Source organism: Staurois parvus, unplaced genomic scaffold (assembly GCF_062004578.1).
Source record: "Staurois parvus isolate SC_StPar_1 unplaced genomic scaffold, SC_StPar_1.0 ptg000155l, whole genome shotgun sequence".
NCBI lineage: Eukaryota > Metazoa > Chordata > Amphibia > Anura > Ranidae > Staurois > Staurois parvus.
Genome location: NW_028317951.1, coordinates 29596998 through 29669086, shown reverse-complemented (window position 1 = coordinate 29669086; position 72089 = coordinate 29596998). Strand labels below are relative to the sequence as shown.

Here is a 72089-nt window from a genome sequence, read left to right as displayed (position 1 = left end):
TCCCTGTACGGCCTCCCATTGCTGCTGTCTCCATCGCCACACTCTGCCATGTGCCACTTTCAGGTCTCCTCACACTGCTGGTGTGTTGAATTTTTTGACATTGGGTGCTGGCAGATTACGGGCCTCCCATAGCTTTTGCCAGGCCCCTAATCTGCCATGGGCACCTGTACCGCCTCCTCATGCTGCTGCCAGGTCCACAGTGTCTCATGCCATGTGCCACTTTCAGGTCTCCTCACACTGCTGGTGTGTTCAATTTTTTGACATAGGGTGCTGGCAGATTACGGGCCTCCTATAGCTGCTGCCAGGCCCCTAATCTGCCATGGGCCCCTATACCGCCTCCTCATGCTGCTGCCAGGTCCAGAGTCTCTCATGGGTCCCTGTACGGCCTCCCATTGCTGCTGTCTCCATCGCCACACTCTGCCATGTGCCACTTTCAGGTCTCCGCACACACTGCTGGTGTGTTGAATTTTTTGACATAGGGTGCTGGCAGATTACGGGCCTCCCATTGCTGCTGCCAGGCCCGTAATCTGCCATGGGCCCCCGTACCGACTCCTCATGCTGTGACGTTGCAACAAGGTGGAATTCAACCCTACATATGTTAGACCGCCTTTACGAACAGCAAAAGGCCATCACAGATTTCCTGATGTTAAAAGCGGATAAAGGTACTCCCTGTGTAACTTAGATGTCAGCCATTGGCAGCTCATGCGTGACACCTGCGCTTGCTCAGGCCCTTTGAGGAGGCCACGCTATTCGTGAGTCGGCAGGACTATGGGATGAACGACGTCATTGCTCTGTTGCACGTCCTGGAACAAATGCTGTTAACAATGGCTGGTCAGGGTGCGGTAGACGTGGCGCACAGATCTCAACGCCACATGACCCCTGTGGGGGCAGGACAGGAAGAAGAGGAGGAGGTAGAGGAGGACATTGGTGCACAGGAATTATTGAGTGAAATGGGTGGTTTTTCCACTCAGCGGACAGGAGTGGAGGAGCAGGAGCATCTGGTAGAGGAGGAGGAAGAGGAGACAGAGGACCCAGACGCACCGTGGCAGTATGCTGTGGAGATGGAGGCAGGGAGTCCCTCGCATTCCTTGGCACAAATGGCCCATAGCATGCTCGCTTGCTTGCGTACCGACAGCCGAATAATAACCATCAGACAGAGGGATGACTTTTGGCTGTCCACCTTGTTTGACCCTCGCTACCGTTCAAAAATGGTGGCCTTTTTCACACCTGCTGAGAGGGAGGCCAAAATAACTTACTATAAAAACCACCTATGTAGTCAGCTGGTCTCTGCCTGTCTGCGCCAACGTTCATCCTCAGACACTGTGGGCCCTGTGCGCTCGCGTTCCGCTGCCATGGCAGCAGGGGAGGGGTGGGGTGGTAGGAGCAGTGGCAGCTCCACCAGCAGCGGCTGCCTCAGTCTGCAGTCGATGATGAGTAGCTTTCTTCACCAGCGCAGTGAGGAAACTACTAACCAGCCGCAGCATCAGCAGCATCAGGTGGACCTGGAGCAGGACCTCAAACAACAGGCTTAGGCCTACTTGGACAGCACCCTGCCAACCGAGGTAGACAATCCCCTTGACTACTGGGCAACGAAACTTGACCTTTGGCCCCAACTAGCTGAATTTGCCCTTGAAAGGCTGTCATGCCCGGCCAGTAGCGTGGCATCGGAGCGCGTGTTTAGTGCGGCAGGAGGTATTGCAACTCCGCGGAGGACACGACTGTCCACCCAAAGTGTGGAGAGACTCACGTTTGTGAAAATGAATCAGGCGTGGATTAGTCTGGATTTCAAACCACCAGTTCCTGACACAACTGACTAAATCCGCCATGAATCATGCCCCAAACATGTGCCACTTTCAGGTCTCCTCACACTGCTGGTGTGTTCCATTTTTTGTCATAGGGTGCTGGCAGATTACGGGCCTCCCATAGCTGCTGCCAGGCCCCTAATCTGCCATGGGCCCCTATACCGCCTCCTCATGCTGCTGCCAAGTCCAGAGTCTCTCATGGGTCCCTGTACGGCCTCCCATTGCTGCTGTCTCCATCGCCACACTCTGCCATGTGCCACTTTCAGGTCTCCTCACACTGCTGGTGTGTTCCATTTTTTGTCATAGGGTGCTGGCAGATTACGGGCCTCCCATAGCTGCTGCCAGGCCCCTAATCTCCCATGGGCCCCTATATACCGCCTCCTCATGCTGCTGCCAGGTCCAGAGTCTGTCATGGGTCCCTGTACGGCCTCCCATTGCTGCTGTCTCCATCGCCACACTCTGCCATGTGCCACTTTCAGGTCTCCTCACACTGCTGGTGTGTTCCATTTTTTGTCATAGGGTGCTGGCAGATTACGGGCCTCCTATAGCTGCTGCCAGGCCCCTAATCTGCCATGGGCCCCTATACCGCCTCCTCATGCTGCTGCCAGGTCCAGAGTCTCTCATGGGTCCCTGTACGGCCTCCCATTGCTGCTGTCTCCATCGCCACACTCTGCCATGTGCCACTTTCAGGTCTCCTCACACACTGCTGGTGTGTTCAATTTTTTGTCATAGAGTGCTGGCAGATTACGGGCCTCCTATAGCTGCTGCCAGGCCCCTAATCTGCCATGGGCCCCTATACCGCCTCCTCATGCTGCTGCCAGGTCCACAGTCTCTCATGGGTCCCTGTACGGCCTCCCATTGCTGCTGTCTCCATCGCCACACTCTGCCATGTGCCACTTTCAGGTCTCCTCACACACTGCTGGTGTGTTGAATTTTTTGACATAGGGTGCTGGCAGATTACGGGCCTCCCATAGCTGCTGCCAGGCCCCTAATCTGCCATGGGCCCCTATATACCGCCTCCTCATGCTGCTGCCAGGTCCAGAGTCTCTCATGGGTCCCTGTACGGCCTCCCATTGCTGCTGTCTCCATCGCCACACTCTGCCATGTGCCACTTTCAGGTCTCCTCACACTCCTGCTGGTTTCCATTTTGTCATAGGTTGCTGGCAGATTACAGGCCTCCCATAGGTGCTGCCAGGCCCCAAATCTGCCATGGGCCCCCGTACCGCCTCGTCACGCTGCTGCTGGGTCTACAGTGTGACATGGGTCCCTGTACCGCCTCCCATTGCTCCCACTCTGCCATGTGCCACTTTGAGGTCTCCTCACACTCCTGCTGGTTTCCATTTTGTCATAGGTTGCTGTATGGCCTCCCATTGCTGCTGCCTCCACCGCCACAAATACACTGGTTTGGCCCCGTGACTGGCCAAATGAGTGAAGTGTGCGGTGATTCTAAGATCGACGGCACTCATCTGCATGTCATACTGACTGACAGTATTATTTCTCTTCCCCAGCAGACTCCAAGGGCATTTAAATTAAAGGTTCAGTGTTCTGCACTAATATTAAGTCTCTCTGAAGCCTAGAAACACCCTTTTTTAAGTTAAATTCACAGCGAATATATTCGACTCGAATCGAATATTTTCCACGAATTCGCCGAATCAGTCGAATCTAATTTTTGAATACTTCGCTCATCTCTAGTCCTGTAGTTGAGTCAGAACATTCCTTCTCAGATAAAAAGAAGTTTTCACAACATGAAAACCTCCATTATTGGCACCACAGGTTATGTTATATGAAATTATGGATAAGTTTATCATTATTATCAAATATACAAATTGTGGAACTACAAGAGTATCATCATGTGCTGGACCCCAAACACCTTGATACTATTCATGAAATATCACTAAATTCTTCTATAGTAAATTATGGTGGCAACTTTATGCAACATATAACAATTTAATTACTAGTCTATTACTAACATGAAACTCACATGATCGAAGATATCACATTTTTGTATATCTTAAAGCGGAACTTCACCCTCTCAATCAACATAGACTATTTGTAATCCTTAAACTGCTAGCTTTAGTAAATATTGGGTTGAGGCCAGGGCTCTGCGCAAGCCAGTCAAGTTCCTCCACCCCAAACTCACTCATCCATCTCTTTATGGACCTTGCTTTGTGCACTGGTGTGCGGTCATATTGGAACAGGAAGGGGCCATTCCCAAACTGTTCCCACAAAGTTGGAAGTATGAAAGTGTCCAAATTGTCTTCGTATGCTGACACCTTAAAAGTTCCCCTCACTGGAACTAAGGGGTCAAGCACAACCCTTGAAAAACAACCCCACACCATAATCCCCCCCCCCCTTCATCAAACTTTACACTTGGCACAATGCACTCAGACAAGTACTATTCTCCTGGCAACTGCCAAACCCAGACATGTCAATCAGATTGCCAGACAGAGAAGTGTGATTCATCACTCCAGAGAACACACATCTCCACTGCTCTAAAATCCACTGGTGGCATGCTTTACAGCACTGCATCCAATGCTTTGCATTGCCCTTGGTGATGTAAAGCTTGTATGCAGCTGCTTGGCCATGGAAACCCATTCCATGAAGCTCTGTACGCACTGTTTTTTGTGCTAATCTGAAGGCCACATGAAGTTTAGAGGTCTTTAGCTATTGACTCTGCAGACAGTTGGCGACTTCTACGCACTGTGTGCTTCAGCATGCGCTGACCCTGCTCTGTCATTTTGCGTGGTATACCATTTCGTGGCTACGTTTTTTTTTTAGTTTATTTCATTAGTACATAGGCTTCATATTTTGTAATTGCTACTCATTTGGAAGCCAAAATATCTTGAAGAGTTCCTTAAAAAATAATCAGCATGAGCTTTCTGCTGTTTGTTGTAAAGCTTCTCAACTTTGATAAAAGGGGAAGTAAACAGAAAAAATATGCAGAGTTACCTAAGGGCATTGTAGTCATTTTCTGTTAGTTCTGCAAATACAAATAAAATGTCTCGCAGCATCCCTTGATGACGTCCATATGATGAAACACGTTGGAGGGAGCCTATACATGCTGTGATACAGCCTGTTCACACTGCTGTGTGAGATCTCTGTCAGTCCAGAATCTTTAGGAGTGGTGATAGATGCTCAGCAACTGTGCGCTTAGTTTCCATGCAGAGGACTAGCTTTATTCAAAGGGACACTTATTGTGAGAGTTTTATGATTCATTTCCAATCATAAGAATATTTCAAAATTCTGGCGTCTTTATTTTTTTCTAAATGTAACCCTTTACTCATTCACAAGGGGGGGGGGTCCTTATTTAATGAGGTACCCTGATGCTAATGAGACCCCCTGCCCGCAGACCTCCATAACCACTGGGCAAGGGTTGTGGAGAAGAGGCCCTTATCCCCATCGGCATTGTGACACCGTCCCCATGCCGAGGTCACATGGATTGGAAAGCTGCAGGGGGGGGGGGGGGAATGATCAAGCTTTCCTGTCCTGCCAAGCCTGTGCTTGGATCAAGGGTCTGGTAGGAATTTAGGGGGGACCCCAAGCTTTCCCCCTATTTTTGGGAGTGGGGTTCCCCTTAAAAGTCCTACCAGGCCTAAAGGGCCTGGTATAGCTTTTAGGGGGAACCCCATGCACTTTTGCAAAAAATGTTTTTACTGTGGGGCTCCTCCTAACCTCCCTACCAGACCTAAAGGGCCTGGTATGGACTGGGGGGGGACTAACACTTTATTGTTAAAATGTATTTTTTGTTTTTCATTTTTATTTGTTTTTCTAATATTATTTTTTTAAATTAGTTAAATATTTATTTTTTGGTGGGAGAGTATTCTCTGCTCTGTATTTGGCAGTGTCCAGCAATACACTGTATAAGGCTGAAGTGTAAGCAGTCTTATATAGTGTGGGGCATGAACCTAGCCATGAGCCATGATTGGCCAAAGTCACCATGACTTTGGCCAATCATGGCTCTCACAGTGCACTGAGCTGTGATTGGCCAAAGCATTGCTCCTGACCTGTGGTCAGGTGCATTGCTTTGGCTGATCACAATGCACTGTGAAAGGGCAGTGCGTTGTAGGGTGCTCAGCGGGCGAACAGCCCTCAAAGACGCCCTTACCATTCATGTATTCAGCGAACACACAAATGGCTGATGTTCGAGTGGAACTTATGTTTGACTCAAACATCAAGCCCATTTCTAGTTGGGAGGAGTCGGAAAGTGAATATTGGAATTAGCTATTGTAGACCTTATGATTTTCAAGAGCAAGGAATTTTGGTGAGTAATTCCGGTAGAGCACTGGTGTGTTGTGTAAAGTATCAGAGTGGATTGTTTGTTCTTAAGGAGAAAGAAAGATACACTGTATACAGCAGTGGGGATACACAGTGGTGTTTATCTGGAGAGAAGGGGACCCTGAACTTGGTTCATTGTTATACTGTATATTTTGTGAACATATGAACTTTGGGATATTTTGTTTGCCAATTTTTGTAATAATCTTGCAATAATGTTTATTACACTAATATTTTCTAGACACATGAACTCGGACATATGTTATGTGTTTGAATGCTTTATTTGCACAACATTTGCAATTATTTACTATTAATATATTTTTACACTGTTTGCACTTACTTATATTATTGGTTTTAGGAGGTGTAAACACACTTTTTTAGTATCATTCAGTGGTTTATAGAATCAATATAAGTCAATAGCACAGAAACAGATTTTTATGTATTTATTTAAGAATGTCCAGAAAAAGTATCAGCAATTAAAGGATACATTAAAAAATGTAAGATAATTTATTATTTGCCTATAACATTTGTCCATTCGGATTATATACATCACTGCATTGACTGTATTGAAAATATCCTTAGCATAGTCTCCTTCTAGAAAGATAACATGTTAAATTAAAGCTGAACTATTACCCATAAGAGTTTGAAAACAAAAGAACATACTGTACATTCCACATTAATAATTATGCTACCAAAATTAGTGTGTGCTGTAAATTGCCCCCAGCATTGCTTCTGTTTCTTCTTACTGGAGGCTGCCATTTCCTTATCGGAGACCTTACCTCTCTACTTGTTCTCAAAAACTACATGTCATATTCCATAATTAAAATTTGTACATTTCCAGCCTTGATTTATGTCTTGGCTCAGATAGAGAGGAAGGCTGAAAGACGCTTTACCATGCTCAAGTTCACAGGCTGCCCACTAGGGAGAAAGGAGAGAGAATTAGGGAGATAAGACACTATCCTTGTAAATTTAACTCTTTTGTGTTCCCCTGGCAAATATCCCAATCTGTGTTCCCCCATCAAAGTGTCATTCCTGTTGCTTTCTTCCCTCTTTCTTCAGAAACAGTAAATGTTAAAGCTGTCAGCTGATTGGCTTCTGATGGCTCTGATTTTAGGCACAGAGTTGAGAATAGAGAGCAAGTGAGCATGTGCCGAGTAGGGTAAGACAGTGTATTACTTTAAATAGTATAGGCACTTATTTGTAATGTTTTACATAGCTATACCTGCAAAAGGGGTCAGCCTGAAGTCATCTATCAGGGCTTAATTTTCTGACAAAAGTTCCACATCAATTTAAATGTAAACACAACAATGCAGCATATTCTTTGCACTTCTCTTTTGCTTCATCAGTTGTAGTTTTGATAACATTTCCTGTATCTTAACACACACTCAAAAGAAAGTCAAATAGGTGTGCCGGAGGGATGTGATCAGCAAGTGATTGGCAAAGTTCAGTGCTGGCTTGTATCAGACTCCGTAGCCTGACTACTAAAGATATTTTTAAGGATTCAAAGGATTTTTGTTAATTTCACTTCATTGGATAAGATATCTGTGTGGACACGACTGCAAGGAATTCTTCAGTCACAAAATAATCATGTGAGTATGTAATGAAGTATGTCTCATTTCCCTAATATGATATTATCAGCAAAGGAAAAAATGCAAACATTAACTGTTGCCTTATAAAGTTTCCCCAATTTAAAAGTGAAAATTAATGTTACCATGCCTCTGAAATAAAAAATGAACAAAGCATATCCAGAGCTCTATCTAAATGTATATGGGTCTGCATGAGCCAGCAGACGAGGAGACAGATGCATACCTTCTCAGCCTCACTGACAGGGCAGCACGGTGGGTAAATGGGTAGTATTCTCAGCTTGCAGTGCTGAGTCCTGGGCTTAAATTTTACACTATCTATACAAAGTAGTATGTTCTCTTTGTGTCTGTGTGGCATTCTCCCCCAGAAAAAAACTTACTAATAGGTTATTTAAAGTGTTACTAAACCCAGGACTCTGCATTCACTATATCTGCACCCACAGTACACAGAATATAGAAATACAATTATTGTAGTAAATATAAACTGCTAAATACATTTTCTCATTAGCCGTATATAGCAGTCAAGTGACTTCTATCAGAGTCAAGGTGAGCACTGGTTAAAGCTTGTAGGAGTTTTATTTTGCTCTGACTGTCCTGTGAGTCTACGTAACCCCTGACCCTCTGTCTGGACAGTGCTGATTGACCCTGTGCTGATCACATGCACCCTCACAAAGTTAAAAAAACTGACAATACACACTAAACTGAGCTTGTGCAGAGTGACTCCTAGAGCTCTGTACTATCAGCAGATGGATTGAGGACAGTAGACGAAGGGGAAGATCAGAGAAGACAGGATTAAACAGCCTTTTTTGACAATGAGGAGGATTACCCCTTAGGCTCCACAGTTAGTATACCAAACATACTTTACTGCATATACAGACTGATTTTACTGTTGAGGGTTTAGTAACACTTTAACTTTCTCTTACATTAGTCTTCGCTTGGGATTTATAGTGTATCCAGTGTATAATTGTCAGGAGCATATAAGGCTCCTGTTCAATGGCAGGTATTGGTCTCATTCCAGCATCCCGGTTTTGGCTGAGCTTCACCCTCCCTGTCTGACTGTCCACCTGCAGGGTGATTGGTGTGGACACAGCCTCTAGGTGGAGACCAAACCTGTTTTAAGCCTGCCAAGCCCTTAGTGTCATGCTTGTGATAGTGTCTGCAACACGTGCTTCTAGCTCCCTGTTTACCTGCCTTGTTCCCATGCCTAGACCTTTACCTTCGCCCATTCCCTGCCCTACCAGCTAGTTTGAATTTCCTTGTTATTGACCATGGATTGGACTACTCTCTGAACTCTGCCTACCTTTTGACCATAGATTTGACCCTAGCTACTCTGAATGTTGCCTTCCCTGAACCCAGACTGCCTTTAGACCACTCTGCCTTTCTGCCAACCGCAAAAACCTGTTTGCTGTACTTAACTCATGCCTGCCGCATTGTGGGGCCCAGGCATTGTAGCATTTTGTTTTAGACCTAGGGGCATCCAAGTACCAGTAAACCTGCTTGCCTTATTGGAAACAGGGCTTCTATGAGTGAAGAACACAGAGCCAGCTATAGTGCCTGACTGCCAACTCTAGGGGTAGGAAAAAGCTGACAGAGTTTCTAGCAATCTCCTATAGAATTATTTATGTCTGTGTTACCACTGGAGAGTTTCCTTCACTTTCTGTCTCATAAAAAGTGGATCACCAGAACAGAAAGTGCTCTAATGGAGCCCTGTACAGCAGAAAAGCTTAGCAGAGTTTCTAATCCTTACCCAATCCATCCAAAACTAGAAAAAAATTTGGCAATAGATACATTTTAACCAACTTCCGCCTGCCATGTAAGGAAATAACGGGCGCAAGGCGGTTCTCTCGTTCTGGGAGGACGTCATATGGTGTCCTCCCACTCTAACCGCACACAACAGATCACCGATCAACGGAAAGAGCCGAAGATGTCAGCTCGGTCATGTGATCAACTGATCGCATGTAAATAAGGAAATGGCGCTTATTGGCATTTCTTTCCTCACAAGCTGTCACGCTGACAGCTCCTGAAGAGAGGAGAGCCGGTAATCAGCATTCCTCAGGGCACTGATGATCAGTGTGCCCTGATGATCAGTGTAGCCCCAGCAGTGCCACCTGAAAGTGTCCATCAATGCCACCTGCCAGTGCCCATCAGTGCCACATCAATGCCACATATCAGTGCCTACCAGTGAACATCAATGCCACATATCAGTGTTCATCTGAGCTGCCTTTCAGTGCCACCTATCAATGCCAGTCAGTGCCACCTATCAATGCCAGTCAGTGCCACCTATCAGTGCTGCCAATCAGTGCCACCTATCTGTGCCAGTCAGTGCTGCCTATCAGTGCGCATCAGTGCTGCCTATCAGTGCCCGTCAGTTCTGTTTATCAGTGCCGCCTAACAGTGCCAGTCAGTGTCACCTAACAGTGCCAGTCAGTGCCACCTGTCAGTGCTGCCTATCAGTGCCATATATGAGTGCTGCCTTTCTGTGCCCATCAGTGATGCATGTCAATGCCCATCAGTGCAACCTACCAGTGCCAGCCAGTGCCCCCTAACAGTGCCAGTCAGTGCCGCCTATCAGTGCCACCTATCAGTGTCGCCTATCAGTGCCATATATGAGTGCTGCCTTTTAGTGCCCATCAGTGATGCCTGTCAATGCCCATCAGTGCCACCTACCAGTGCCTCCTCATCAGTGCCCATCAGTGCAGCCTATCAGTGTCCATCACTGCAGCCTCATTAGTGCACATCAGTGAAGGAGAAAAATCACTTATTTACAAAACTTTATAACAAAAACTAAGAAAAAACTTTTTTTTCAAAATTTTCAGTTTTGGTTTGTTTAGCAAAAAATAAAAAACCCAGAGGTGATTAAATACCACCAAAAGAAAGCTCAATTTTTTTAAAAAAAAAAGATAAAAATTTCAGATGGGTACAGTGTTGCATGACTGCGCAATTGTCAATCAAAGTGTGACAGTGCAGAAAGCTGAAAATTGGCCTGGGCAGGAAGGGGGTATAAGTGTCTGGTATGCAAGTGGTTAAATCAGTATTAAATCCTCAGCATTGTTTTGTATGGATGTATTTTTGTTGGAAAATTATCTCCGGTTATAACAAAGTATAGCATAGAACATTATACCCATAAAAAACATGACATTGAGGGTTGCATATAACAGAAGTCTTGTCTTCAGTGTGTAGAAATGTGACAATTAGTATTCCCACACAAAAATACTGTTTAGGATGTGGCAACTAATTCTCCAGAAAAGCCATACAGTCATGAAGTGAATACATGTCAATGGAGGTGGATAGTAAAAGAAAAAAAAACAGGCAATAGAATCTTGATATGTGGGTAACATGGTAGAAATAAAGACCGAGGAGGAGATGGGATAATTTAGAGAGGTGGAAGAGAGCATGACTCAGCCATAGTCAATTTCCAGGATATATCTGCATTATACAGAATATTCAACAAACAGGTATCAAAGTGGATCCAGGGATCCCACACCTATTTGAAAGCAGTGAGAGTGTTATTCATTTTTGCTGTTCCATGAGTTTGACTTCTTAAATGCGAGACTATAAGTTGGATATTGACGAACCATGTTTCTGGTTCTAGTGATAGGTGATTAAACATGTGGCAACAGTAAGTACATGCATGGGTGGCTTTCTGGCATCTTTGGACACTGCAGAGGGGGAAGACCCAGCAAGTATGAGGATGGATCAAGTGGAATTTTAATTTGTAAAAGAGTGCAGATGATAGACTCCACTTTTAGCCAAAATGGCCTTATCTTTGGGCAAGTCCAGAATATATGATAGAGTGTTGCTCGCTGATTGAGGAATCTCCGGCAGCAATCTGATATGTTGGAGCTGAGAACATGTAAGAAGGCATCAGTGTGGTACCAATTATAAAGTATCTTAAACTGGTTTTCCTTATAACCTGTACAAAGCGAAGTTTTGTGAACAATTGTCCAGACTGCATTCGGTTCCTCTAATGAAAAATCTTTTTCCAGTATTTGTTCCCATTTAGTAGAATCATTATGTTCCAGTTTGTGGGGGTATCAAGAGCCTGTAGATACATGAGATTGTCCCCTGCAAGTCACACCTGTAAGGAAAACAGTGAGGGGGAAAGGTTAATCAGGGCACAATAGATTGCACAAAGTGTTTAATTTGGAAGCAGCTGACTAGGGCCTGCAAGGCAGTGCTTGGACAAGGGGGGGCAGGGGGGGTGGCTGCCTTGGATATAACAGTTTATTGTAGAGATGGGAATACCGCAAGTTCCTTCTGCTGCAAAGCAACAGGATTAGTGGCAGCAACATTACTACTCCTGTCAGCCCAGCACTAGAAGTGGGGAGGAGGAAGGAGCCAGGATGAGGTGTGGCCTGTGGTCTCTCTCCCTTTCATCCTCCCTGCCAGTGCAGCACTCCTATATTAACAAGACAGCAGGAATATAAGGAGTGCTGCACTGGCAGGAAGGAGGCGCTGGAGGGGGAGAGTGAACACAATCTGCATGACCAAGTGCTGAAACTGGTGGAGAGAGAAAGAGAGAGCTGTGTTCTTTTTTCCCCCTCCAGCTCTTCCTTACTGCCAAAGCAGTGCTCCTGCATTCCTATACACATAGCTGCCAGCTGCTGAATACAGGAGCACTGTCAGACTAGGACTTTGAAGGCTTTGCTTACTCGCTCCTACCCGCATCTTTCTTCTGTCATCTTACACCCCTGGCCACCTCCCCTTCACAATGCTCATTTCCTGGCAGCAGAAATTGCAGGTAGGAGGCAGGTAAGCAAAGTCACGATCTGTTAGTGCAACTGTACTAACAAACTGGCAGCACTGCCCCCAGTGCTGCTCTGATCTGACAGCAGCCTCTGGGGATCAAGGGTATGAATGGTTTTAAATATCTTCAGATCCATTGATTTTGTATGAATGGGTTTGAAGGTAAATAAAGCCATTCATATGAATGTTAAAGGTTAAATAAGGACAATGGTGACTGACCATTGTACTCACTTTAGAAATCAGAACTGTGAATAAATTTGCTAACAAACACAAAGTCATTAAGAAATGTGAAAAAAAAAAAGAAATGAAAAAAACCCCAGAAACATAAAATTACCTTTAGGGTACATTCACAGCAGCAGCTGCGTTAGTACACAGCTGATTGTGTACGGTGGGACGAAAGCAGTACTGATGATCATTCACTTTTTTCTTTACACAAACTTTATTGAAACATACATACATTCATACAGTGACATTTCATTAAGTTCTTTTGGCCACAGCATGGTGTGAAGCAGCAGACTGCCTCACACTGTACTGGGCTGGATATAATTAGTGCACGCACTATTTTTTTTTCGGTGCACACCAATGCATCATGGTGTAATGAACTGGCCAAGTAGGAGATAACGCATTTTCACTTGTCCTGTGATGGGACTGTGCTAGAATAGCTGCCCAATGCAAAGTTTTCTTTTATCTTATTTAGGTCCAATTCTTTTAATTGGGTTCTGAATGTGATAATTTTATGCAGTGGTGATAGACAGTAGCTGAAACATGTGGGTTTCTAGTTTTTGGAGTTCCAACTCGAGCTGATGTTTTTGGAATAACGAGTCCTGTTTCAGCTATACATTTACCATGGAAAAATGCTTTGTCCTCTTCCCAGCATAAAGAGAATAATGTGGTAGTTCTCTTAAACCTACATTTTCTGCAAAGTTGTTGGAAAGAATGTCTAATAATTGTGTTCTGGAATGTTTGTTTTCAAGTCGGAAGTCCTTACGTCTCCATTGGCAATGTTGTGGTTCAAAAGAGAATGTCAAGTCAATTAGAGCATGGTCTGACCATGTAATTTATCCTATGTCTGAAATGGAGGAAAGGCAGAATAATGGATAATTGACCAGAAAGTAGCCTATTCTGGTGCGGGTTTCTTGGGGACTAGAAAAGAATGAATAGCATTTATCCATGAGGTGATGAACTCTCCACACATCATATAGAGAAATGTGCTTAATAACTTGATGGAACCTCTGAGATAGGGATCATAACACTTGTGGCGGACAAGGAACAATCTCCCGTTATTAGTACATATAGTATGTAGCCGTAAAAATAGAATGTTTCAGCAGTAGACTACAGGAGAAGGGATTTGCTTGGCATTAGGGGTATAGACATTATTGAAAGGAATAGGTATATCATCCTACATGCCCTGTAGAATTAGTATCACCCATGTTTGTTAGCAATGGCTGAGGGCAGTTTCAAAGGACAGGAATCCTTCATCAGTATAGCATCCCTGCTTCCTTCCCTTTCAGTTAGATAGGTAAGTAGGTATACAGATAACGTCTAGAAAGAGATTTAAAGTTATTTCCCATATTAAACTGCGTTTCTTGCAGAAACACAATTTCTGCATGACAATATTTAAGGTCTTGGGCTACAGGGTGGCACTTAGCGTTAGAATTGGTTCTCTTAACATTTTGATATTGTATGTGGAGGATTTTTACTCACGATGTGTGCAAGGTTGGGTTAATCTGTATATGGTAGTACCTATGGCACCCTGGGTCTGCATGTGTGTAAGTAACGTGAGGAACAGAAAATTAGTACTTGATTTTGCTGTCTTGTGGTACTCTGCTGCTACAGTGGAATAGCACTAACTTATTTTATTTCCCCAAATCCTCCTTCCACTGTCCCCTGGTGCATGTGTTTATGCAGAGTAGACATTTTATAAACTTGGGAGGTTGTGGAAGGTGAAGGTTATCAAGGATAAAGTAGAGTATAATGAACATTCATTTATGGATGTGGGAGTCCACTCTGGGGTTACAGGTATCATTCCAGTTGTCATAAGGGGAAAAATTTCAGAGGATTAGAAATATGATGTAGCTTTAGAAGTAATGTGGTTGTCAGTAGGAGACTATTGGCTCCTAGGGCGTTTTCATGCTGGGATTGCCATGTTGTAGGTGCCAAGGGGAGCTCAGGTAGGCACTCCCTTCCTTGAAGTTTAGAACAAGTATCAAATATCAAGAGTCTAACAGAACAACAGTGAGTCTTCTGGGTAGCGGAGTGATGCTGATTTACTGTCTTGTCTGGCTTTGAGTCTAAATGGGAATCCCCAGCAGTGTGGTATGTTGTTATCTCTAAGCACCAAAGGAGGCTGATGTGCTTTAACGTTTTGCAAAGTAATCCAAGAGAAATCAGGGAACAGCTGGATCTCCACCCTGTAAAATTTTATATGATGCATGCCTCATGCTTTGGACACTATATCCTCTTTGGGGGTGTAATGGTGGACCCTACAGATCACATTTCATGGTCTTGGGGAAAGGCCTGTAGGTCTGAAAGCATGATGTGTTTCCCCAGAATGCCACTGAATATTGCTTGTAGGTTTGGTTGTAGATCTTTGGCCAAGAAAGCTTCAGGGAGACCTCTAACGTGTACATTATTACATCCTCCACAATTGTCAAGGTCCTCAGGATGTCCCTGTTGGCTGCAATTTAGTTAATTTTCTAAACTTGAAGTTCGTGCAAATATTCCTAGTAGTCTGGAAGTCTTTTTTACTTGTTTCTACTTTTTTATGACAGTGTTTAAAGTCGGTTTGGAGAGTAGCTATCTCAGAGCAGCATATATCTCTCTGACCTCATGAATCAGGAGTCTGAAGTCCCTCCTGGTCAGTATACATTTAATGTAATAGTTCTCCTTGTCTTCATTTTCCAACATGTTGCTCCTTCTACCTGAGTCTCCCAGGATTCCTGGGATGGAGTTTCAAAGGTGTATACTTGAGAACATGAACACAACATGGGATTCTCTGTGGTTTAGGTGGTATAGTCCCAGGTGATCAGGGTGGAGGCAAAATTGTATCATTGATAGTATAGTAGAGCTGAGATGTTGCTCTAAGATGTCTGATTGTTGAGGTGAGGCTGGCTGTATATGTGCAGACCATTCACCTTGTGAAATTTCCCTCCTTGTAACTTGTGGTTGAGCTTGCCTGTGGCCAGGAGACCTACAGTAGGTGTTTGTTTGCTCTTAAAGGTCTTGTGGCAGTGCCATGTGACTCTGTAATTGCAGCTTCATGTGGTATTCAGTAGGAATTGTAGAGCCTGCTCTGGGGGCTATGTGTCCCCAGTCATAGCTGCAAGGTAGGCAAACCTCTTACTGGCAATAGCTGTGTCTCTTTGAGAAGCTGGAAAGGATGCCAGTCCCCCCTGGGAGTTTTGTTGTGGATGGGTTTGTTAACTTGCTTGCGATTGTGCAGCTGTATACGGCAGCTGTGGAGGGGAGCCCTGGAGGATCAAGGAGGAAGGAGAGGTAGTAGTCTGTGATTCCTGTGGAGAGGGATTGAGATTTTTTGCCGGAGCCACCTTGAGAGCCTTGTGCTGTCCCTCCAGCAGCAGGCTTGTGAAATACCTTTTCGGTGTGGGGTTGAGAACATTTGGAGTTGGTGGGTGTGAGCTCTGGGGTCTCTTGAGGGGATTTCAGTGGGCCTGTGGTGTGTTAATAGAGCCTGTATTCAGTGATTTACAACAGAGTGGGAGCAGAGCACAACAAGGTGCTTATTACCAACTTGACATCAGGACATGCCCCCATCCTCAGCATTTTTTTTAGCAGACTGAGCACAATAAAGTAAACATACCCCAGTAAACTATTTGGGGGAGGAGCAGGGGAGTGCTTTACCATCCTAGGCCAGTGATGGCGAACCTTTTAGAGACCGAGTGCCCAAACTGCAACCCAAAACTCACATATATATCGCAAAGTTTCAACATTGCAATTAAACCTGAATACTGTGGTTTTAGTTAAGAAAAAACTATCAATCCCAATAAACTCTCCCTCTGGGGTGATCAGATTGAAGTACCTATCTGCTTCTGTCATTGCAGAATTTGGTCCAGAGCTCTGTGATTGGGCCTACAGCCTTTATCCAATAAAGTTTATCGAAATTAAGCCAGAACCATGACGTCATCAGCAGCACTATGCTCACATTGCAGGTGACAATGACATCACCGGTGTGGGCTCAGAAGTGTCTCAGCAAAGTGCAGGGGATGGTCGGATTTCAGCAGGCCTATCATGTGGCACCGGGGGGGCTCCATGTCTGACCGCAGTGATCCCATAAACTTTACCACCCCACCAACCCCAGGATGTGTCTGTCACCGATCAGACGGAGTGCTGAATATTTAACTTCCCAGCTCTGGTCATGCACAGGGACACCACAGTCCCGGCACTTTGTCAGGACTGGCGATGGAAGGGTGGGGGTGAGGAAGACTTACCAGATGATGACGAGGATGCAGCAGAGGGAATTTCACATCCTGGGGACACTGACACTGCAGCTTCACATTGTACTGTCTCGGATCGCTGAACTCTCCTCCCCGGATCAGACAGATGATGGTCTCTCCCCACATGGAAGAAAAATATATATGAAATATGTTTTAAAAATATTATTCCCAAATATATTAGCATATATTTGAAATGCTACAGTTTTGGCCATATTCAATATATTTCAAAATATATTTTAATAAATATATATATACTGTATGTTGAACTGCATTTTTATGAAAAATATGAAAAAAATACATTTCAAATATACTGTATGTCTTTAAAAATACAAATCTACATTTGTGGAATTAATTTACAAATATATGTAAAAATATATGTTAAAATTACTTTTTTATATGTTAAAAAAAATATGAAGAATATATTTAAAAAATATACATTTTTAAAAATATATATTTTTAAATATATTCTTCAGATTTGTTTAACTTATAAAAAGTCATTTTAACATATATTTTTACATATATTTGTAAATGCATTCCAAAAATGTAGATTTGTATTTTTAAAAACATACAGTATATATGAAATGTATTTTTAAAAATATTTTTAATATATTTTGTAATAAAAACGTATTTCAGCATACAGTATATATATATATATATATATATATATATATATATATATATAGAATATGGACGCCAAAATTGTAGCATTTCAAATATATGTCAATATATTTGGGAAGAGTATTTTTAAAATATATTTCAAATATATTTTTCTTCCATATGGGTCTGGTCTGAACTCCGTACTCCCAGCTATCTGCTCCCCGCTCTCTCCTCTCTCCGTAGTTACCCGAGTAACCGATCGCCCCTATGTGCGTCATTATCAGATGCTTGGCTACTGGGGCAATTTGGCTAGCGTGCCGATAGAGAGGGCTCTGCGTGCCAGCTGCGGCACACATGCCATAGGTTCACCACCACTGTCCTAGGCTATTGGGCAAAGAGTTTCTATTGATGCACACAGTGTACGGAGACTCAGCTCTAGTCCCTGCATACAAGGGTGACTCCACAGGATGCTGCAAAGGAAAGGAACCACCCTGAAACAGGAAACCTTAAGCAGTGTCACATGTCAAACAGGAACACAGGCAATGGTTAAAAGCAAGGGCGGACTGACCATTTGGAAACTCGGGCACTGCCCGAGGGCCCTAGGTCAGAACGGGGCCCCATGAGATGCCCCTGGTACCTTTTTCATAGGCTTTTTTGAGTTTGGGCAAGGACACAGGGGCCCCATGATCCATGATGTGTGATTTTCTTTAACTTACACATTTACTGAAAACAGAGAACAGGACAAAAAGAGAGGGCAAATCTCCCTAACAGGGCACAGACTGCAAAAAAAAAAGCTCACAGGTGTTCTAATACTTATCCATGCCATTCAAAACTAATAAAAATGTATGCCTTCAATTAAACTTTAAAGTGCATAGGATATTACAGCAGACCCTCCCATGGTATCAGCATTCTAACTGCATTGATATAATCCTATATTCATATGCTACAGTCTAATAACAAATATGTTGGCCTCTGAGACTCTGCTCTCTCCTGGTTCTCCTCCTACCTATCGCAGCGCTCCTTCAGCATTACCTATAACTCTGGCTCCTCCTCTCCACTTCCTCTTTCTGCAGGAGTCCCTCGAGGTTCCGTCCTTGGACCCCTTCTCTTCTCTATCTACACCTCCTCCTTTGGTCACTTGATAAACTCCCATGGCTTTAAGTACCATCACTATGCTGATGACACACAAATCTATCTTTCTACCCCTCACCTCACCCCTTCAGTCTCCTATCACTTTACTAACCTACTAAGCGACATATCGGCATGGATGTCACTCCACTTCCAAAACTGAGCTCTTAGCATTCCCTCCAGTCCGTGCCCCCTCCCCTGACTTCTCTATCAAGATCCATCAGTCCCTCCCCTCATGCCAGGGTACTAGGTATAATCCTAGACTCCCATCTGTCCTTTCAGCCCCAAATCCAATCACTGTGCAAATCTTGTAGACTTCACCGCCGCAATATCTCCAAGATACGCCCATTCTTAACCTCTGAAACTACTAAGCAAATTATTCACTCCCTTATCTCTCGCCTTGACTATTGTAACTCCCTCCTCATTGGCCTACCTCCTCTTCAGTCTATCATGAATGCTACTGCCAGACTCATCCACCTTACTAACCATTTTGTATCTGCCACCCCTCTCTGCCAATCCCTCCACTGGCTTCCCATTGCCCAATGGATAAATTCAAAACATTAAAATAACACATAAAGCCATTTATAACTCTGCCCCAAATTACATCACCAATCTTGTCTTCAAATATCACCCAAACCGTACTCTCCGCTCCTCGCACGACCTTCTGCTCTCTAGCTCCCTTGTCTCCTCCTCCCATGCTCATCTCCAGGACTTCTCCAGAGCTTCCCCCATCCTCTGGAACTCTCTACCCCAATTTATCTGACTATCGCCTACTCTGTTTACTTTTAGGCGATCTCTGAAAATCTCTTCAGGGAAGCCTATCCTGCCCTCAGCTAATAATGGAATCTTCTACTCCTACCAATCCATCCCCCACAGTTACTACCTTTTGTACCACTAGCCCCTCCCTCCTAGATTGTAGCTCCAAGGAGCAGGGCTCCTAACCCTCTTGTATTGGACTGTATTGTTGCTGTATTGTCTCCCCTTATATTGTAAAGTGCTGAGCAAACTGTTGGTGCTATATAAATCCTGTATAATAATAATAATAATAATAATAATGTTATCATACCGCACAAAATTACCATTTGATAGAGACTAAACTTTACATACATCAAAATCTATGGAACTCTTAGGACAACCTCCTGTACAAATAGCCTAATCATGTTTGAACTTGAATTGTTTAGTATTTTCTTATGTAGTTGGATATACTCTTGTTATTAATGCAGCGCGCCATGTCAGGATTTATGAATTATTTGTAGATTTTAAAAACTGTGAGTTTTAGAAGGGAATCTCTAGGTCAGTTAGTGTCATACTTATAATGTGCATTGATCCAAAAGGTCTTTATGATGGTGATATAAAAAGCCTGGATTCTGGAGCTTCCAATAAATGTTGGTATGATGGACAAGAACCTTTATGACCAGCTTATTAAAGCCTCTGCTTATCAGTGCTCTTGCCTGCTAAATATCCTACTAATGGATGAAACAACAACCAGTTAGCTATTTACGATCCTTATTGACAGTTCTGTGGATTCTGGCTAAGCAAGATATATGGTCCTGCTGAAAGGCTTGGCTATTCATTTTGATTGTGTTTATTGTAAGTGTGAAAAGACATTACATTAATCTAGTTTGAGTTTAGGGCTGTGGTGGAGGGTTAGAGAAAGCATAATTGTTGTCCAGGCCTGGGGCACAAGCAACAGAGTTAAATACGAAAGATTTATTGCAGACTTGTGACACTGTTTGCAAACTGACTTCCCCCTACAGTTTGGCTTAGAACATTGTGAGAATGTTTAACCATACATGAAATTGCTATTTATATCAGACTTTATATCAAAATGATATGAATTTAAAGGTTAAGTTCACCTTTAGAAAGTAGGACATGTAACATGTTCCAGCACATTACCCCTGACACCCCCTTCCCCACTGTGACAGCGGATGGGGGTTTCTCTGCCCCCAATCTGTGAATGAATAAACTACAAGTCTGGTATGCCACTGTGCCAAACAACTTGTGGTTTTCAATGGACTACGAGTGTGCTAATCAGCACGCTTGTAGTCCATTCACACTTCCTCCAGCTATCTAGCTGAAAGCCCATACAGAGGTATGTGCAGAAAGCAGGAGGGAGAGTGTGTGTGATCATGAGTGCAATGTTTTGTAGACTTCCATAGGAAAAAAATAATCAATACACATTTCTTCCTTAGGAAAAAATAATCAATAAACATTTTTCCCTGTAAAAATACAATATGTTCAGTGTGCATGATTCTTATGATGTCATTGGCCATATATGGTCATGTCCATATATGGTCAACAACTCACCCAGCAGACACTGCCCCTTTCTTTATATCAGCTGACATCTGCTGGACCTGTCGTGTGTCAATGGTCCTTCTTGGCACAAGGATAGGTTCATGATAGTTGAAAAAAAGCTTTTGTAACGCTCAGGAGCCATTTAAACCCATTGCACCCTTAAAAATCTTCAAAAATCAAAACCCTATAGACTCAAAAAACTCTTGGCACAAGAATGGGTTCAGGATAGTCGAAAAGAGCTTTTGTAACACTCAGGGGCCATTAAAATCCCACTACACCCTTAGAAAAAAAATCATCACAAGTGTAATCCCTATGGACTCAAATATATCTTGGCACAAGAATAGGCCCTCAGGAGCTGTTAACCTCCCTAGCGGTATGATTATTTCAGATTTTTGGTGCTGAAAGTGGTACCATTATTTTACATGGAAATATGTAGTTTTTTTATTGTAGGCTGTAATTGTTAGGAATAACTCACTGAAATCTGTTTGAACAAGAGTCTATTAAACATCCCGGGTATGATAAAAATTTAAACACGAAATCATAAATTATAATTTAATAAATAATCTTAAAAAATAATAATATAATAATAATACATTTAATTCAATAATATAATCAAACCAAAAACACTGAAATTTGAAATATAGTGCCAAGTTCACACATCACTGAGCAAAGTCGCAAAATCGTTTTCAGTGTCTGATGACGAATTTCCCCACGAATCATTATCACTCAATTCTGCAAGTGGTTCTGATTTACTATCGCTGTTCTCTAGCTGGTCTAAAACCATTTTTGACCTAAAGGGACGCTTTTTGGACGCCATGGACATTTCTCAGTTTCCAGGCAGAAAGAACAGACAAAATGCAGGCAGGGCGCAGGACAAAGCACTAGGGACAAAATGTATGTGAAATGGGGTGAAATAGCAATGTTTTACTATGTAAAATTTGTTTGGAAAAAAATGACATTTTTTAAAATTTTTAAATTTCCCGCAGCCGGCGGCGCCCGTACGTCCCAACGTCACAGGGACCGGAACACAGGAGCCGGATGCCGGCATCAGCCGGAGGAGATGGCTGGGGACGCTGCAGGGGACACATTGCGGGAGTGCAGGACAAGGTAAGCTCTGCAGGGAATCCCTATGCAGCGCCTCATGGTAAGCCCGAGTGTAGCTCGGGGTTACCGCTTTTGGTACTGACATTTTACCCCGAGCTACACTCGGGAATACTGCTAGGGAGGTTAAAAACCCAACACACTCTTAAAAAAAAAGCACCAAAAATCAAATCCTTATAGACTCAAATAAATTTTGGCACAAGAATGGGTTCAGGATAGTTGAAAAGAGCTTTCCAAACCCTTAAGGAGCCATTAAAAGCTCATCACACCCTTAAAAAACCAGCCAAAAATGCCAAAAATCAAATCCCTATAGACGCAGAAAAATCTTGGCACGAGAATAGGTTCAGGATAGTTGAAAAGAGCTTTCATAACCATCAGGAGACATTAAAAGCCCATTGCACCCTTATAAAAAAAAAACTCACTAAAAATCAAATCCTTATACACTCAAATAAACCTTAACACAAGAATAGGTTCAGGATAGTTGAAAAGAGTTTTCCAACCCCTTAAGGAGCCATTAAATGCTCATCACACCCTTAGAAAACCCTCCAAAAATGCTAAAAATAAAATCCCTATAGACTCAGATAAATCTTGGCACAAAAATAGGTTCAAGATAGGTAAAAAAGCTTTCATAACCCTCAGGAGACATTTGGACCTTTAAGCCCATTGCACCCTTAGAAAAAAAAAAAATCATCAAAAATCAAATCCCTATAGACCAGTGGTTCTCAACCTTTCTAGCGCCGCGACCCCTTAATACAGTTCCTCATGTTGTGGTGACCCCCATAAAATTATTTTCGTTGCTACTTCATAACTGTAATTTTGCAGTAGGAGGAATAGTGCCCCATCATTGGTGTCATTGGGAGGAATAGTGCCCCATCATTGGTATCAGTGGGAGGAATAGTGCCCCGTCATTGGTGTCAGTGGGAGGAATAGTGCCCCGTCATTGGTGTCAGTGGGAGGAATAGTGCCTCGTCATTGGTGTCAATGGGAGGAATAGTGCCCCGTCATTGGTGTCAGTGGGAGGAATAGTGCCCCATCATTGGTGTCAGTGGGAGGAATAGTGCCCCATCATTGGTATCAGTGGGAGGAATAGTGCCTCATCATTGGTATCAGTGGGAGGAATAGTGCCCCATCATTGGTGTCAGTGGGGGGGAATAGTGCCCCATCATTGGTATCAGTGGGAGGAATAGTGTCCCATCATTGGTATCAGTGGGAGGAATAGTGCCCCATCATTGGTGTCAGTGGGAGGAATAGTGCCCCATCATTGGTATCAGTGGGAGGAATAGTGCCCCATCATTGCTGTCAGTGGGAGGAGGAATAGTGCCCCATCATTGGTATCAGTGGGAGGAATAGTGCCCCATCATCGGTGTCAGTGGGGGGAATAGTGCCCCATCATCGGTGTCAGTGGGAGGAATAGTGCCCCATCATCGGTGTCAGTGGGAGGAATAGTGCCCCATCATCGGTATCAGTGGGAGGAATAGTGCCCCATCATCGGTATCAGTGGGAGGAATAGTGCCCCATCATCGGTGTCAGTGGGAGGAATAGTGCCCCATCATCGGTGTCAGTGGGAGGAATAGTGCCTCATCATTGGTATCAGTGGGAGGAATAGTGCCCCATCATTGGTATCAGTGGGAGGAATAGTGCCCCATCATTGCTGTCAGTGGGAGGAGGAATAGTGCCCCATCATTGGTGTCAGTGGGGGGAGGAATAGTGCCCCATCATAGGTGTCAGTGGGGGGAATAGTGCCCCATCATTGGTGTCAGTGGGGGGAATAGTGCCCCATCATAGGTGTCAGTGGGGGGAATAGTGCCCCATCATAGGTGTCAGTGGGGGGAGGAATAGTGCCCCATCCTTGGTGTCAGTGGGGGGAGGAATAGTGCCCCATCCTTGGTGTCAGTGGGGGGAGGAATAGTGCCCCATCCTTGGTGTCAGTGGGGGGAGGAATAGTGCCCCATCCTTGGTGTCAGTGGGGGGAGGAATAGTGCCCCATCCTTGGTGTCAGTGGGGGGAGGAATAGTGCCCCATCCTTGGTGTCAGTAGGGGGAGGAATCGTGCCCCATCCTTGGTGTCAGTGGGGGGAGGAATCGTGCCCCATCCTTGGTGTCAGTGGGGGAGGAATAGTGCCCCATCGTTGGTGTCATTTGGGGGAGGAATAGTGCCCCATCGTTGGTGTCAGTGGGAGGAATAGTGCCCCATCGTTGGTGTCAGTGGGAGGAATAGTGTCCCATCGTTGGGATCAGTGGGAGGAATAGTGCCCCATCATTGGTATTAGTGACACCAATGATGGGGCACTATTCCCACTGACACCAATGATACTTACCTTGCAGACCCCTGCTCCAGCCTGGGCTCGCTCGCTCCCTCCCTCTCCCATGGTACCGACACTTACCTGTCAGATGTCTTCCTTCTCCGGCCGCTCTCCTCCTCTTCACTCGCTCGATCTTCGCGGTGCCGCTCGGCTCCTCCTCTCCAAGCTCCACCTCCTTGCCGGTGATTGGCCGCCTGTGTGCCTCTCCTGAGCTACAGTGCCGGCGGCCAATCACAGGCGAGGATTGATCTCGAGGTGTGTCCTGATGACAGGGGCGGCATGTCATCCCGCCCACACCTGGAGACGGCGGTGGCGGCGGCGAGGAGCGGTGTCTCGGTTCCTAAGACCATCGGAAATATGTGTTTTCCGATGGTCTTAGGCGACCCCTGTGGAAGCGTCGTTCGACCCCCAAAGGGGTCGCGACCCCCAGGTTGAGAACCGCTGCTATAGACTCTAATAAATCTTGGCACATGAATAGGTTCAAGACAGTTGAAAAAAAGCTTTCATAATCCTCAGGAGACATTAAAAGCCCATCGCACCCTTATAAAAAAAAAAAATGAATTCCTATACACTCAAATAAATCTTGGCACAATAATAGGTTCAGGATAGTTGAAAAGAGCTTTCCATGCCCTTAAGGAGCCATTAAAAGCCCATCGCACCCTTATAAAAAAAAAAAGATTAAAAATTGAATTCCTATAGACTTAAATAAATCTTGCCATAAGAATAGGCTCAGAATAGTTTAAAGAGCTTTAAAAAATCATTGCACCCTTAAAAAAAAAACTCACCAAAATCAAATCCCAATAGACTAAAATAAATTACGGCACAAAAATAGGTTCATGACATGTGTTCTCTTAACCCTCAGGAGAAATTAAAATCTCATCACACCCTTAAAGAAAAAAAAAATCAGCAAAAATCACAACCCTAGACTCCAATAAATCATAGCACAAAATATGTTCATGACAAGAGTTTTCTTAACCCTCAGGAGAAATCAAAAGCTCATCACACCCTTAAAAAAAATCAGCAAAAATCACAACCCTATAGACTCCAATAAATCATGGCACAAAAATATGTTCATGACAAGAGTTTTCTTAACCCTCAGGAGAAATTAAAAGCTCATCACATCCTTAAAAAAAATCAGCAAAAATCACAGCCCTGTAGACTCCAATACATCTTGGCACAAGAACAGGTTCAGGATAGTTAACAAGTCCTTTTGTAACCCCCAGGAGCCGTTAAAAGCCCACCACATCCTTAAAAAAACAAATCACCAAAAATCTTTTCCTTATAGACTCCAATAAATCTTGCCACAAAAATTGGTTTAGGATATTTGATAAGAGATTGTGTAACCCTCAGGAGCCATTAAAAACTCATTGCACACTAAAAAAAAAAAACAAATCACGAAAAATTGAATCCCTATAGACTCCAATAAATCTTGGCACAAGAATAGGTTTAGGATATTTGATAAGAGATTTTGTAACCCTTGGGAGCCATTAAAACCTCATTGCACACACACACACAAAAAAAATCTCCAAGAATCTTCTCCCTATAGACTCTAATAAATCTTGGCATAAGAATAGGTTCAGGACAGTTGAAAAAAAGCTTTCATAATCCTCAGGAGACATTAAAAGCCCATCGCACCCTTAGAAAAAAAAAATAATCAAAACTCAAATCCCTATAGACTTTAATAAATCTTGGCACAAGAATAGGTTCAGGACAGTTGAAAAAAAGCTTTCAAAACCCTCAGGAGACATTAAAAGCCCATCGCACCCTTATAAAAAAAAAATGAATTCCTATACACTCAAATAAATCTTGGCACAATAATAGGTTCAGGATAGTTGAAAGGAGCTTTCCAAGCCCTTAAGGAGCCATTGCACCCTTATAAAAAAAAAAAAAATATTAAAATTTGAATTCCTATAGACTCAAATAAATCTTGCCACAAGAATAGGCTCAGAATAGTTGAAAAGAGCTTTAAAAACTCATCGCACCCTTAAAAAAAAAACTCACCAAAATCAAATCCCAACAGACTCAAATAAATTACGGTACAAAAATAGGTTCATGACATGAGTTCTCTTAACCCTCAGGAGAAATTAAAATCTCATCACACCCTTAAAGAAAAATAAAATCAGCAAAAATCACAACCCTATAGACTCCAATAAATCATGGCACAAAAATATGTTCATGACAAGAGTTTTCTTAAAACTCAGGAGAAATCAAAAGCTCATCAAACCCTTAAAAAAATCTGCAAAAATCACAACCCTATAGACTCCAATACATTTTGGCACAAGAACAGATTCATGACAAGAGTTCTCTTAATCCTCAGGAGAAATTAAAATCTCATCACACCCTTAAAGAAAAAAGAAATCAGCAAAAATCACAACCCTATAGACTCCAAAAAATCTTGGCACAAGAACAGATTCATGACAAGAGTTTTTTTAACCCTCAGGAGAAATTAAAAGCTCATCACATCCTTAAAAAAGATCAGCAAAAATCACAGCCCTATAGACTCCAATACATAGTGGCACAAGAACAGGTTCAGGATAGTTAACAAGTCCTTTTGTAGCCCCCAGGAGCCATTAAAAACCCACCACATCCTTAAAAAAACAAATCCACCAAAAATCTTTTCCTTATAGACTCCAATAAATCTTGCCACAAAAATTGGTTTAGGATATTTGATAAGAGATTGTGTAACCCTCAGGAGCCATTAAAAACTCATTGCACACTAAAAAAAAAACAAACAAATCACGAAAAATTGAATCCCTATAGACTCCAATAAATCTTGGCACAAGAATAGGTTTAGGATATTTGATAAGATATTTTGTAACCCTTGGGAGCCATTAAAACCTCATTGCACACACACACACACACAAAAAAATCTCCAAGAATCTTCTCCCTATAGACTCCAATAAATCTTGGCACAAGAATAGGTTCAGGACAGTTCAAAAAAAGCTTTCATAATCCTCAGGAGACATTAAAAGCCCATCGCACCCTTAGAAAAAAAAAATCATCAAAAGTCAAATCCCTATAGACTCTAATAAATCTTGGCACAAGAATAGGTTCAGGACAGTTGAAAAAAAGCTTTCATAACCCTCCTGAGACATTAAAAGCCCATCGCACCCTTATAAAAAAAAAAATTAATTCCTATACACTCAAATAAATCTTGGCACAATAATAGGTTCAGGATAGTTGAAAGGGGCTTTCTAAGCCCTTAAGGAGCCATTAAAAGCCCATCGCACCCTTATAAAAAAAAAAATGATTAAAATTTGAATTCCTATAGACTCAAATAAATCTTGCCACAAGAATAGGCTCAGAATAGTTGAAAAGAGCTTTAAAAATTCATCGCACCCTTAAAACAAAACTCACCAAAATCAAATCCCAACAGACTCAAATAAATTACGGCACAAAAATAGGTTCATGACATAAGTTCTCTTAACCCTCAGGAGAAATTAAAATCTCATCACACCCTTAAAGAAAAATAAAATCAGCAAAAATCACAACCCTATAGACTCCAATAAATCATGGCACAAAAATATGTTCATGACAAGAGTTCTCTTAATCCTGAGGAGAAATTAAAATCTTATCACACCCTTAAAGAAAAAAAATCTGCAAAAATCACAACCCTATAGACTCCAAAAAATCATGGCACAAAAATATGTTCATGACAAGAGTTTTCTTAACCCTCAGGAGAAATCAAAAGCTCATCACACTCTTAAAAAAAATCTGCAAAAATCACAGCCCTGTAGACTCCAATACATCTTGGCACAAGAACAGGTTCATGACAAGAGTTCTCTTAATCCTCAGGAGAAATTAAAATCTCATCACACCCTTAAATAAAAAAAGAAATCAGCAAAAATCACAACCCTATAGACTCCAAAAAATCTTGGCACAAGAACAGATTCATGACAAGAGTTTTCTTAACCCTCAGGACAAATTAAAAGCTCATCACATCCTTAGAAAAGATCAGCAAAAATCACAGCCCTGTAGACTCCAATACATCTTGGCACAAGAACAGGTTCAGGATAGTTAACAAGTCCTTTTGTAACCCCCAGGAGCCATTAAAAGCCCACCACATCCTTAAAAAAACAAATCCACCAAAAATCTTTTCCTTATAGACTCCAATAAATCTTGCCACAAAAATTGATTTAGGATATTTGATAAGAGATTGTGTAACCCTCAGGAGCCATTAAAAACTCATTGCACACTAAAAAAAAAAAACAAATCACGAAAAATTGAATCCCTATAGACTCCAATAAATCTTGGCACAAGAATAGGTTTAGGATATTTGATAAGAGATTTTGTAACCCTTGGGAGCCATTAAAACCTCATTGCACACACACACACATACAAAAAAATCTCCAAGAATCTTCTCCCTATAGACTCTAATAAATCTTGCCAAAAAAGCAGCATCTTGCTAAGACTGAATGAATTTTTGCCAAAATGTTGGTAACAGGAAAAGTCTCAGCATTGCTCATCCTGTTTTTTTATTAATACTGAAGCTGAGTAGCATCTCTCTCTCTCTTTGTTCAAGCTAACTCCTTCCATATTTCGGAGGACACTGTCACTGCTAGCAATGCTTTTCACACAGGATGGCCAATAGGGAGACTGACTGCCAGCATGACATGGCTCGTGGCCATACATGGCACACTCAGTGCTGGAATGTCCAAGGTGTCAGCACAGAAGTGGTTAATGGACGATGTCTGTGCTGAGCTCTTTGTTGGATTGTCTCTGCTGCTGCTGATGTAGACAGTGATGGTGTTAAGAAGATTTCAGCCTGTGTGGAAGCTGATTGTCTGGGGATCTAGGTTGGTTGGTCATCAGTGGCACACAACACGAATTTGCTCCATTGCATAAATATTCTGCTTGCATGTGTATGACATCCCCCAACCTTGGCTTTCCTTTTTTTACATACTGGAGTATTCTAAGGACCAGTGATTTGCAATGAACACAACACTGCAAACCTGTCTATGGAAGCAGACATCGAACTGACAGCACTGCCCACTGGCATACTGTGCCAGCATAGTCTGAGTATTTACATATTAAGAAGGTAGGTACTAACCTACACATTTAATATGTTTGCAGTAGAAGCTGATCATCATCATGCACTATTTGTTGGTTATGTATGCACACACTGTAGATGCTGCACATTATGGTTACTGGCAGGTAATGAGTGTTTGCAGTCAATCATTTAGCATCGATGAATGAAAATGCAATTGTTTCAACAAACCTGCAGAACAGATGAGGTTAAAACTGTCATCATGCTGACAATGGGTTGTACAGCGACCTCTAGTGGCTGAAAAGAACATACAAAGGCTCCAGGATGTAATCGGATTGATTACTGTCATCCTGTGTGTTGGCTCTGTAATACATGGACTGTTTTCATTGTTCACTGAAAGGGAAACCCCTTTATTATTAAAAGAGAAAATTATCAGATGATAATGAAAAATGCTGTTGTTCTTTTTTTTGGATCAGTATGATGGAAATAGGACACACAAGTAGCAAATCTACAGTGTCCTCTCTGTGTACAAAGCGCAGCATTGCTAAAACTATAACCAGTCAGAATGATCTTGTAATCATTTGGTGTAATCAGATTGGGGCGGTCTAAAGCAGGACACTATCTGCATGGAGTTTGCATGTTCTCTATTCCGGTTGCGTGGTTACTAAAACTGGGGCAGACAGAATATGGAGCAGCTGTGCATAGCAACCAATCATATTTAAATGTCATGCTTTGAAAATGAAAGCTAGAGGCTGACTGGTTGCCATGCACAGCTGCTCCAGTCTTGGTAAATTCCCCTCCCTGTGCTTGCGTAGGTTTCCTCCCACACTCCAAAGACATGCTGGTAGATTTATTGGCGCCTGTATAAATTAGCCTTTGTATGTGTGTATGCTGTCCCAATCCCGTACAACTGGGGTGGGTTGAGGAAAGATCTTGGGATCTACTCTGTAAAAATTCTACTGAAAAAAAAGGCTCTCAAGTGCATCAGACATTGAGACCAGAGAACTGGTCCATAGAATCACCTTGAGTCAGATACAAACAAATATATATACAGTAAACATACAATCAGACTAATGGTAATGATTCATAATTGCTTGTTTTGTGTTCATATCTTACAAATTGCATCTCTAAAATTTAGTGTAACGGATGCATTCATTGTAAAATATGTGACAATTAATACTTTAATATTCTGCATCATTTTATAATTTTTCCAGTGTGCTTTCTACCACAATATTAGTGTGTATCGGAAATATATATATATAGAGAGAGATAGAGAGAGATAACACAGTGTATATACAGTAATATATATATACACAGTTGTGCTCAAAAGTTTGCATACCCTGGCAGAAATTGTGAAATTCTGGTATTGATATTGAAAATATGACTGATCATGCCAAAAAAATGCTCTTTTATTGAAGGATAATGATTATATGAAGCCAATTATTATCAAATAGTTCTTTGGCTCCTTTTTAAATTATATTGATAACAGAAATCACCCAAATGGCCATGATCAAAAGTTTATATGTTCTGGAATGTTTGGCCTTGGTACAGACACACAAGGTGACACACACAGGTTAAAATACCAGTTAGATGTTAATGTCCCCCATCTGTGGCTTTTTAAATTGCAATTTGTATCAGTGTATAAATAGTGAATGAGTTTGTTAGCTCTTACATGGAAGCACTGCCTAGGCTAGATACTGAGCCATGGGGATCAGAAAAAAACTGTCAAAAGTCCTGCATAACAAGGTAATGGAACTTTATAAAGATGGAAAAGGACATAAAAGATGTCCAAAGCCTTGACTATGCCAATCAGTACTGTTAAATCACCTATCAACTAAAAATGGTCTATATCTTTCTGTCTTGCCCTTCAATAAAATAATGTGATAATGTTTCTGTACAACTATTCAGTTCAGTCTTTTGGGGTTTGTATTACCTCCTATATTTTCTTTCTCAATATTAACAATTTGATTTCGACTGTAAATATTATATATATATATATATATATATATATATGTATATATATACATATACAGTATATATACATATGCATACATATACACATACACACTTTTTGGCCTAAAACCAAAATACTATGTGTAGTGGAAAACTAACACAGCACATCACCCTGAACACACCATTTCCACCGGGAAGCTTGGTGGTGGCAGATGTTTTTCTTCAGCAGGGATAGGGAAGCTGGTCAGAGTTGATGGGAAGATGGATGGAGCCAAATACAGGACAATCTTAGAAGAAAACCTGTTAGAGTCTGCAAAAGACTTGAGACTGGGGTGGAGGTTCACCTTCCAGCAGGACAACGACCCTAAACATACAACCAGAGCTACAATGGAATGGTTTAGATCAAAGCATATTCCTGTGTTAGAATGGCCCAGTCAAAGAATCTGTGGCAAGACTTGAAAGTTGCTGTTCACAGACCCTCTCCATCCAATCTGACAGAGCTTGAGCTATTTTGCAAAGAAGAATGGGCAAAAATTTCACTCTCTAGATGTGCAAAGCTGGTAGAGACATCCCCAAAAAGACTTGCAGCTGGAATTGCAGTGAAAGGTGGTTCCATAAAAGTATTGATTCGGGGGGGGGGGGGGGGGGCTGAATACAAATGCACCCCACACTTTTCACATATTTATTTCTAAAAAATTGTGAAAACCATTTATCATTTTCCTTCCACTACACAATTATGTTGGTCTACCACATAAAATCCCAATAAAATACATTTATGTTTTTGGTTGTAACATGACAAAATATGGAAACTTTCAAGGGCTATGAATACTTTTCAAGGCACTGTAGGTCTGGACTTTGAGTGGGCCATTCTAACACATGAATATGCTTTGATCTAAACCAGTCCATTGTAGCTCTGGCTGTATGTTTAGGCAGGGCTGGTGCTTCCACTGGCCGAACTAGGCAGCTGCCTAGGGTGCACTGCTGCCTGAAGTGCAGCCACAGCCACTGGTTTCCCTACTCTCTGCTATGGCCAGATCTAGGGGGTGGTGGGGAGGGCTACACCCCCCCCCCCAGATTTCAGTTTTGCCACCCCAGGCCGGTCTTTCTACGGACACTGTGCTTGGCCACTGAGTGCCTTCCCCCATCCCTGCACTCAAGGCTGGGACAAGGGGAGAGCAGCCTGGAGCAATGAAATCTGCAAAGGAGAAATGACAGGAGAGAGTTGTGAGGTGTGGGCTGTGCTTTCCTCTCCTGTCAGTGGAGTGATCTTCCATAAAGCAGATGACACAGGATGGCTTCTACTTCAGCATGTTCAGTGTTTGATTCATTGCCTGGCTCCAAGCTGCTAAGAGATGAGCAGAAGAGATAGGGGGCACTGCGGGATAATCAAACTGTGGACAGCCCAATCCAAGAACAAACCTGTGTCATTTGCTGTATAGAGTGAGAGCACAGCACAACCTGCACCTCTACCTGGTTTACTGCCTGTAAATTTGGGGGAGGGGAGCTTACAGGCTGGAGAAACTGTACACATTGAAAGGGAAAAGTGGGGTGAATCATTTGTCTGAGACAAGAGGTTTGTGCAGGAGGTGGGATGGGGGCGATTTATGCTGGGAAGAGTAATGGGGATGATTGGGGGGGAGGGGTAATATGTGCTAGGAGTAGAGGGAGGTTTTTAGGGGGGTTGGGGGGATTTGTGCTAAAAAAAAGTAAAAAAAAGGGGGTGGGATTTTGGTGAGGGTGGAGGATTTTATGGTGGGAAGGGTAATTTGGAGGGGTTTAATCTAGAAGGATTTGGGGAATTTGACCTAGGTGGAATGACTGACGTAAGAGGATTGGTGCTAGGAGAGGGGAGTGGGGGGTTGTGCTAGGAGAGGGGACTGGGGCAGATTTGTACTAGGAGGGGGGATTGCGGGGGGATTTGTGCTAGGAGAGGGGATGGGGGGGATTTGTGCTAGGAGATGGGATGGGGGGGATTTGTGCTAGGAGAGGGGAATTTGTGTTAGGAGAAGGGATTGGGGGGGGGTTTGTGTTAGAATGGGTGATTTGTGTTAGGAGGGGGGGATATGTACTAGGAGGAGGGGTTGGATGAACATTTGTGCTAGGAGAGGGTATTAAGGTGAGGGAATTTGTGCTAGGAGAGGGGGATTGGGAAGGGAATTTGTATTAGGAGGGGGGGATGAGAGAGTTTATGCTAAGAGGGGAGGGATTTGTTCTAGGAGGGGGGACTTAGGTAGGGAGGAAAGATTACTGCAGAGAAGGGTAATTTGAAGGGGGGTGTGGTAGGAAGAGGGATTTAGGGAATTTGTGCTAGGACGCAGGATTGGGGGGATTTATGCTAGGATTTATGCTAGGAGTGGAGACTTGGGGCAGAGGATTTATGCTAGGGTGGAAAATTTGAGGAGAAAGAGTATGTGTGCTAGGAGGGGTGAAGTAGAACTACAGGTAATGTTTGGGTGGGGATGCAAGTAGCTGGTCTTGCCTAGGGCGCAAAATAGTTTAGCACCGGCCCCTTTGTTTAGGGTCGTTGTCCTGCTGGAAGGTGAACCTCCACCCCAGTCTCAAGGCTTTTGCAGATTCTAACATATTTTTTTCTAAGATTGCCCAGATTGGCTCCATTTTCCCATCAACTCTGACCAGCTTCTCTGTCGCGGTTCATGCGCGCCCCCACCTGGAAATGCAAAATCACATATATGTATATATATATATATACACGTGATTTTGCGCACCCATGTCGCCCTGTAGCAGTATTTCTGCTATAGGGCGGTCTGGAAGCGGTTAAAGAGATATTAAACCATACCTCCCAACTATCCCTGATCTATAAAGTTGTATATACAATGCACTATTTTTCTTTCAAAAAGTGTTTCAAAGTGCTAAACCTTTCATCCGAATTCTAAATTGTTGCATTTGTAAATGTTTTAAGCAAGTGTAAAGGAATAGTAGCGGTAAAAAAAAAAAGTACTTGTAGGTTTCACTAATCTTTTTTTGTCTAATTGTTCTTTAAGGGGGCGTGACAGGGTGTGTGTCTTATCGCTACATACATTTGCAAATAGGTGTCCCTCATTCCCATCTCAAAACGTTGGGAGGTTTGATTAAACTCTCAGTTTTTTAACTGGGGGAACAAAAGGAAGGTGAGTATAAGAAGCTTGGAGGGCCACCATTAAAGTGAATATGTTGCTTTGCCTGGCATGACCAGTTCTAGAAGAAAACCTGTTTCAGTCTTTAGGAGAGGGGTGGAGGTTCACCTTCCAGCAGGACAATCACTCAACTCAATGCTCAGCTAAGGCTGTACTGCAGTAGTTTGAAACCAAGAGCCTTCCAATGATCTAGAAACAAAGAACCTTCCAATGATCTAGAAACAAAGAACCTTCCAATGATCTAGAAACAAAGAACCTTCCAATGATCTAGAAACAAAGAACATTCCAATGATCTAGAAACAACGAACCTTCCAATGATCTAGACTAGAGATGAGCGAATCGAACTTGGCGAAGTGGAATTGTTACTCAGGGACAGACACAGAATTGTTACTGAGGGACACAGAATTGTTACTGAGGGACACAGAATTGTTACTGAGGGACAAAGAATTGTTACTGAGGGACACAGAATTGTTACTCAGGGACACAGAATTGTTACTCAGGGACACGGAACTGTTACTCAGGGACACAGAATTGTTACTCAGGGACACAGAACTGTTACTCAGGGACACAGAATTGTTACTCAGGGACAGACACAGAATTGTTACTGAGGGACACAGAATTGTTACTGAGGGACACAGAATTGTTACTCAGGGACAGACACAGAATTGTTACTGAGGGACACAGAATTGTTACTGAGGGACACAGAATTGTTACTCAGGGACACAGAATTGTTACTCAGGGACACAGAACTATTACTCAGGGACACAGAATTGTTACTCAGGGACACAGAACTGTTACTCAGGGACACAGAATTGTTACTCAGGGACAGACACAGAATTGTTACTGAGGGACACAGAATTGTTACTGAGGGACACAGAATTGTTACTCAGGGACACAGAATTGTTACTCAGGGACACAGAACCCTTACTCAGGGACACAGAATTGTTACTCAGGGACACAGAACTGTTACTCAGGGACAGACACAGAATTGTTACTGAGGGACACAGAATTGTTACTGAGGGACACAGAATTGTTACTGAGGGACACAGAATTGTTACTCAGGGACAGACACAGAATTGTTACTGAGGGACACAGAATTGTTACTGAGGGACACAGAATTGTTACTCAGGGACACAGAACTGTTACTCAGGGACACAGAATTGTTACTCAGGGACACAGAACTGTTACTCAGGGACAGACACAGAATTGTTACTGAGGGACACAGAATTGTTACTGAGGGACACAGAATTGTTACTCAGGGACACAGAATTGTTACTCAGGGACACAGAACTGTTACTCAGGGACAGACACAGAATTGTTACTGAGGGACACAGAATTGTTACTGAGGGACACAGAATTGTTACTCAGGGACACAGAACTGTTACTCAGGGACACAGAATTGTTACTCAGGGACACAGAACTGTTACTCAGGGACAGACACAGAATTGTTACTGAGGGACACAGAATTGTTACTGAGGGACACAGAATTGTTACTGAGGGACACAGAATTGTTACTCAGGGACAGACACAGAATTGTTACTGAGGGACACAGAATTGTTACTGAGGGACACAGAATTGTTACTCAGGGACACAGAATTGTTACTGAGGGACACAGAATTGTTACTGAGGGACACAGAATTGTTACTCAGGGACACAGAATTGTTACTCAGGGACACAGAACTGTTACTCAGGGACAGACACAGAATTGTTACTGAGGGACACAGAATTGTTACTGAGGGACACAGAATTGTTACTCAGGGACACAGAATTGTTACTGAGGGACACCGAATTGTTACTCAGGGACACAGAATTGTTACTCAGGGACACAGAACTGTTACTCAGGGACACAGAATTGTTACTCAGGGACACAGAACTGTTACTCAGGGACAGACACAGAATTGTTACTGAGGGACACAGAATTGTTACTGAGGGACACAGAATTGTTACTCAGGGACAGACACAGAATTGTTACTGAGGGACACAGAATTGTTACTGAGGGACACAGAATTGTTACTCAGGGACACAGAATTGTTACTCAGGGACACAGAATTGTTACTCAGGGACACAGAACTATTACTCAGGGACACAGAATTGTTACTCAGGGACACAGAACTGTTACTCAGGGACACAGAATTGTTACTCAGGGACAGACACAGAATTGTTACTGAGGGACACAGAATTGTTACTGAGGGACACAGAATTGTTACTGAGGGACACAGAATTGTTACTCAGGGACACAGAATTGTTACTCAGGGACACAGAACCCTTACTCAGGGACACAGAATTGTTACTCAGGGACACAGAACTGTTACTCAGGGACAGACACAGAATTGTTACTGAGGGACACAGAATTGTTACTGAGGGACACAGAATTGTTACTCAGGGACAGACACAGAATTGTTACTGAGGGACACAGAATTGTTACTGAGGGACACAGAATTGTTACTCAGGGACACAGAACTGTTACTCAGGGACACAGAATTGTTACTCAGGGACACAGAACTGTTACTCAGGGACAGACACAGAATTGTTACTGAGGGACACAGAATTGTTACTGAGGGACACAGAATTGTTACTGAGGGACACAGAATTGTTACTGAGGGACACAGAATTGTTACTGAGGGACACAGAATTGTTACTCAGGGACACAGAATTGTTACTCAGGGACACAGAATTGTTACTCAGGGACACAGAACTGTTACTCAGGGACAGACACAGAATTGTTACTGAGGGACACAGAATTGTTACTCAGGGACAGACACAGAATTGTTACTGAGGGACACAGAATTGTTACTGAGGGACACAGAATTGTTACTCAGGGACACAGAACTGTTACTCAGGGACACAGAATTGTTACTCAGGGACACAGAACTGTTACTCAGGGACAGACACAGAATTGTTACTGAGGGACAGAGAATTGTTACTGAGGGACACAGAATTGTTACTGAGGGACACAGAATTGTTACTCAGGGACAGACACAGAATTGTTACTGAGGGACACAGAATTGTTACTCAGGGACACAGAATTGTTACTGAGGGACACAGAATTGTTACTCAGGGACACAGAACTGTTACTCAGGGACAGACACAGAATTGTTACTGAGGGACACAGAATTGTTACTGAGGGACACAGAATTGTTACTCAGGGACACAGAATTGTTACTGAGGGACACAGAATTGTTACTCAGGGACACAGAATTGTTACTCAGGGACACAGAACTGTTACTCAGGGACACAGAATTGTTACTCAGGGACACAGAACTGTTACTCAGGGACAGACACAGAATTGTTACTGAGGGACACAGAATTGTTACTGAGGGACACAGAATTGTTACTCAGGGACAGACACAGAATTGTTACTGAGGGACACAGAATTGTTACTCAGGGACACAGAATTGTTACTCAGGGACACAGAACTGTTACTCAGGGACACAGAATTGTTACTCAGGGACACAGAACTGTTACTCAGGGACACTGAATTGTTACTCAGGGACAGACACAGAATTGTTACTGAGGGACACAGAAATGTTACTGAGGGACACAGAATTGTTACTGAGGGACACAGAATTGTTACTCAGGGACACAGAATTGTTACTCAGGGACACAGAACTGTTACTCAGGGACACAGAATTGTTACTGGGGGACAGACACAGAATTGTTACTGAGGGACACAGAATTGTTACTCAGGGACAGACAGAATTGTTACTGAGGGACACAGAATTGTTACTGAGGGACACAGAATTGTTACTCAGGGACACAGAACTGTTACTCAGGGACACAGAATTGTTACTCAGGGACACAGAACTGTTACTGAGGGACACAGAATTGTTACTCAGGGACACAGAACTGTTACTCAGGGACACAGAATTGTTACTCAGGGACAGACACAGAATTGTTACTGAGGGACACAGAATTGTTACTGAGGGACACAGAATTGTTACTCAGGGACAGACAGTATTGTTACTGAGGGACACAGAATTGTTACTGAGGGACACAGAATTGTTACTCAGGGACACAGAATTGTTACTCAGGGACACAGAACTGTTACTCAGGGACACAGAATTGTTACTCAGGGACACAGAACTGTTACTCAGGGACACAGAATTGTTACTCAGGGACAGACACAGAATTGTTACTGAGGGACTCAGAATTGTTTCTGAGGGACACAGAATTGTTACTGAGGGACACAGAATTGTTACTGAGGGACACAGAATTGTTACTCAGGGACAGACACAGAATTGTTACTGAGGGACACAGAATTGTTACTGAGGGACACAGAATTGTTACTGAGGGACACAGAATTGTTACTCAGGGACAGACACAGAATTGTTACTGAGGGACACAGAATTGTTACTGAGGGACACAGAATTGTTACTCAGGGACAGACACAGAATTGTTACTGAGGGACACAGAATTGTTACTCAGGGACACAGAATTGTTACTCAGGGACACAGAATTGTTACTCAGGGACACAGAACTGTTACTCAGGGACACATAATTGTTACTCAGGGACACAGAACTGTTACTCAGGGACAGACACAGAATTGTTACTGAGGGACACAGAATTGTTACTGAGGGACACAGAATTGTTACTCAGGGACAGACACAGAATTGTTACTGAGGGACACAGAATTGTTACTGAGGGACACAGAATTGTTACTGAGGGACACAGAATTGTTACTCAGGGACACAGAATTGTTACTGAGGGACACAGAATTGTTACTCAGGGACACAGAACTGTTACTCGGGGACACAGAACTGTTACTCAGGGACACAGAATTGTTACTCAGGGACAGACACAGAATTGTTACTGAGGGACACAGAATTGTTACTGAGGGACACAGAATTGTTACTGAGGGACACAGAATTGTTACTCAGGGACAGACACAGAATTGTTACTGAGGGACACAGAATTGTTACTGAGGGACACAGAATTGTTACTCAGGGACAGACACAGAATTGTTACTGAGGGACACAGAATTGTTACTGAGGGACACAGAATTGTTACTGAGGGACACAGAATTGTTACTCAGGGACAGACACAGAATTATTACTGAGGGACACAGAATTGTTACTGAGGGACACAGAATTGTTACTCAGGGACAGACACAGAATTGTTACTGAGGGACACAGAATTGTTACTGAGGGACACAGAATTGTTACTGAGGGACACAGAATTGTTACTGAGGGACACAGAACTGTTACTCAGGGACACAGAATCGTTACTCAGGGACACAGAATCGTTGAATTAAAGAGTATGTCAGACAACACGCAGAGGAGTGTCAGAGGAGGCCATGTTTTAGGAGCGAGCAGACGTGGCAGCAGAGGAAGGGGTCAAGGCAGCACTAGTCGCAGCCAGAGGCCAGTGCTCCCGGTGTCATCCAGCGGTCGTGTCTCCACCGACAACCCTGCCGTCATCGATTGGTTGGCTCGGTCGTCTTCCTCTTCCCAGGTCACCTCTGACACCTACAGCCAACGGTCGGTGGGTACGTCAGACACAACCGTTAGTTGGCATGGCCCGGGAGCAAGCCCACTGAAATCACGTGTCCTCTACCTGCCCCTGTCCTTTGGTGTTCCCTCACCAAGCGAAGTATCGCATGCTGTGGGCTCAGCCCCACTGTACAGTGAGGAAGAGCTAACAGAGGGCGGTCAGGAACGGGGGGAGACATCCGCCTCTTCAGCAGCCAGGCGAAGAAGTACTGGCGAGGAGAGTGGCTCGGTAGCCGGTCTAGAGACAGGTCTGTCTCCTGACCCACACGCAGCCAAGGGGGCTAGTAGTGAGGCGGAGACCCTAATTGATGATGATGAGGCTGATCGCACTTGGCAGCCTCGTCGTCATCAGGCTATTTCTTCCGCATCATCAGGAGAAGAGGGTGCCAGCTTGGCAGCGAGCAAAACAGTCGGTGGGTTGCCCAGGAGGCAGCAGGGTCGCAGCAGTGTCAGTGGAGGCAAACGGCCACGGAGTAGAGCACCAGCTCCACTGCAGCCTACCACCACGGCCAGTAGTGGTGCCGGTGTGCACGGAGGAAGTAGCAGTCAGCCAGTGAGGAGTAGCGGGGGCAAAGTTTCCTACTCGGCGGTGTGGCAATTTTTCGTCAAGCCGCCCGAGGAAGTAAACGTAGCCGTATGTCGACTATGTGGGCAGAAAGTCAAGCGTGGCCAGGGGGCCCATGTTGGGACTACAGCGTTGCGTCAGCATATGCAGCGTCGCCATTCGGTGGCCTGGGAAAACCGTGATAAAGATACGGCGGTTCTGCCTGCCCCAGCCCCCGCTCCATCACCCGCTCCGTTACTTGCTCCGTCACCCGACGTCAATCGCCCTCTATCAGCCAGTCAAGGCTCCAACACCTCTGCTGAGGGGAGTTGTCGCTCGTTGGCATCTTCCGCTCGTTCAGATGCTCCTTCTCCTGCTACTCCTCTTCACGGATTCCGTCAGCAGTCTTTCTTGGAATCCGTTTCCAAGAGACAACAGTTTGCGAGCACGCACCCGACGGTGCAGAAGCTGAACGTACTCCTGTCCAAGTTGCTGGTGCTGCAGTCCCTCCCTTTCCAAGTGGTGGACTCAGCACCTTTCCGAGAAATGATGGCTTGTGCCGAGCCGCGGTGGAGAGTGCCAAGCCGGCATTTCTTCGCCAAAAAGGCAATGCCAGCCCTGCATTCACATGTAGAAGAGATGGTGGGCCAGTCTTTGAGCATGTCGGTCTCTGCCAAAGTGCACGGCAGCGCCGACGTGTGGAGCTGTAACTACGGTCAGGGACAGTACATGTCATTTACGGCCCACTGGGTGAACGTGGTGCCGGCACAGCCGCACCAGCAACTTGGACAGGTCACGCCGCTTTTGCCTCCACGTTTGCACGTCCTTGGTCCAGCAAAGATGTCCGCCTCTACCACCTCTTCTTCCGCCGTGTCCTCAGCCGCCACCCCCGTGCCAAGTCCCATTACCCGACCGGCATATCACATGTGCAGGGCGCAACGGTGTCACGCTGTGCTGCACCTGGTATGCCTTGGCGAACGTAGTCACACAGGGGAGGAACTTCTGAGTGTAATGAACAGAGAAATCGACAGATGGCTGTCTCCGCGCAAACTGAAAATCGGAACCATGTTGACCGACAACGGAAAGAACATGGTGTCTGCTCTGCGTCAAGGAAGGTTGTGCCATGCGCCATGCATGGCTCACGTGTTCAATCTGGTTGTCAAGCGGTTCATAAAATCCACCATCCCACTGCAAGACATTCTTAAAATGTCACGTAAACTTTGCATGCATTTCAGCCATTCTTACACCGCAAAGCACACCCTCCTTGAGCTGCAGTGGCAGAACGGAATTCCACAGCATCGCCTGATCTGCGACGTTGCAACAAGGTGGAATTCAACCCTACATATGTTAGACCGCCTTTACGAACAGCGAAAGGCCATCACCGATTTTCTGATGTTACAAGCGGATAAAGGTACTCCCCTGTGTAACTTAGATGTCAGCCATTGGCAGCTCATGCGTGACACCTGCCGCTTGCTCAGGCCCTTTGAGGAGGCCACGCTATTCGTGAGTCGGCAGGACTATGGGATGAACGACGTCATTCCTCTGTTGCACGTCCTGGAACAAATGCTGTTAACAATGGCTGGTCAGGGTGCGGTAGACGTGGCGCACAGATCTCAACGCCACATGACCCCTGTGGGGGCAGGACAGGAAGAAGAGGAGGAGGTAGAGGAGGACATTGGTGCTCAGGAATTATTGAGTGAAATGGGTGGTTTTTCCACTCAGCGGACAGGAGTGGAGGAGCAGGAGCATCTGATAGAGGAGGAGGAGGAGACAGAGGACCCAGACGCACCGTGGCAGTATGCTGTGGAGATGGAGGCAGGGAGTCCCTCGCATTCCTTAGCACAAATGGCCCATAGCATGCTCGGTTGCTTGCGTAGCGACAGCCGAATAATAACCATCAGACAGAGGGATGACTTTTGGCTGTCCACCTTGTTGGACCCTCGCTACCGTTCAAAAATGGTGGCCTTTTTCACACCTGCTGAGAGGGAGGCCAAAATAACGTACTATAAAAACCACCTATGTAGTCAGTTGGTCTCTGCCTTTCTGCGCCAACGTCCATCCTCAGACACTGTGGGCCCTGTGCGCTCGCGTTCCGCTGCCATGGCAGCAGGGGAGGGGTGGGGTGGTAGGAGCAGTGGCAGCTCCACCAGCAGCAGCTGCCTCAGTCTGCAGTCGATGATGAGTAGTTTTCTTCACCAGCGCAGTGAAGAAACTACTAACCAGCCGCAGCAGCAGCAGCATCAAGTGGACCTGGAGCAGGACCTCAAACAACAGGCTCAGGCCTACTTGGACAGCACCCTGCCAACCGAGGTAGACAATCCCCTTGACTACTGGGCAACGAAACTTGACCTTTGGCCCCAACTAGCTGAATTTGCCCTTGAAAGGCTGTCATGCCCGGCCAGTAGCGTGGCATCGGAGCGCGTGTTTAGTGCGGCAGGAGGTATTGTAACTCCGCGGAGGACACGACTGTCCACCCAAAGTGTGGAGAGACTCACGTTTGTGAAAATGAATCAGGCGTGGATTAGTCTGGATTTCAAACCACCAGTTCCTGACACAACTGACTAAATCCGCCATGAATCATGCCCCAAACATGTTATTATTTTTAACATAGGCCTCTGTATGGCCTTCAATTTAATCTGCTTACGCTTCGCCACTCTGCCATGGGCCCCTGTACCGCCTCCTCTTGCTGCTGCCAGGTCCAGAGTGTGTCATGGGTCCCTGTACGGCCTCCCATTGCTGCTGTCTCCATCGCCACACTCTGCCATGTGCCACTTTCAGGTCTCCTCACACTGCTGGTGGGTTCCATTTTGTCATAGGGTGCTGGCAGATTACGGGCCTCCCATTGCTGCTGCCAGGCCCGTAATCTGCCATGGGCCCCCGTACCGCCTCCTCATGCTGCTGCCAGGTCCAGAGTGTCTCATGGGTCCCTGTACGGCCTCCCATTGCTGCTGTCTCCATCGCCACACTCTGCCATGTGCCACTTTTAGGTCTCCTCACACTGCTGGTGGGTTCCATTTTGTCATAGGGTGCTGGCAGATTTTGGGCCTCCCATTGCTGCTGCCAGGCCCGTAATCTGCCATGGGCCCCCGTACCGCCTCCTCATGCTGCTGCCAGGTCCAGAGTGTCTCATGGGTCCCTGTACGGCCTCCCATTGCTGCTGTCTCCATCGCCACACTCTGCCATGTGCCACTTTCAGGTCTCCTCACACTGCTGGTGGGTTCCATTTTGTCATAGGGTGCTGGCAGATTACGGGCCTCCCATTGCTGCTGCCAGGCCCGTAATCTGCCATGGGCCCCCGTACCGACTCCTCATGCTGCTGCCAGGCCCGTAATCTGTCATGGGCCCCTGTACCGCCTCCTCATGCTGCTGCCAGGTCCAGAGTGTGTCATGGGTCCCTGTACGGCCTCCCATTGCTGCTGTCTCCATCGCCACACTCTGCCATGTGCCACTTTCAGGTCTCCTCACACTGCTGGTGGGTTCCATTTTGTCATAGGGTGCTGTATGGCCTCCCATTGCTGCTGCCTCCACCGCCACACTGTGGCTCCACACTCTGGTTTTGGCCCCGTGACTGCCCAAATGAGTGAAGTGTGCGGTGATTCTAAGATCGACGGCACTCATCTGCATGTCATACTGACTGACAGTATTATTTCTCTTCCCCGGCAGACTCCAAGGGCATTTAAATTAAAGGTACAGTGTTCTGCACTAATATAAAGGCTCTCTGAAGCCTAGAAACACCCTTTTTAAAGTTAAATTCGCAGCGAATATATTCGCCTCGAATCGAATTTATTCCTCGAATTCGCCGAATCAGCCGAATTGAATTTTTGAATACTTCGCTCATCTCTAATCTAGACCTCAACAAACTATGAATCAGTGGCAAGAGGTGAAAATACTATTCACCATCAGCTCCCATTTAACATGACAGGGTTGAAGCAATTTTGAAAGGAAGAACGGGCAAAAAAGCTGGATCCAGAATATGTGCAAAGATGATGGCAAGATGATAGGGTTACCCCAAAAGATTTGCAACTGTAAATTCAGCCTAGGGTGGTTCTGGCAATTATTGCCTCAGGGATTGATAGAATCTTGTATCCCAATAAAAATATTATGCATGATCAAAATATTAAGTATGCTGTGTAAGTCAAATGCTATATATCTCAAGTAAATGTTATTACCAGACTAAGCATGATATCTATCCAATCTCTATATAATGAAGGTTAACTCAAACACCCAAAAAGTTGTGTGTGCAACCAAGCCCAAAGCAAAGTGTAAGTACCTAACTTATGGTTTAGAATGAGCCCTTTCTATTGGTCAAGCCCAATGTTTAATTTTCTAACTGGACTGAATAAGGAAAATCGGAGCGTCCTATGCTGTCAGAAGGTCCAGATGCATTGTAAACTAATCTTTCATTGTTCAGTCAAGCACACCACTTAGCATACTAAAACCAAAGGAAAAAACAGAACTCCATCTATATCCATTTTCCCAAAGTAAACATTTAACTATGAATACAGTGATACTATTATTCTGACATATTCCACTCTGTAGTTATTTACGTACATATTTGCCAGTAATGTGCATCATGGGTCCCTTCCAAGAAACTAAAGCACATCAGTCAAAGCTCTGATGCACTTATCTCTCATTAAAACCATTTATCCTCTTTAAGGTAAAGGCTCTTAAAGGTTCCTAAAAATCTATATCTGATGGATGGTGGCATGCCTCCTTTCTTTATGTATTGATATACATTGTAGTGACTCAAAGTGTATACCAATCAAATGCAGCTACTGTTTGGGTATTCCACCAGCTAGCACCTGGCAGAAGAGATTCCTCGATCCGTGCTTAACATCAATAGATTTCTCTCATTCAGCCCTGTGGCATTCAAGCTTTTGGTTTTAGTCTACTCTAATAAAGCTTTAGTTGAATGCGCATGCTGCTGAAAGGTGAACCTCCACTCCTCGCTTATAGACTGAAACAGGTTTTCTTCTAGAAAGCAACAGATTCACTTTAAATCGTACAGTGTATGGCCATCTTTAATAAGAGAAGCAACCAGGAGGCCATTGGTAACTCTGAAGAAGCCGCAGAGACAACTATAACCCTAACATTCTACAAAGCCGGGATTTGTGGAAGAGTAACAATAAAAAAATTATTTCTGAAAAAAAAATATAAAATCCCATTTAAAGTTTGCTGAATGTTTTAGGGAACCTCAGTAATTATGTGGAAAAAGGTGTTTGGCCTGATGAAACCAAAATGTATGTTTTAGGCTCCATGCACACCAGCAATTGTTTAAGCTCATAGAAGCTGTTATTAGCATTTTTTTCTGCTCCTAGAAGCTAAATAGTGTTCTCATATGAGTCCATGCACACTACTTTAGGCTATTAGCAATTTTAGAGCTTCAGCTTCTAGGAGCAGAAAAAAATTGTTTTTGTAGAGTTTTTTTGAGCGTTTTTCCAGCAGAAAAAAATGCTAAACGCTTCTAAACACTTCTAAATGTTATTACCAGCTTTTTTTCTAGCTTTTTCTTCTTTTTTTTCTATATGTACTGTAAAAATGATAATACAATGCTAACACTCCTAAATGCTACTAAACTACTACTAAAAAACACTATTACCAGCTTTTTTATCCAGCATTTTTTGAGCTTACAAAAAAAATGCTAGAACCTTGATGTGATGAAGCCAAATATTGACCAACTGTAGTATAAAACCTGATTCAACATGCTCTAAGACTGATGCAGAGATTCATTATCCTGCAGGACAGTTACCCTGAACACACTGGAGTGGGTATAAACCAAGAACCTAAATGTTTTGAAACAGCCTAGTCACAGTGCAGACCACAATCCAATTGATAAAATGTGACAAGGTCTGAAACCTGCTTGTGGGTTAGGTGCATCATGGTGTGGTTGGCAGTAGTCATACTGAGGCCCAATATGCAGAAATCAGTGTATTGAAGAACTTGCTAAACAGTACAACAGCCCGGCGGGGAGGTCACCAGTCTGAGAACTCAGTCAATGCAGCAGAGAGTCAGCAGTAGTTGGCCTAAGCTGAAGACAGCGCTTGCCAAGGGAGGTGGAGTGCGGCGTGGCCGTTCCAACCCAAGAGGCGGCTAGCAGAAGTGTAGACATAAGCCCTGCTCTTTCCCTACTCCTTTGGAACCATTCCCTACTGCTTGGCTGTTCCTGACAGGCAGGAATGCTCTCTCTATCCTAGCCAATGAGCAAAATGTGTGCCAAAACCTGGAGACAGGGACTTAAAATGGCTCTGTTTGACTCAAGTTGGCCGCCAGGGTCACCTTGATACAGCGTAGTCAACTGGAACATTGCCGCAGGGGACTTAGGAAACCATAGAGAAACCAAGTTTTCCTTCACTTCTTCTCCAGCTGCAGTTCCGCTCCAAACTAGCGCCACCGGCAGTGGAGAAAACAGATTGCATCTGCCTACATGCCGTTCACTGTCAGTTCCTATCCAACCTTACAAAACTACAGCAGTTATAGCAAGAGAAATGGGCCGGATCCATATGTGGAAAGATGATAGAGGCCTACCCTAAAAGACTCATCTATAATTACAGCCAAAAGTGAACAATACAGGTATTAACCTATGAAGCTCATGGCTTATGTAATCAAGTTCTGCTTTTTTGTTTACATAATGTTTGTATAACAATAAAATCAATTTTGCCCCTTAAAAGTGTGCATATCAAATAGTAAAAATCTCAATTAAATCCATTTTAGTCTGGGTCCCATTCCATTCCAGGCTGTAACACTATTACATTATATAAAAGTTCACATACTCATGTGAAGCACTGTGTATGGAGAATATACACCTGAGAGGAGAAGCTAAAAGTTCCGCTCTCAGAAGTGTCCTCGGTATCACGGACACAGAGAGAATAGAAATCTCCCTTATGAGGACACAGCAATAAAAATTATACAGAAAATATACATGAACCTTTCCCACCCCTGGATAAGTCAGCCCCTGAGGTGTCTCCTTGTGTCTTTGTCACGTGTCTTTAAAAGTAAAGCTATGAGTACTCAGCCAAGGCTCAGAGTTCATGTTTATTCAGCTGCCACAAGGCTGTCTGGTGGTAAATGATCATAGTCAGATTGTGTCTAACAACCCTTAAAGTTTAGGGAATTGTGCTCTATAAATGGAGGATGGGAAAATCCATTCATAGAGCGTTTTCCATTGCGGGAAGTGATAGTACAGCTTCTGTGAATGGAGCAGGGTGTAATTGGCATTTTTGACATGTGCTTGCAACTGGTCCAGTCCCTCATATTAACCCCCACATAACCAGAAGATCATAGCTGCGTGGATATCAGGAGGCAGAGGATTAAAGATTTCATAAACAAAGCCACCAGCACAAGGGGCACATTTCATTTATTATAAGTACCATGGCTGGTGCTGATTAAAAATAAAACAAACACTTTAGCTTTAAAATGTATATTAAGGCAAAACAAAACATGTGCAATATATCTCTGCAATACACGCATTTTTTGCCTTTACTTTGTCCCTTGAAGACTCTGCGGGTACAGTTCATTACCTGATGTGTCAGAAATGCACACAGCTCCTAATTTCTTGGTGTGGACTGCAAAATAGCATTTTTAAGGATTGAATGGTGTCAGCCCTGCAGATAGTCTTTTATTAAACTACTAAATCCCTCCCACTATCCTCATCTCCATAACATTGAAACTAATTATTCTATACTTCAAGATAAGAACTAAGAGGGCTAGTGAAACTCCTTTAGATAACACAAGAAGTTTGAACAGGACAGCTCTGAAATTCTGACATGTTTATCAAATGCTTTCAATGGTATATTTAACAGACCAAAAGAGAATAAATTATAAAATTTGTTAAACCTTCTCCTAGCTCCAGATCTATCATTGGGTTCCTCCTCGGTCCAGCATTGGCAGTCTTTTGGGCAGAATGGTAGTAATGTCAATTCCTAGGGTGCACATCATTACACACGCTGGGCCTACAGTACCAAGAACTGAGTGGCAACCAGGGGCGAACTGACCATTCAAGCACTCGGGCACTGCCCGAGGGCCCGGGGTCAGTAGGGGGCCCCATGAAATGCCCCTGGTACCTTTTTTATAGGCTTTTTTGAGTGTGGGCAAGGACACAGGGGCCCCATGATTCCGTATTGCCCGGGGGCCCCATGAGTTGTCAGTCCGCCCCTGATGGCAACTACACATCATTACATGTGCTCCGCTCAGCCCCGGAAGAATGCCTGTCTCCCCGCCATTGCCGGAGAAAGGAAGGGAAGCTATCGAGATGTTACTGAACTGTCTAGAAGACTGCACAAAACAAAATATACCTAGGTTTTATCTCTAAAACGGGTCAAGTCTTAAAATAGGGGTTGAGAGAATTATGTTTAGGCTTGATTTTGGTGTCTGCCAAGATTATTTATTGTAATTGTTTGTTCAACAAATGCTGGGCAATCACAGGATTCAGATATAAAAGAGTAATGTATTATTACGTTTTTACCAACATTCTTTTACTGTGAAACCACAGGTTGTTCTCAACAGACCAGTTCTCTCCGGGAACCCAAATACTGGACGATGTGATGTGTTGAAAGGAAAAATGGATCTTTTATTGAAAATGGAGAGACTAATATAATTGTGGTAACAAATCAATGCAGCCTGCCGTAGTGTCTGAAAGGATAATGTATCTTTACAGCTGACCTTTGGAGAGCCTGAATCAGATATTACTGAAAATAGTAAAAAACATCTTGCTGGTAATGAAGAGCGTTTATTTCTATACTGTATATCTGTGTTTATTGTAGCGGTCAGTTCAAATGTAAAGCTCACAGAAATGCAGACCAGACTCCAAAGTGTGTTTTAGAGCTTCTTGCCCATGTTTATTCATCCCCACTCCATCAAATGCAAAGCTATTGAGTTTTCCTCACATGGGTTTGTGATAGCACAATCCAGTATACAACAACAAATTTAGCCTAGCCTATTTAGCTAGTTATGAAACATTTAGGGTCAGTTTAGACATGCAGTTTGTTTCAACACAGTCTGAATTCAGCCTATTTATCTAACACACACCAAAACTGAAATAATGCCCCTGGTGAGGGAAAAGGTATAGCCAATAATTATTCTCATGATTATTGCTACACAGTCCTACCACTACCACCACGACCACCATCAGATTGTCTCACAAAGCACAACAGTCTAGGGGGCAAGTAAACCCTATCTACGAAGCTGCCCTGGGCAAAAAGGGGATGTTTGTCACATACCCACCCTCTCTGTTTCAACCTGTGAGTTTGAACACCAGTTACCATTGGGTTCTAAATAGAGCATCTGCATTGTTTTCATGAGGACCACCCAGGCCATCCATTGTTTAGGAGCATGGTCCATGATAAGTTTAAAGCAACGTCCCAGCAGATGGTATGATACAGTCAGGTCCATAAATATTGGGACATCAACACAATTCTAACATTTGTGGCTCTATACACCACCACAATGGATTTGAAATGAAAAGAACAAGATATGCTTTAACTGCAGACTGTCAGCTTTAATTTGAGGGTATTTACATCCAAATCAGGTGAACGGTGTAGGAATTACAACAGTTTGCATATGTGCCTCCCACTTGTTAAGGGACCAAAAGTAATGGGACAATTGGCTTCTCAGCTGTTCCATGGCCAGGTGTGTGTTATTCCTTCATTATCCCAATTACAATGAGCAGATAAAAGGTCCAGAGTTAATTTCAAGTGTGCTATTTGCATTTGGAATCTGTTGCTGTCAACTCTCAAGATGAGATCCAAAGAGCTGTCACTATCAGTGAAGCAAGCCATCATTAGGCTGAAAAAACAAAACAAACCCATCAGAGAGATAGCAAAAACATTAGGCGTGGCCAGAACAACTGTTTGGAAGATTCTTAAAAAGAAGGAATGCACCGGTGAGCTCAGCAACACCAAAAGACCTAGAAGACCACGGAAAACAACTGTGGTGGATGACCGAAGAATTCTGTCCCTGGTGAAGAAAACACCCTTCACAACAGTTGGCCAGATCAAGAACACTCTCCAGGAGGTAGGTGTATGTGTGTCAAAGACAACAATCAAGAGAAGACTTCACCAGAGTGAATACAGAGGGTTCACCACAAGATGTAAACCATTGGTGAGCCTCAAAACAGGAAGGCCAGATTAGAGTTTGCCAAACGACATCTAAAAAAGCCTTCACAGTTCTGGAACAACAGCCTATGGACAGATGAGACCAAGATCAACTTGTACCAGAGTGATGGGAAGAGAAGAGTATGGAGAAGGAAAGGAACTGCTCATGATCCTAAGCATACCACCTCATCAGTGAAGCATGGTGGTGGTAGTGTCATGGCGTGGGCATGTATGGCTGCCAATGGAACTGGTTCTCTTGTATTTATTGATGATGTGACTGCTGACAAAAGCAGCAGGATGAATTCTGAAGTGTTTCGGGCAATATTATCTGCTCATATTCAGCCAAATGCTTCAGAACGCATTGGACGCCGCTTCACAGTGCAGATGGACAATGACCCAAAGCATACTGCAAAAGCAACCAAAGAGTTTTTTAAGGGAAAGAAGTGGAATGTTATGCAATGGCCAAGTCAAACACCTGACCTGAATCCGATTGAGCATGCATTTCACTTGCTGAAGACAAAACTGAAGGGAAAATGCCCCAAGAACAAGCAGGAACTGAAGACAGTTGCAGTAGAGGCCTGGCAGAGCATCACAGAGATGAAACTCAGCTTCTATGTGTTCCAGACTTCAGGCTGTAATTGACTGAAAAGGATTTGGAACCAAGTATTAAAAAGTGAAAGTTTGATTTATGATTATTATTCTGTCCCATTACTTTTGGTCCCTTAACAAGTGGGAGGCACATATGCAAACTGTTGTAATTCCTACACCGTTCACCTGATTTGTATGTAAATACCCTCAAATTAAAGCTGTCAGTCTGCAGTTAAAGCACATCTTGTTTGTTTCATTTCAAATCCAATTTGGTGGTGTATAGAGCCACAAATGTTAGAATTGTGTCGATGTCCCAATATTTATGGACCTGACTGTAGATATGCCTTCAGAGCTCACTTAAAAGCCAGGCACTAGTGCTCTACAATGCTATAGTTTCTATTGGCCAACATCACCTTTCAAATCAAATACAATTCTGAATGCTCTTCTCAACCTGTGACAAAACAGCCTGTAAACCTACACATGGAGCATTGGTCTGAACCAAGAAGTCTTTCTCATTGTCTGGTGTAACCAGCATTGACTATCTGCCTGTTTCAGACTGCTGCACAGCCTTTTCTGCATCAGGACCCTAGTTACTAAACATATCTCTCAACTCGGAGCTTAAAATCGATCTTAGTATAATATAAGAGATTGAAAGCAAGAGAATATCCAGAGTGAATGATTGAGCAAGCTAAAGAAATTGCTGTAAGAACTAGAGAGGAGAATATTTTGAATAGGGAGGTAAATAGGAAGAGCAGGGTTTCAGAGTCTATGTAGAGACCAGTGACTTTTGTTGCAACATTTTTAGTGGAGTGTGAAAAGATAAGAGATAGGCATTTTAATTTGTACTGGATACTACTGCAGAAGGAGGTGTGGTGGATTTTTATGGTTGTTCTCCAGGATGCTTCTGGGTTTTTTTTTTGTAATTCCTTTATTTTAACAAAGGTTAAACAGTTTACAGATATGGGTTCAAAAGACACATAATATAGAGTGTCGTACATTAGAAAAATACCATGCCATGGATAATGGCATTAATTGTCAAAGTAACACTGAGAATACCTAATTCCAAAGAACGGTATGATACTGGAGCGTAGTCCAGAGACATACAATAAAAGATATTACACTGATCACAGAAAGGGGGTCTAGGGAAAACATGTGCACTTGCGGTAGTCTAATCCCAGATATGGTATTAAATAAGCAATTACCAAATTTTTAAGCTTAAAAACAGCGTGAGAGGCGCTTCCATGAGCACGGGAGAAGGAAGGGTGGAGAAAACAGACCAGGGCTCCCCAGTAAGGGAGAAAAAGAAAAGGGAGGCATCCTTCTCCTGGGTACGATGCTGGAAGACATGGGATTGGAGTCACTGGGTTGTGGCTAACTCACTGAGGTAGGCATCTGTGTAGATGCTTCTAAGTTTGAATCACTGCTGGAGTGTAAGCCTCCACCTCAAATAATTTATTCTGATGTATAATTACTTTTTTATGTTACATTGTTATTCATATGGGTGTTTGGGGGTAAATATTAGTAGATATGTAGTTCGATATTTTGGATTTACTAAAAGAATATATATATTTTTGGCAGTACTTTCCATGGATGTAGACAGTTAATTTTTAACTCAGTCTAGAGAATTGTTTGTTTTGTTTTTATGGTTTTACTCAGATATGATTTGTATATAAAACCCTGCCCTTATATTGCACAATAGAAGTTTTCAGGTGAGGAAGGAAATGTTTTTATAGATGTCTTCATTTTATGTGGCTGCAGAAATGGAAGAGTGGATGCTCTGGGGAGTTCTAAGCCTTCTACGGGTGATATGGTGCCTTGCTCCACAAAGGGGATACCTGCATCCCGACGAATTCTTTCAGTCTCCTGAAGTGATGGCAGGTATGGGTTTAGGACATGTTATCAAAGCCAATCTCTATGAAATAATTTGCTCTCATATACATTGCTAATTCTGTAACAGGCCTTAGCAAATCTGTTGAGGCTGGATTCCTGGAATTGCAGACGAAGGGATCACAAATACACAGAGAAACTGTCACATGGACTTTGTTAAAAAAGAGGCAGTCTCATCTGCGTCTAACTGTGTCACTAATTTTCTTGATAAATGCCCTCCTGTGTCTGTGTTTCTGGGTGTATTTTATATATGGCACACCACTAGACACTGTGGAGCTAGAAAAACTAATATGTAGGCCAGGGTCCCAGTGCAAGAAACCATGAAGGGCCCTTTCCTGCAAGGCTGCTGGAGGAACACCAGGGCCGGTTGCAAGTGCAACCTTTGCGACTCTGGTTGTTCTACCACTGGTGTCAGTAAATTTTTATTTTTTATTATTATTAGTATTATTATTTTGGTACCATTTTTTTTAATTTTTGTATTTTTTTTAGCATACTATATTTTATTTTTTTAGGAGCCCTGTTGTGGGGTTTTGGTGAAATATCAGTGTAAACAGAAATCTGATTTTCCACCTTTGAGAAAAAGAAAGGAGATTGAGGACACAGCCCTCAATCTCCATCTCTGCAGCCTCAGCAGCACATAATGAATGGACAGGAATAACTCTGTACAGAGGCTCCCATACATTCACAAACTGAAGCATTGTAAACACAGTTTAATGTCCAATGTACCTTTGCTGCAGCCAATTGCTATATATTATGAGCAATCATGTTAATGGAAAGTTAAAGCCCAACTGCAGACATTTTTATTGTGTTTTGGATAGAGTGGACAAGACTTAAAATTTCTGTAAGTTTTTTTTTGTTATCCATGACACAACTGGGGAGACCTTCTTGTCCAATCCTTGTGTACAAGAAAAGGGGGGAAGAATAGTCACTGGTACAGGAGGGCACTAAAACATTATTAGAATGGTCTAATATAAGTTATTACCCTTCCTTGCTCTAATTAAAATGTGTTTTTATTTTTGTTTGTATCCCTGTTGGAAATGTTTATCACCACTTCCCTTGGTCCTGTCCCTTTAAACCCTTTAAAGATCCATTAACTCATAAAAATAACTATTGACTCTGAATTGATTCAATTTATTTCCTCTTAGTAGTAGGGCTGACAACATAGTGGCTTTCCTGGATTTTTTCATAGGATCAACAGGTACTGTATATTTTTGCACTTATTGAACATATATATCAAAACAATTTTAATGGTATACTTACCAGACCAAAAAGCTTGGGGGGGCGGGGGGGGGGGGGGGGGCGGGTGCGTTGTTAGGGTTTAAATCCACTTTAACAGTGAAAACCAGCAGTGGCATTCAATTGAGTAACTACTAAGGAAAGATGCCCATAGGCACTGGGAGTTGGACAAGTTGAACAAGAAAAGAGTATCTTGTATATGGCAATAATAGCTTTTGTATACATTTTATCATATGTACATATACATATCATGTATATTGTATCTTTTTTTTTCAACTAGGTGACATTCTGGATCTGGATACCAACCGTCCATGGGAATTTCTGCCTTCCTTTCCCTGCAGGACAGTGCTCATTCCTCTCCTAACATCTGGCACTGCCTTTTGGATTATTGGAATACTACAACAGTTGGGGGTTCACACTGCCTTCATTTATAGTTACCTTCCTCTAGTGCTTCCACGTCTGTTCATAACAATCCTTTCCTTTCTACTGGACTACACCATCTATCAGGTAGCACCAGTTTGCACTTCGAATCCATGGAAGGCATTGCTCCTCCTATCTACATCCTATGTAACTTTAGTCTTTTACACAAGAACATTCAGCAATGCTATAGAAGGTATATTATTTGCTCTATTACTGCTCCTTACATTACCTTCTAGCTGTAACATCACATCAAGATGCAGGCGATCCAAGGCTCATCACTTAGTTGGTATGGTCTTGGTAGCTGGATTTTTCAACAGACCCACATTTCTGTGTTTTGCTTTTATGCCAATACTTTACTGGGCTTCTCAAGATGACCTTTCACAATTCTCATACACATCTATTAAACATTTAATCAAGCTATTACCTAGCACAGTTGTTGCCTCCACCATTTTCATAGTGTCGGATACTATGTACTATACTGGACATTACCCCTTTTCGATAAACAACATGTACAATTACGCTCATCACCAGAAACAGAATATTATCTTAACTCCTTTTAACTTTCTTTGTTACAACCTTAATCCAAACAATCTTGCACAGCATGGAACTCACCCTCCCATAACTCACTTGGCAGTCAATAGTCTCATGCTGTTTGGTCCCCTCCATTTATCTGCTGTCTTCTCTGGTTGTAATTTATTAAGGAAACAGATATGGCCCAAATATAACCCTCATAACACTGAATGTGAAGGACCATCTTCACACGAAGTCAGGTTATTGCTGTTTTATTTTGTTCCACTGACAGCTCTGTCATTATTTAACCACCAAGAACCTCGCTTTATTATTCCCCTGGTGCTACCCCTGGTTCTATTAGTTTCCAGTTATAGCAGAGCAACAAAAATAAAATGTGTTATTTTCATGTTTAATGTCCTCGGAGCCCTGTTCTTTGGCTGCCTTCATCAAGCTGGATTAATTCCTGGTTTACTCCACATACAGAAGATTTTGCAGTCCCCATCCAGCTCTGGAAACATCTCATCTCACCATACAATATTATTCACACATACATACATGCCTCCCCATTACTTGTTAAACTTAAGAAAAGGCCAGACATCAGTGGACATTATTGACCTGGCTGGATTCGATGAAGATCAACTGTGCCAAAAGCTCCAGGACATCCATGGGGATCTGACTCAGAAAAATACACAACTACTAGGAGCAATCAGTCATGATTTTATAATTGTATTCCCGGGCACTATCATTTCAGTAATAGATGACTGTGGCTTGGTGTATAAATCTGACACTTGGTTTATACCACATTTATCTATGGAAGATCCTCCCACAATCTCTCATTTGCGTAAAGGTAATTTCATGCGTTACCTAGCCCTGCATGTAATTGAATTGGAGGTGCCTACAGCAAGGTGGTGGAAGAGGTGACGTATGCTATACAGGGCTTTTTTCCTTAGAAAATAGGGGCAGGTACCCTATCCCCAGATCACCCATGTCTCTGCCCCCTACCCACCTCCCAGCACTGCCCCTTCCCTTCACCCCTAGCTACCTAACCACCTTCCAGCACCCCCTTCCCCCATTGAAGAAAAAATCCCTCAGCGGTAGCAATAAATCCCCCAGAAATAATAATAACTACCCCAGCAGCAACAATAAATCCCACAGTCGCAGCACTAATTACCCCAGCAGCAATAATAAATCCCACAGTCGCAGCACTAATTACCCCAGCAGCAACAATAAATCCCCCAGCAGCAGCAATAAATCCCCCAGCAGCAACAATAAATCCCCCAGCAGTAATAATAACTTCCCCAGCAGCAATAGTAACTCTCCCAGCAGCAACAATAAATCCTCCAGCAGAGACAATATGGAATGAGACACTGTGGAATAGGTAAAGTATGGCATATGGAATTAGGTGGTGTAGAATGGAGAAAGTACAGCATGTCATATAGAAAGAGGCAGTGCAGAACAGGGAGTGTACAGCATTGCATATGAAATGAGGTGGTGTGGAATAGGAAATGTACAGCATAGCAAATGGAATGAGGTGGTGTGGAAGAGGGAATGTACAGCATGGCATATTGAATGGATCTGTTTGGAACTGGGAAGGTACAGCATGAAATAAAGAATGGGGCAGTGTGAAATAGACAATGTACAACACGGCAAATAGAATGAGGTGATGTGGAATATGGAACATACAGCATTGCATACTGAATGAGTCTGCGTGGAACTGGGAAGGTACAGCATGGCAGAAGGAATGAAGCAGTACGAATCGGGAATGTACAACAAGGAGTATGGAATTAGGCAGTGTGAAGTAGGGAAAATACAGCATAACAGCATGGAATATGGAATGAGACTGTGCGGAAATGGAATGTATAGCATGGCATATGGAATGAGACAGTGTGGAATAGGGAACATACAGCATTGTATATGGAATGAGGTGGCGCAGAATAAAGAAAGTACAGCATGGCATATGGAATGAGGCAGAGTGGAATAGAGGCACACAGCATGGTATATGACATGAACTAGTTTTGTACCCTAATGGAATGATCCTGGTCCTTTCAGACCTCCATCAGCGCAGAACTGCCATTGATTGGTGACAGCTTAGCCCATCAGTTCCCTACATGAGGAGAGTTATTTGTCGACTTAGATGGTGTTGTCCTATTCAGACCTCCTGTCAGTGCAGACCTGCAGTGGGGTTTGCCCAGATGAAGAAAAATAACAAATTCACTTGACAGTAGACTCCACTAAGAGTTCATATTTACCTTTACTACACTGACACTCAGCTGCCTGGACTTCACTCTGATGAAGGCAAAGAGACCTGAAACATGTCAGTGGGGGGGGGGGGGGTACTTCAATTCTCCAGGCTGCCTGCTTGGTCACCATTTACTATTTCATCACTGGACAAGTTGTGGGACTTTACTTGATGTGTTTAGTGCTCTTTACAGAATTGTAACATCTACATCCTATTTTTTTCTGCAATATCTTTGTTCCTGTGCATATGTCCTTTTCCCGTATGAGAGTTGTTTACCTGGTTACATGCTCTGATCATGTTTACACTTTGTAAGCACATTATATTCTATGTTTTTAATTAAAATAAGTTATCTCCATTTTCCAGTATGTTCTATCTCCTGTATCTTTTACCTTTAAAAAAACCTCCACTGTGAAAGTATGGAGACTGTCATTGCTGACCTACCTTTCTGCAGGATGCTGATTTCTTGGCTGTCATGCTGGTCCAATAGCTTAAAGCGTATGTAAAACCTCAAAACAAAAATGTAATATATTGCAGCTTACTAGTTCTTATTTGGTGGCTGCATTAGTTTTCTGGCATTGTTTACCTTTATTTTCAATAGGCAATCTGGCCAGCAACTCATTTCCTTTCTTAAAGCGGAGCTCCACTCACCCTGCCAAAAAATAAAAGTCAGCAGCTACAAAAACTGTAGCTGATGACTTTTAAAAAAACAGCCACTTACCTGTCCCTCGGTCCCGTGGTGTGTCCCCCGCAGCCCATTTCACCGGCCGTCCTGTATTCCAGGAGGCCTGCATCTTCAATGTGGGCACCCTGCTGTGATAGCTTGAGGCTTCACAGCCGGGTGCCCACTGCGCATGCGCGAGTAGGGCTGCGCTTCATGAATGGTCCTGTAGTCTTCTGGGACCTGTCACGTCTCCCAAAAGACTACAGGGAGGGAGGACACCTTCTGTTTTCGATTGCCTAGGCGATCGGACCGGAAGTGGGGGTGGGTACCTGCCAAATTCAGGTACCCACTCCCCCCTCCCCAAAAGTGCCAATCCTTAATGGGGAGCGGGGGAGCAGTCCTTAAAGCGTAACTTCCCCTTTTGGGTGGAGCTCCACTTTAAGGATTGTTGAGTCAGGTTTGGGGGTCCTCAACCGAGACCTTTCAGATGAGATAGTGAGTCCAAATTGATAAAGAAAGGTGCATTTATTACACTGCAGTGGAGATAATATAGCATACAGAAGTTCACCTCTTATGAGATGGATCAATGTAATCAATATATCTAACTCTTAAACCTTAAACTGATACATATATAATCATAAAGTCTGGGCGTAATCATATAGTTTTAGTCCAATCAAATCCTTATACTGTATGCTTAACAGCAAGCTCAGCGTTAAATGGGTGTTAACATCATGTGATTAGTTCAAAATAGAGACTTGTGGTCATCCGTCATGACAGTTACTGGTTCAAACTGGTTTGACCACAAAATTCTTTTTTTTAAACGGCTGGTTCACCTCGTGGATGCTTACGTCACAGGCACAATCTTCAAACCACATATCCTAGGTGAAAGGAAGGGCAAGTGCATTAAAAGCTCTTCTAGGAGAAATGACAGCATATATGTTTATAAGAACCTTCATTATTAGACCCCCTATATTTCTACTCAGGAGGCACCTCTATCTGTGGAGGAGCAATGGAAACCCCCTTGGACACAAGCAGTGTCTAGGGAGGGTAGTGTTAGATGGATTATATATAAATATATAAATATATATATATATATATATATACCTAACAAATTAAAGCCTAGCTAACACTTTTTTAAAGTGCTACTAAAACCCAGGACCCTGCATTCACTATATCTGGTCATCTCCCACAGTACGCAGAACATGGAAATGCAATTATTTTAGTTAATATAAACTGCTAAATACCTTTTCCCATCAGCAGTTACAGCAGTCTTGATACTTCTATCAGTGTCCAGCAGAGCACTGGTTAAAGCTTGTAGGAGGAGTTTTCATTCTCCTCTGATTGTCCGATAAGGCTGCAGGACCCCTGACCCTCTGTCTGGACTGATTGGCCCTATGCTGATCACATGCACTCTCCCAAGAAAAAAAAAACTCTCTAGCAATACACAACAAACTGAGCATGTGCAGTTTCCCCCAAGGCTCTGGATTGGGGATTGTGGAAGAAGGGGAGGATTAGAGAAGACAGAATCGAACTTCCTTTTTACACAATGCAGAGTATTAACCCCTTAGGTTCCACAGTGAGTATATCAAGCATGCTCTACTGCATATACAGACTGATTTTACTGTTGTGGGTTTAGTAACACTTTAAGCATTTACAGAAACATTTGTTTTCCCTTTGGGATAAAGGTTTACCTAACCCTGTGTCAATCTCCTAGAGCAGGGCCCTCGAACCCCTCATGTATCGCATTGTATGGTTATTGTATTGTCTCATGTTCTGTCTTCCTTTACAATGTACAGCGCTGAGCAACTTCTACAGTACCTCTCAGATAACTTTGCACTGACTCCAATGATCTTTTTCGCTATCTGTAAGATGGGGATTCTTCAAATGTAAGGAGCGTTTTTCCCAGTGACCAGCCCACTACTGTACAGTGATCTGTAGATATAGTAATTATTAGCAGGGGTTCCCAGAGACCGGAAAGCTGACAACTGTACTGTGTTTATGGAGGAGCAGTTTTGTCACTCTAGGCTGCTCTCCTAAATTGGACTACAGAACACCTTACCCTCTCCTCTTTCTGAAATTTATAAAGGAGAAATGTTAGAGTTGATAACATTGTTTGAAATTTCAGTGCAGTACACAGGAAGTTACAAGAACTTTGCAGGATTAAAAGGGATTGTTCTGTACTTGCATAAAAAGGTACTTGGCCTGAAAAAAAAGAAAACAAATGCAGTCACATTTTAGAACAGGTCATCTAATATATATTATATGTTTCTTGGGTTTAGATACTGTATACTTTAAAGGAAACCTGTACTGACAGAAACTTGTAGACATCCATTTAAATACCCATTACTGACCTCTTTCAGAAAATACTAGTTTCCTGGCTGTCTTTGACTTCAGTCCTTTCTGAGACACTGTTCGGGGACAAGAACTCCTGATCTGTGTGTTCACATCAGTGTCTATAAAATTTAAAGTCATTGGAGGTGCATGACAACCATGTGCTTCCCAAAGTCAGTAGTGGAGGTCCATACATTTTTATCAACACAGATTTCCTTTAGTGACTGCTGAGATAAGCTCAGTTAGACTTCCAAGGGGTCTAATGTCAGGTCAGACCTGACCCACATTGTGGATCTGACACAGAAGATCAGTAAAGCACAACCATTGGCCCACATGTGTAAAGAGCAAATCTAGATGTCTAAATAACATAGAAACAAGGTTTTTTAACTTTAGTGGAAAACAAAAAAATCATTTTTTTTTCAATTACTGCTCATTGATAAAAATATTTACATTAAGCTGCTCTCATTTACATACTGTAAATACCTAACAAATACTATATAAAGACTATAGTTTCAACTGAAAGTGCTGCTGTCCTTGGGACAAACATGCCACAGCAGTAATTTGGTGAGAGCTTAAGCTCAGGCACAGCACTCGGGGCATCCAGTACTCTGTGCTGTATACAAAGGCAATTTGCCAGCATCTCAACTGGGGACTGTTCAATAAATGATAGAATCAACTGATTACTGGGACACGCTGTGTGTAACTGAAAACCTCAGCACCACATTTTTTTAAGACAACATGAATTAAAAAACAAATAAAAATGCGGGACTTTAAAAGGTGCTGGAACATCCTTCCTCAGGAAACACATCATATCATTTCACCATAAAAATCCAAGTTTGTATTCCTAAACATCATTAAAAAGTAGGGAATTCAAAATGCCTTTGAGTAAACCAACATGCATAAATACAAAATCTAATAGCCGCACCCCATACACCCTACGCATGGCACACACAGATAAATATTTGCTGTAACTAATGATATGACATATTACATATAAATCAACCACCAGACGTTGCCAAGATGAGATAGAGGTCTAGTAGTACTGATGCGTTTCGCAGTCTAGGCTTCCTCCGGGGCATAAAGGGGTACAGCTTATAGCACAGGGATCCAACTACATCAAGTATTCTCCAGCATATACTATACAGTGGGTATAGAAAATAAGTACAAAAGGAAATACAAAAAGAAAAAGAAACACATAACATAGTACCAAAGTAAAACCCCATCAAGGCACATGCACAAGTGTGAGAGTCCTCATTTCAAGCAATGGGCTGTCACCGGCCTCTTAAGATCAACTGTAGGGTTCAAGCCACAGTGCATACAAGTTGTTATAAAACAAAATTAAAAAAAAAAAAAAACATTAAAAAGCAGGAGCAGAAACAGAAGCCAAGTCATTAACATAAAATGAATACATACGGTACTCATAGTTTAAGTTAAGGTGGCTGAAAACCTTGAACATGAAATATGAACAAAGCATATCCCTCTATAATGCGAACTTGTCTCAATCCAGAGCACAAAGTGTCATTTCTGCCTGCTGCCTGTTCCTCTACTATCTTCATGAATCACTTCTGACAGGTTTTCCTGAAACAGAGAGGTGAAAGAAAACAGCCCCTAGGAAAGCACCGCAGGGACACAGCAGTTTATAGCACCCCACAAGGCTTGTACCTGCTAATTAATCCAACATGTAGACACAAGAGGGGGAAAACATTGTTAGGAAAAATTCTAAATCCTTTATTGGGATATCAAAATATAAAAATTCAGAAACACATATAAACCCTCCCCCCTAAATGTCAAAACCACATTACTTCACCATAGGAATAACCATAAAACAAGACAACGCTGTCTTAATTAATAGCTTTCTCGCCACCCTGTAGCAGAAATACTGCTACAGGGCGGCAGGGCTGCGCAAAATCACGTATACTGTATATACCCTACCCACACTGCAACAGCTAATGATCACCAGGTCCCAGACGGTGATTCCCCGCTGGCACCCAGCGATCGCCGAGTTTCACAGATGGGGGAGAGGTCTGTATGTAAACAATAGCATACAATGTAAACAATGCATAGCAGAGCAATACAAAGCAATGTGCTGACACAGTAAAACACAGCACACAGTTAACCCTTTGATCGCCCCAGATGTTAACCCCTTCCTGCCCAGTGTCATTAGTACAGTGTCAGTGCTTTTTATTAGCACTGATCACTGTATTAGTGTCACTGGGGATGTCAGTGACAGTTAGTCAGTTCCCCCCAGTGTCAGAATACCCGCTGCAGTCCAGCAGTTCCGCTATAAATCACTGATCACCGCCATTACTAGTATTAAAAAAAAAAAATTAATTTACACATATTGGGATTTATTTTCGCAAAGACATGTAGCAGAATACATTTTGGCCTAAATTTATGATGAATTTTGATTTTATAAATTTTTTTACTGGACATGTTTAATAGCAAAAAGTCAAAAAAATAGTTTTTTTTTCAAAATTGTTGGTCTTTTTTTATTTATAGCACAAAAAATTAAAAATACACAGGTGATCAAATGCCACCGAAAGAAAGCTCCATTTATGGGGAAAAAGGACATAAATTTAATTTGGGTGCAGAGCTGCATGCCCACGCAATTGTCAGTTAAAGTAACGCAGCGCCGTATCGCAAAAGATGGTCATGGTCAGGACAGGGGGTAAATCCTCTGGAGAGCAAGTGGTTAAAGTAAATGAAGTCTGGACCTTTCCACAGTACACTGTGAATGAATAAAGCAGTCACCAAGGATTACTTCCCTTAGAGAGTCCCAGTCACTGTGACTACTTCTTCCACCCACCAATAATATGCAGAAATCAACAATGATGAAAAGCGAACCCCTGATGATTAAAGCACAGTGGGAAATATCAACATATATCTAAATAACCACTCACTTGTCCACGTGCATAAATACAAGAGCATACTAAATATTTTATACGTATACATATACAGCGCTCATAAAGAAAGTCCATATAATATTAAATCTTCATCCATAGTCAAGATAAAGTCCCAACACCAGCCAAAGCAAATATTGCACCACAGTGATAAAGCCAAGCAGCTTACCAGATATTAAGACCCTCAAACTATAGAGTGGTCATAATTGCTTGATATAAAGGTGAACATCTTGGTTCCATGTGGCTTTCTTTGTCTCAATCTGTCTCAATAAGTTAAGAAACTTATTGCAGCAGGGTACATTTGGAAATATATACAACATAGATTAAGGAAACCTCTGTAATGGCGGCGGTCTGCATTAAACTTAGATGGTTGGGGCTGGGGCATATGTGAGGTAGTATCACTTCGGTCCAGCAGTTGTCTCTGCAGAGTATGAATCTCTCCCTGTTGCCGATCCACTATACTTTCCAGTTTGGCAACTTTTTCTTGATAGGTAACTCCGAATTCCTGCAGCTCAGCAATTTGCTGCCTAAGAGGAGCCACAACATTTGCTATAGCGGCCTCCATGTTTGGGCCAGATTATTCTGTCACAATCAGGGTTCAGGTTCGAAGACCAGTTTCTATAGCAGTGGAAAGGCTCACACCGAAACCAGCAGGATAGGTACACAGGCAGGTCACCATGGTGGAGGAGTGGGTTCGGAGACCAGTTTCTATAGCAGTGGAAAGGCTCACACCGAAACCAGCAGGATAGGTACACAGGCAGGTCACCGTGGTGGAGGAGTGGGTTCGGAGACCAGTTTCTATAGCAGTGGAAAGGCTCACACCGAAACCAGCAGGATAGGTACACAGGCAGGTCACCGTGGTGGAGGAGTAGGTTCGGAAACCAGTTTCCATAGCAGTGGAAAGGCTCACACCGAAACCAGCAGGATAGGTACACAGGCAGGTCACCGTGGCGGAGGAGTGGGCTCACCTGAGGTGCGGAGTCTAAGTACCAACCGGTGTTCACCAGAGCTCCTGATGGTGGAGACGGATTTTCCGGCATGTTAGCACCAGGTCGCGGTCCTCAAGATCACTCCACCAGGAGGTGAGCAAGCTGAAGTCTCCAGTAGCGTATTAAGCAAGTAAGGATCAAATGGAAGCGTGGTCAGTAAACAAGCCAAGGTTGGTAATGAGCAGTCGCAGGTTGGGATCAGGCATAAGCGTAATCAAGAACAAGCCAAGGGTCAATATCGAGTGGTAGCAAAATATGGATAACCGCAGAGAAGGCAAGGAGCAAAATACTGGCTGGAGAACACAATAATCTGGCAAACAGGAAGTGCAGAGACATGGCTTATATCAGGAAGTTCATGGGAGGAGGAAGGGGTTCAAGATTCATGACAAACAAGGTCAAGACAGGATCATCCAAATAATTGTCAAGGGAGCTGTCCAGCATTCCAGGTGGCTCAGCAAGAAGAAACATTGCCACTCACTGCAGAAGGCCCAGGTTCTGACACTAACCTTATGCCAGTGACCAGAACAAGTATACAGATAACGGAAAATTGTTCTTCATATTTACCATAATTTTCCTTTCCTGGTGAACTTCATGGCAGCATACACATCATCACGTAGCACTGACATGAAGCCGTCAGGGAAAAAAGAATTCTGAATTTTTTCAGTCTTCTCTGATTTAGCTACTAGATGCCTAGTGATTCTGAGAATATTGAAAACAATTAGTTATCATAACAGCCAGTCAACTAGCATTTTCATTAGAAGGGTCATCAATGGCAGCCACCCCTCTAATTCTCTTATGAAAGGTTCACTGGAAGATAGTGGATAAATATGTTAGGCAAATAGCATTTTTAGGCAGTCAGCAAAAGCAGTAAGTTTTTACATTGTAGGTTCCCTTTTTCTTTAATTTTGTATTATTGTATTTGTGATCTTATATTTTTATAGAATGCAAAGTGTTACTTTATGTGCAAGCCCCTTTAAATGTGTGTGTATATATATCATTACACCACCACCAGCCTGAACTGTTAATACAAGGCAGGAAGGATCCATGCTTTCATGTTGTTTACGCCAAATTCTGATCCTACCATCTTAATGTCGCAGCTGAAATCAAGACTGCCCATTCTCCTCTGACCTCTGACATCAACAAGTCAGTTCCGTCCACACAATTGCCGCTCCCAAGATATTTCCTCTTTATAGGACCATCCTCTGTAAACCGTAGAGATGATTGCATGTGAAAATCCCAGTAGATTAGCAGTTTTTGAAATACACAGACCAGCCCGTCTAGCACCAACAACCATGCCACGTTCAAAGTCCCTTAAATCCCCTTTTTTCCCCATTCTGATGCTCGATTTGAATTTAAGCAAGTCCTCTTCACCATGTCTACATGCCAAGATCCATTCAGTTGCTGCCATATGATTGGCCGATTAGCAATTTGTGTTACCAAGCAATTGAACAGGTGTACCTAATAAAGTGGCCGGTGAGTGTATGTATATATATATATATATTATTATTATTATTATACAGTATTTATATAGCGCCAAAGGGTATGCTCAGCGCTGTACAGTAGCAAGGGGGACAGAACATGAGACAAGACAGTAACAATACAATACACGAGGGGTTCGAGGGCCCTGCTCTTTCGAGTTTACAATCTAGGAGGGAGGGGAAGGTGGTACAGGAGGAAATGACTGTGGGGGATGGAGTGGTGGGAGGAGTGGAGGAGGTTAGTTGTTAGGTGAGGTCAGGTGTTAGGTGAGGTTGGGGTAGGCTTCCCTGAAGAGGAGGGTTTTCAGGGTGCGCCTGAAGGTGAGGGGGGTAGGTGACAGTCTGATGGATTGGGGTAGGGAGTTCCAGAGGATGGGGGAAGTCCTAGAGAAGCCCTGCAATTGGGCGTGGGAGGAGGAGACCAGTGAGCTAGAGAGTAGGAGGTCCTGTGAGGAGCGAAGGGCACCGGTAGGGTCGTTTTTGGGTATCAGGTCAGTTATGTAGTTTGGGGCGGCATTGTGAATGGCTTTGTAGGTCAGAATTAGAAGTTTGAATTTGATGCATTGGGCAATCGGGAGCCAATGAAGGGATTGGCAGAGGGGGGAGGCAGATGTGGAGCGGTTGGTGAGGTGGATGAGTCTAGCCGCTGAGTTTAGGATCGACTGGAGTGGGGATATATACATACATATATATATATATATATATATATATATATATATATACACACACACACTATATTGCCAAAAGTATTGGGACACCTGCCTTTACATGAACTTTAATGGCATCTCAGTCTTAGTCCATTGGGTTCAATATTGAGTTGGCCCACCCTCTGCAGCAATAACACCTTCAGCTCTTCTGGGAAGGCTGTCCACAAGGTTTAGGAGTGTCTATGGGAATGTTTGACCATTCTTCCAGAAGTGCATTTGTGAGGTCAGGCACTGATGTCAGACCAGAAGGCCTGGCTCACAGTCTCCACTCTAATTCATCCCAAAGGTGTTCTATCTGGTTGAGGTCAGGACTCTGTGCAGGCCAGTCCAGTTCCTCCACCCCGAACTTGCCCATCCATGTCTTTATGGACCTTGCTTTGCGCAATGGAGTCATGTTGGAACAGAAAGGGGCCATCCACAAACATGAAATTGTCCAATATGTCTTGGTATGCTAAAGCCTTAAGAGTTCCTTTCACTTTATTTGGAGGGGTGTCCCAATACTTTTGGCAATATAGTGTATGTATATATATATATATATATATATATATATATATATATATATATATATATATATACACACACACACACATAGTGTATATTTATTTACATTGTCCTCCCTTATTATCAATATAGCAAATGGTGTTTGGATACACCTACAGCAGTAGTAGCAGTGGGCTGGTAACCTAGCAACAAGAGCAGCACTTGGAATGGTGTGTGAAAGGAAAGTGCTGGAAGCACATAGTACACAGACAGCAGAATATGAGCGCTGCCAACTCAGCTACTCTACCTATGTTTGACAGCATATGTTAACTTCTATGGGCCACATAAGGATTCTGAGGTGTTTCCAAGGCAACCAAGGCCTGTTAACCCTTCTTATTCTGCCTACAAGAAAGGCTTGCTGGAGAAAACTAATACTAGGGTGCACTCACGCTGGGCAGAGTTGATCTTAACTGTTCCCAAGTTCGATTGCCCCTCTCACCAAATAGTCTGCCTTACACTGGACTGTATGCAAGTGTTCCTGGGGACACTTACATCATCACCTTTGCCAACCTGACCACAGCGATCCCTAGTTCAGTGCTCAGTGATCTACGGAGGGTTCTGCGCTCAGTGATCTACTGTGGGGTCTGCGCTCAGTGATCTACGGAGAGTTCTGCGCTCAGTGATCCACGGAGAATTCTGTGCTCAGTGATCTACGGAGAGTTCGGTGCTCAGTGATCTATGGAGAGTTCAGTGCTCAGGGATCTATGGAGAGGTCGGTGCTCAGCGATCTATGGAGAGCTCTGTGCTCAGCGATCTATGGAGAGTTCAGTGCTCAGCTATCTATAAAGAGTTCTGTGCTCAGTGATCTACGGAGGGTTCTGCGCTCAGTGATCTACAGAGAGTTCAGTGCTCAGTGATCTACGGAGAGTTCAGTGCTCAGTGATCTATGGAGAGTTCAGTGCTCAGTGATCTATGGAGAGTTCAGTGCTCAGCGATATATGGAGAGTTCTGTGCTCAGTGATCTATGGAGAGTTCAGTGCTCAGTGACCTATGGAGAGTTTAGTGCTCAGTGATTTATGGGGCGTTCAGTGCTCAGCGATCTATGGAGAGTTCAGTGCTCAGGGATCTATGGAGAGCTCTGTGCTCAGCGATCTATGGAGAGTTCAGTGCTCAGCTATCTATAAAGAGTTCTGTGCTCAGTGATCTACGGAGGGTTCTGCGCTCAGTGATCTACAGAGAGTTCAGTGCTCAGTGATCTACGGAGAGCTCTGTGCTCAGTGATCTACGGAGAGCTCTGTGCTCAGTGATCTACGGAGAGTTCTGTGCTCAGTGATCTACAGAGAGTTCTGCGCTCAGTGATCTACGGAGAGTTCAGTGCTCAGTGATCTATGGAGAGTTCAGTGCTCAGTGATCTATGGAGAGTTCAGTGCTCAGCGATCTATGGAGAGTTCTGTGCTCAGTGATCTATGGAGAGTTCAGTGCTCAGTGACCTATGGAGAGTTTAGTGCTCAGTGATTTATGGGGCGTTCAGTGCTCAGCGATCTATGGAGAGTTTGGTGCTTAGCGATCTTTGGAGAGTTCGGTGCTCAGCGATCTATGGAGAGTTCTGTGCCACAGGTAATCCATAGCCAGGAGCACCTCTTTCAAGTGTTCCGGGGCACAGTCCGGTGCACATTACACAAACTAACCAGCTGCTGGCCACTGTTGAAGAACTGCCAGTGCGTATGCACGTAAACACCTTCAAGAGTGGTAGCCCTCTCAGTTGCAATTACCTTTTTTACCACAAATAATCAACTTCACTGCTCTGAGTAACAAGCTCAGCCAGAAAACATAAATTAGACGTCTGAAGATTAACATCCTACTGCTCTAGTCTGGTAAACTGTTTTGCATACACCATGGACTTTTCTGTTATAATTCATACCTCCTATCATGTTCTTGGACAATCAGCATCTGCCTTAAAACATTCCACAGTGTTTGGATAGAAGTGACTGAGTAAGGACTGTGTTGATCTGCTTTTGTTTACTTCAAGTGGGTTTTGTATTTGCATACAAGTCTATGGGACAAAAGGAGGTCAATGGCAGGTTAAAAGCATCAGTTGAGGAATTCTAAATGATCTCAGAAGTCTGATGTCAATCTGATGTCCTTGGTACAAGCCCAAAGCCTATTGACAGAGGCTGTTATCCATGTGGCTATAAATGCTGGGCTATGTTCTGAGAACTCAGTAGTACTAACAAAGCTCCTTGGATAAGCTGCAAATTATCTTTACCATTACAGAACAAGTCCATCTGAATGTGGCTTCCTGTTTCTAGCTGATATATAGCATAGATAAATGAGAGCCATCACAGACATTTCTGCACACTGTGTACACTACTGCACACCCAACATATTTTAACAAATCTTTAGTTTAATTTTAATACAACACCTTTTGACAGCAGCAGATATAAACCCAGTTAAGGAAGCTGGTGTTTCCCTTAAAGTGTTAGTTTACCTTTGGACCACTGTGCTTACCCCTGGGGCCACTGAGCTGTCAGTGTCCCCAAAGTCAATACGGTTGTCCGAGGATTGAAATCTCTGCCTTTCTCACTCTTCTCTGTACAGTGGCATCTGGTGTGCTGCAAATGACAACTGCTTGTGCTCTCAACTGAAATGTCAAGCCATCAAAAGGCTGGTGTCATAACTGATCACATGTGCAGCACCATTGTAACTGCAGATCAAACAGAGGCTAATATGGCAGCTGCCTTGACCATAAAGGAAAGCAGGGATTAGTTCTGCGTTAAGAGCTCATCAACAGGTGTGTCTGATCCGCAGCTGACTTTCTCCTGACCTACATTTTACATCTTTCTAAAGCTCCCCACAGGTTACAATCTGATTGTACAATCCCTTTTAACACTACCAACAGCAAAGTAGTGCAAAGGCTTGCCTGGTTGTATGTAGACAGGTCCTCATATTAAAGTTTTGGTAAATCTTGGTAATTTTGGTTGTACAGTCAGATTGTAAAGTGTACGGTGACCCTAAGCTGTATTATCATCTTTTAAGATGCCATTGCACCTATACTAACTGGTATGGTTAAAGAAGCAGTTCTGATGTGAACAAAAGCCTATCAACATAGGTTCTTAGAATAATTGTTACTAGTATTGCCACAAATGTCAGGAGTCAGAGTTTATATTGGGGTTTTGGTGGGTCATGGTAATGGAAAGAAATGTAGTTATATTTTAAATATACACTATATTGCCAAAAGTATTGGGACGCCTGCCTTTACATGCACATGAACTTGAATGGCATCCCAGTCTTAGTCCGTAGGGTTCAATATTGAATTGGCTCACCCTTTGCAGTCATTACCCTAGGTTCACACCTAAGCGTTTTCTGCAGCGTTTTGCAGAAACGCAGTACAGTCCATTTAACATGATTTCCTATGGGGCATGTTCACATCTCAGCATTTTCACCCGGTGCGGTTTTTGGAAAGGGTTAGGACCTTTTTTTAACGCAAAATGTTGCATTTTTGGTTCTATAGACTTCAATGGAAATGCTGCAGAAAAGCATGTATTGCGCTTTTCCTGAGTTTTGCATTTTAAATCTGCCTAGCAACAAGAAAAAAATACGCAGGTGCAAAAACACAAAACGCAACACAGAAACAGCTCACATGCAACCTGAATAGGTGTGAACCTACGGTAACAGCTTCGACTCTTCTAGGAAGGCTGTCCACAAGGTTTAGGAGTATGTCTATGGGAATGTTTGACCATTCTTCCAGAAGCGCATTTGTGAGGTCAGGCACGAGAAAGTTTAGCACGCAGTTTCTGCTCTAATTCATCCCAAAGGTGTTTTTATTGGGTTGAGGTCAGGACTCTGCAGGCCAGTCAAGTTCCCCCACCCCAAACTCGCTCATCCATGTCTTTATGGGCCTTGCTTTGTGCACTGGTGCAGTCATGTTGGAACAGGAATGGGCCATCCCCAAACTGTTCCCACAAAGTTGGGAGCATGAAATTATCCAAAATGTCGCCTTGAGAGTTCCTTTCACTGGAACTAAGGGGCCAAGCCCAACCCCTGAAAACAACCCCACACCATAATCCCCCCTCCACCAAACATTACACTTGGCACAATGCAGTCAGGCAAGTACTGTTCTCCTGGCAACTGCCAAATCCAGACACGCCACCGGATTGCCAGAGAAGCACGATTAGTCACGCCAGAGAACACAGCTCCACTGCTCTAGAGTCCAGTGGTGGTGTGCTTTACACTACTGCATCTGAGGCTTTCAGTTGTACATGGTGATGCAGCTGCTCGGCCATGGAAACCCATTCCATGAAGCTCTCTACAAACTGTTGTTGAGCTAATCTGAAGGCCACACGTAGTTTGGAGGTCTTTAGCTGTTGACTCCGCAGACAGTTGGAGACTTCTACGCACTGTGCGCTTCAGCATGCGCTGACCCCGCTCTGTCATTTTAAATGGCCTACCACTTTGTGGCTGTTATTCCCAGTTGCTTCCACTGTTGTAATAGCACTAACAGTTGACCGTGGAATATTTAGCAGCAAGGAAATTTCACAGATGAACTTATTGCACAGGTGGCAACCTATCACGGTACCACACTTGAATTCACTGAGCTCCTGAGAGTGACCCATTCTTTCACAAATGTTTTTAGAACAGTCTGCATACTAGTTGCTTGACTTTATACACCTGTGACCATGGAGGTGATTGGAACACCTGATTCCAATGATTTGGAGGGGTGTCCCAATACTTTTGGAAATATAGTGTGTATATATATATATATATATATATTTATTTTTGATACAGTTGACCACACTCTCCTAAAAAAATTCCACTACTTTGGTATCTGTGACTGCACTTTTTGTTGGTTCTCATCTTACCTATCCCACCACACCTTCTGCATCATTTACATTTCTACCTCCTTCTCTCTTCTACCTTTTTCTGTTGGAGTTCTCCAAGGTTCTGTTCTTGGACCTTTCCTATTCTTGATCTACACCTCCTCCTTGGGTCTATCTATCCAAATCCGAACCCACAATATTTCCTCCCCTGTGTGCCCCTTCCCTTGTGTTCTCTCTCAAGATTGATGGCACAACTATCAATCTGTCCCTACATACCAAGGTGCTAGGTTTCATCCGCGACTCTTTATCCAACATCACAAAGATACTAATTCACTCCCTAGTTATCTCTCACCTCAACTACTGCAGCTCC

The 72089-nt window shown here is 43.3% G+C and overlaps 1 protein-coding gene across 9 annotated transcripts; it reads left to right on the top strand.

Annotated features, from left to right (window-relative positions):
* Positions 1 to 28731: 28731 nt before the first annotated feature.
* PIGZ (phosphatidylinositol glycan anchor biosynthesis class Z (Gwada blood group)) lies at positions 28732 to 57713 on the top strand. 9 transcript variants are annotated; one of them, XM_089675605.1, is made up of 5 exons: positions 28758 to 29318; positions 46752 to 46958; positions 48877 to 49099; positions 52823 to 52942; positions 54468 to 57713. In XM_089675605.1, the coding sequence occupies exons 4-5, from the start codon at positions 52825 to 52827 to the stop codon at positions 56036 to 56038; spliced, it is 1689 nt and encodes a 562-aa protein (XP_089531731.1). In that variant the 5' UTR covers positions 28758 to 29318; positions 46752 to 46958; positions 48877 to 49099; positions 52823 to 52824; the 3' UTR covers positions 56039 to 57713. The 9 variants fall into 9 exon arrangements, 5 of the variants coding, with proteins under 5 accessions (XP_089531731.1, XP_089531732.1, XP_089531730.1 ...); XR_016312479.1 differs by lacking the exon at positions 46752 to 46958 and having other exon boundaries at positions 28732 to 29318; positions 52823 to 54149; positions 54468 to 54599; XM_089675606.1 differs by lacking the exon at positions 46752 to 46958 and having other exon boundaries at positions 48877 to 48986.
* The last annotated feature ends 14376 nt before the right edge of the window (positions 57714 to 72089 follow it).

Bases quoted from the DNA above. Each gene is read 5' to 3' on its own strand.
- PIGZ (XM_089675602.1), top strand. From the start codon at position 52,798: ATGTCTTCATTTTATGTGGCTGCAGAAATGGAAGAGTGGATGCTCTGG. The intron at 52,943-54,467 runs GTATGGGTTTAG...TTTTTCAACTAG, and splicing joins GTCTCCTGAAGTGATGGCAG to GTGACATTCTGGATCTGGAT.